This window comes from Symsagittifera roscoffensis, chromosome 6, assembly GCF_963678635.1.
Source record: "Symsagittifera roscoffensis chromosome 6, txSymRosc1.1, whole genome shotgun sequence".
NCBI lineage: Eukaryota > Metazoa > Xenacoelomorpha > Acoela > Convolutidae > Symsagittifera > Symsagittifera roscoffensis.
The window spans coordinates 5,632,022-5,684,130 of record NC_087067.1 but is presented as its reverse complement, the minus strand read 5'-3'; the positions used below and the strand labels follow the sequence as shown (position 1 = coordinate 5,684,130).

General features: G+C 36.6%; 2 protein-coding genes across 3 annotated transcripts in view; both read left to right on the top strand.

The window, feature by feature from the left end:
- The first annotated feature begins 3,501 nt into the window (after nt 1–3,501).
- LOC134847535 (carnitine O-acetyltransferase-like) lies at nt 3,502–25,226 on the top strand. 2 transcript variants are annotated; one of them, XM_063864593.1, is made up of 12 exons: nt 3,502–3,834; nt 4,103–4,186; nt 4,705–4,877; nt 5,438–5,627; nt 6,282–6,492; nt 6,882–7,093; nt 10,021–10,121; nt 12,946–13,083; nt 13,407–13,529; nt 16,665–16,830; nt 18,731–18,946; nt 24,966–25,226. In XM_063864593.1, the coding sequence occupies exons 1-12, from the start codon at nt 3,532–3,534 to the stop codon at nt 25,188–25,190; spliced, it is 2,142 nt and encodes a 713-aa protein (XP_063720663.1). In that variant the 5' UTR covers nt 3,502–3,531; the 3' UTR covers nt 25,191–25,226. The 2 variants fall into 2 exon arrangements, with proteins under 2 accessions (XP_063720663.1, XP_063720662.1); XM_063864592.1 differs by lacking the exon at nt 10,021–10,121 and adding an exon at nt 9,861–9,976.
- A 7,523-nt stretch (nt 25,227–32,749) lies between these two features.
- Nucleotides 32,750–52,109, top strand: part of LOC134847536 (carnitine O-acetyltransferase-like) — a 23,080-nt gene continuing 3,720 nt past the window's right edge. The window contains exons 1-9 of the mRNA XM_063864594.1: nt 32,750–33,323; nt 34,931–35,014; nt 37,043–37,218; nt 37,702–37,897; nt 38,305–38,497; nt 38,824–39,038; nt 40,710–40,810; nt 47,358–47,495; nt 48,191–48,313. Of these exons, the coding sequence (XP_063720664.1) occupies nt 33,123–33,323; nt 34,931–35,014; nt 37,043–37,218; nt 37,702–37,897; nt 38,305–38,497; nt 38,824–39,038; nt 40,710–40,810; nt 47,358–47,495; nt 48,191–48,313 (1,427 nt within the window). The 5' untranslated portion in view covers nt 32,750–33,122. The remainder of the gene's footprint in view (nt 33,324–34,930; nt 35,015–37,042; nt 37,219–37,701; nt 37,898–38,304; nt 38,498–38,823; nt 39,039–40,709; nt 40,811–47,357; nt 47,496–48,190; nt 48,314–52,109) is intronic.

Sequence of the window (52,109 nt, the reverse complement as noted above, 5' to 3'; positions counted from 1 at the left end):
CGAATTTTGTCAGGATAACTATGGGTGAATATATCTTTAATAAAAGACGTGTGGTCTGAATTAAGTAATGGGCATTTCTAATTCAGAAATCTCTCATAGACTAAGTTACTTCTTTGTTAATAATCTTTGTTAAATTACCATCTTTGTTAATAACAGGTACTTCATACATTTGATTTTTCGAATACATTTAATTTTCCTTTTTTTTATTTGGTTCTGCGAAGACTTAACTCTTCAATTACCTCAATCTGTTGACAACCGAGATTAGTGAAAACCAAAGATAAATGAAGAATTTAATCAAAATTGGTTTTTGCCGAAAAACTTAAAGGACATTGTTTTCTGTTGTTTGTTTTCTGGAGATTTTTTCTGAAAGAATATTTTTAGCTGAGACGATGACTGAAGCTTTCAAGAAAATACTTTCATTTTGAAATAATTGTAGATTTAGGGGATTTCTTCTCTAGGTTCGTTCTCTCTTTCCTAACGACACCGCAAAGTAGTCCCTTGGGCAGTGAATTCAGCGGGGCGACCGAGATTCACTACTATCTACAATCCCGAAAGGGTTATTTTGGTGACAACTTTTCTCTATTGTATTATGTTGCGTGCCCTTCTGTGTATTGCTCTTCAGGCTGTCTATCTCAGCTATTCGATACAATTGCAAGAATTTCAAATGATAAATTAATTTAAATGATTATATGTCCAATTACAGAAGGCTCTGAGTGGCCAGGATATAATCTAATAATCAAGTCAAAAGCAAAGGGTCCATGATTTATCGGCCAAATTACTTAATTGCAATTAACTTCCAACTAACTCCTCTAACACTAAACTATTCTCTCTCTCTCTCTCTAGAGAATCTCTGATGAGATCTAACTATCTACTTGTCTCTTACTCCGAGAACCAATTACCTGACTAACTAGCAATAATTGTTCTCTCTAACTAACAGAGAACCAATTATACTCTCTCTCTCTCAGTATCAATTGCTCTCTTCTCTGACTGAGAACCAACTACTCTCAATAGTAGCTAACACTGTTCTCTTCTCTTGCGGGCTCTCCGGCACCCTCCAATTCCTTATCTTTCTTTACTTTTAGTTTTAGTTATGTCACGCCATTCCCTATCAGCCCCGACATCCGCTTAAATCACCTGTAGGCACATGTTTAAGGCTATATCCCTCCCCCTGTCAACTCTGCCACGTGCCAACTTCGGTTTCTGTTATCAATCGTTTCACGCTTATTAGATACCCGGTATGCGGTAGGTGTCACAATTTGACCAAGCAAAGAAATGTCAAACAATTTTAATCAGCAAATTCCTGACCTCAGTGACTTCAGCCCTCGAGTTCAACTCAACCTCCAAACCATGCTATGTTTACTCAGTGGCTCTCCAAAGGTCTTTGTTTCAATTATCCCGTTAACATTCCGACCTCCTAAGGGTAGGGGGAGGCCCTTTTCATGGGTAGCTGATTCGTTCCAAGCATCTAAAATTTAGATCTGTGCTCTAAAGAAAAGTAGTCACAGAAGGAATAGAGCACAGATCGAAATTTTAGATGCTTGGAACGAATCAGCTACCCATGAAAAGGGCCTCCCCCTACCCTTAGGAGGTCGGAATGTTAATGGGATAATTGAAACAAAGACCTTTGGAGAGTCACTGAGTAAACATAGCACCCTGCTAATTCTTAGATTAATGGTTCAATCGAAAAAACAAATTGTGGGGGTATTCGCTGTATCAGCTGGAACGCCTCATTTTTGTAGAAAAAAGCTTTCATACTAGAAAAAATCAAATCTGATTTTTTTGTGACCGTTTTTTGGATTCTTTTTGAATCCTTAAAAACTACCGTACCAAATATGAGATTAAGGATTAAATCGGTTGTGAATTTTTTTGCTGCGGAAGCATTGGATCCTTAATTATTGTAAGAAAAATTGTCATGACTTAGAGTTTTCACATTCTGAAGTTTTCGCCGTTTTGTTTCCGATTTTTGCAAAGTTTTTCAGTCTTCTCGAAAACTCCCTGACAAATCTGAGTTAAATCGAAATAACAGGTTAAGGGAATCTTCCCCTTTTAAATGGCTTCGCACTCACGGATTCGATCAAAAACATGGTGCGAAAAGGTCCACTACCCTGCACAAATTAATTTATATTCATTTTTAAGAACGGGTAACAGGTATCTTCCCTACACTCGCGGCTAATCACTCATTTTAGAAGAAAAGCAACTAAGGTTTTGGGTTTTCGAAATTTTAAAAGATAACGCATTTCAAATATAAGTCAGTGAAATATAATCTTAAAAAATATCAAACAGGTACCTCCAGCTTTCGCTGAGCCCCTTTTTTCAACTATAACTGAAAGTTGTTCTGTATCGGCTTTTTCAATTCATGTTGCCTAGCTTCAAAAGCAAGTTTTTAAATGCTTTTGCTTTTTTTCAGGGGGATGGGTCTTAAATTTATTGATTTTATAAATTGTATAGCCTGAATTTTTTCATGACTACAGTTTTTATTTTCGGATGGCTTCAATAGGCTTGACTCAACTTTTTTTGCCTTAGTTGACGCTCGTTTATTGATTCTGAATATTTTAAAGGTTTTTTACGAAGATGATCCAGGCCAAAAATATCAAATTTTTGTAGGTCTAGTTTTTTCGTCAATTTTTTTTTCAGCTTAATTTTTCAACATTAATTTTCTTTCAACATTTGTAATACAGTGTTTTTATTGTATCGGAAGTGTTGCGATGCTGTGCTTCGCCTGTGTTGAAAACCTTTACTCAGTTCATCGATAAAAAATTTTCCGGTTTTTCAGAATTTCATTTTGGACTATCGTGTATCTGCCTGGTTTTTGGCTCACTTCATTCAACATGCCGTTTAAAAATTTAAGTTTTTTAAACTTGGAAAAATATCATATCGAAAATTTTAAATGTTGCAGGCAACTGTGCTCCAAGATTTTGTATAATTTCTGCTTGTGTTTTTTTCTCGTTGAAGGTTTATTCAGCTTAAGTTGTTTGGCTTGTTAGATCGATTTAGTTATCTCAATTTACGTGGTTTGAAGAGCGAAGCTAATTTTAAATGTGTATTTGTGCTTCCCGCTGGACATAAAACTTGAAACTTTAAAAGTCATTCGAGTTTTTAATTTTTTTGAGACCATTTTCCCGGCTCAGCGGACGTCTACGATAGTTGTCTGCATTTTTACCAATCGATAATTTTTTTCAAGCTGCATATTTAATTATGATATTTTTAGTTTTTTTTTTCGGCAGGGTTTTGTCGAATTGAGTTTTTTTGGATAAAACTATGAGTGATGTTTTTTTGTGCATTGTTTTATTTTTTCCGATTTGGATTTTGGCTAGCTGCTTTTCTGTTTTGTGTTCTTCGAAAAAGATGGGAAGCTCCTCTTCGCCTCTGTAGATATGTTTTTCCATTTTTTAGAGTTCGAAGGCAAGTATCGATGAAAAGTGGAATTGAACCGTTTATATACCGAAAAATAGTTATTTGGAAGTAATTTTTAAGTGTTTTTTTTGTGCTTTTTTCAGGCTGAATGCTCATTTGACAAATTTGGGGTTTGAAATGCCAATCAAATCAACCAAAAATTTTGCTCTGCATCAAAGTAATAATTTCATTTGGACAGCCATGCGAGAAAAGTCAGCTTCCAGAACGTTGTCAGGCTCAATAGGTAATTTGGTGGACCCCGTTTTGGATCTGAACGATGAGCAGAAGTTGCTACAGTATCTACCACATGTTTCAAAATACCAAGATGACATGTTTTCCGGTAGAAGTCTGCCAGTACCTCCGCTGGACCGAACACTGCCAAAATATTTGCGGACACTGCAACCAATTTTGGACCACAAACAGATGGAAAAGGCTAAAAAGGCAAGGAATAATATTTTTGTTTGTTTTTTATCAGAATTCATTACACAGACATGGAAATCACAGATAATTTTGATATGCAAGGTCATCGAAGTTACAGTAAGATCTAGTCAAACGATATCTCAAAAATATGATTTTTCACTACTTGAGGCTGATTTTATTGAATTCTCGAATTTTTATTTGACTGTTTGCCAGTAGCATTCAAGTTTCGAACAGAAACTTTTTTTGCATAATTACATCAATTAGTGATTTATTTCGTTTATCTGTTAAGATTGCTTCTGAGACGAGCACGGACACCGTGGTGCAGAAGTGTCAGAAATATCTGGAAGAAAGGGCCCAAAAATCACCAAATTGGGTAACTTTTTGATGTTTATCTATGTTTCATGAGCTCCAGCTCAACGCAATTACTTCATCTTTTTATGTAATTTTCGATAAACCTTAAACGCCAAGGTTAAGCCCCAATCTCTGTTATATTCCAATTTTAAATTTCCCTCTTGTTTGTATTGCAGGTTTCATGCTGGGTTCTCTGTTAATGAGTTCAGCTTATAAAATCATGCAACATAATACTACTCGCCGTGTTATGAAAATTATATATGCGGCAGACAGATTATTGAGGAAACGTGCCAAAATGGCCTTTTGGGCACTTTTTTGGAAAGTTTTCTCAAAAATTGTCTTTTCCTTTCTTTTTTCTTTCAACAATTTTATTAGTATTTATTGGCGAAAAATGTTTGTCCAAAAAGTGTACCGAAGAAGGGAATTTTTCGTTGGTGAAAGTTGATTTCTCGGAGAGGACAACTACTCCCCCTCCTAATTGTGCCTCTGAAAGAAGTTGACCGTATATTCATTTTAATCGTGGACTGTGTTATGTATAAGCTGGCTGACTGGTGGCTGAATGCGGCCTACTTGTCCTTCAGAGAGTCAGTGGTGATCAATGTCAGTCCCGCTTTTGTATTCCGCCTTCCTCCCTTTCCCAATGTGCACAGTTGGATAGAGTGTGCCACTCAGTTGGCGTGTGGACAGCACATGGCCATACAACACATACAGAGGTCAGTTATAGCTATCATCTGGTCAATTTATCCCACATATAACACGCGTTACAGTAGACTTCAAAAGCTGCGTTTTGTTTTGAAAAAGATTGACTTATGATTTTTTTAAGTTCAGTGCATTTCCATTGTTAAAAAGAAGGCAAACTCCACTATCGAACAGCAAAAGTATAAAGGGCACGAAAAGCCTGATCGACTTCTAGTTTCGAAAGTGGATTTTAATTTTCAGATTTCCCAGCGAAATATAAATTATATTCATTGATGCAGTTTTCTCAAATTGGTTTAACTTTATCTTAAAAGCACCAATCATAAATTGTTTGTGAAATTCAACAAGCTTTGAGGGCATATATTTTTTCTTTGAAATCCGAAAGTTGATTTTAAAAAAAAACCAGTCATTTTTTTTCAGTTTCCTTGCGTTCATTACTCTTTTCTAACTCTTATTTGGCTATGTTTGTAGATAGTTATTTTTACTCTCATGATGAAGAGTACACTAATCAGTTCGCTGAACTCTAAATGAAACCTTAATGTCCTTCTAATGTTTCATATCAAGCGTTACATTTCAGCCCGGAGTTTGTTGACTCGTTTCGAAAGACAGCGGAGAAGTCCGGCGATGGCGTTGGTCCCTGTCTTATCCAGTACTACAGACTGTTCAATGCTTGCAGAGTGCCTAGAGAGGGAGTGGACGGTTATGTAGTGTACCCCAATGGAGCCCCGAATGGACCCACACATATCGTTGTCATGTGTCAGAATAAGGTGATAAAATAAGGGGAAGGGGGGCAATTGTTAAGTAGGTCAAGTTAGTCAAATAATCGAACAATCAGAATGCAGCAAAATTCGATTTTTAGATAGTACGCTTTAGTGCTAATTTACTGCTTCAATTTATAGGGGTGGCAATTCTTTAGTAGATTTCATAGGGAGGGCGATTGTTATGTAGATCGTATGTACTTATTACTTAAATATATGCATACAAGGTGCAGGAAATAGTTGCATTAACTTAACGCAGTCTTGATTCAAATCGAAGACTGTTTTGTCGTCAATGTTTGTACTTTTGAAAATTGTTCGAATTAAAGTTGAGACGATTAATTTGTGAGGGAAGACCTACATACAAGCTGTTGTGTCCCTGGTTAAGATATAAATGCAATTTTTGGTTAGTTTCTAGGCTCGGTAATGTTACCTCACCCTAAAGGAACAATCACGCGCTATAATAGGCAATGCACCATTGACCTTCTTTTTAAGGTCCGTAGGCACCAGTCTGGCTTCACTGCAAGATCAGATCTTTTTGTTCTGAGAGACATTCTGCTATAAAACAAGCTAACAGACAATTAATTAAAACAACGAAAATTAAAAAAAAAAACTCGAATTATCTATTAACTAGACTAGAGAGGATGGACATTTTTTGTTTTTCAGATGTACTCTGTTGACATTCTGGACAGAGACAGGAAGTTGTTAAGTGGGGATGAGATCTTCAAGCGACTCATGGGAGTTTACATGTCATCGTGTCTTCCACCGGAGACGAAGACAGAAGCTATGAATGAGCAGACGCCTGATGTTCCCATTGGCATTCTGACGTCACAACATAGAGATACGTGGACTGACCAGTACACACAATTAGCCTCAGGTCAGCATTGAATGAATTCGCAGAGAAAGATTTTGCCTGTTTGTGTTTTTGTCTAGGAAAAATGACCAATTTTGTTTTTTTTCATCGCAAGTTTTGCTGCCAAAGAATAAATTCAGATATGAATTATTGAAATATCATATCAAAGCCTTTTAAGTCATAAAAAAATCTAATAAGTTATCCCTTTTTGTAAATGAATTATATCTTTTTGTAATTTATCATTTTTTCTTTTTATTCTCTAAATTACGTGTTCGGAATATTCTATAACTATAGGCTTAGCAACCGGATCCTCTTGTTTCTTTGTTATGTGGATTCATCTATTTGTTTCATATAAGCCATAAAAACTTATGGCGAAGGTGCTCACCGTTAAAAGTTTACCTGATTCGATTTAGATCCCCACAACCGAGAAGTTCTCCGTACGATCGAATCCAGTATTTTCATGCTCTGTTTGGACTATGACCCTCCTGAAAATGAGTCATCGAACACTAGAACTATTGATGTGACTGAAAGTAGAGAGAAGTTGTCGGAGTTAAGTGGGTTTTCGCTTCACGGAGGGGGATCGAACAAGCACTCGTGTAATAGATGGTTTGACAAGACAATTCAAGTTAGTACTTCTGTAATTTTTGCTATATTTCGTGCTCTTTGTCCAGATTCCGTGAGCATAGAAGTTTTTTCGATAGTTCTGACGTACCAAAAATGAAGTTGATATGTATTTTTAAATTATTTTGGCTGTGTGGTTTTGCCTTTTTCTTCATTTTTACGCCCAAAATGTGATTTTTCGTGAATTGACTAATGATTTGTTAGTCCATTTCAAATTAATCCTTTGCTTATAGCAAATGAATTTGAATTGAACTAAAAAATCATAAGGCATGCGAAAGGCAACTCACGCGCTGGCTCAATTTCAATGGCGCAAAAATTTGATGACATTTACTTTCTAAAGTGTATTTTAGTTTTTAGATTTCCTAGAAGTTGTTTTTTGAAAGAGTTTTCTCAAATTGACTTAGTTAAATCAAAAAGTGACAATCTAAGAGCTGAAACTTAAAGATCTGTTAGGCTATATGTTTTTTCCTTTTGAAACGCGAAAAATGGAAGCTTTTCTGTCTTTTTGAGCTCACCGACACAACTGTCATTTGGCTATGCGGTTTTTTCATTTTAAGTTGACACGATTTATCCAAAAGGGAAAGTACCAATATTCGAGTTTTTCAGCTCTTAATAATACATTTATAATAATCATCATAATAATTAAATATTTACTGAAATAATAGAAAAAATCTGAACCTTATGAGAGAAGAACACCATTAAGCCTGCACGGCCCGTTTTCAGCTGTGTCATTAATAGGAGAAAAAGAAAATAAATTTACTCCTTAGAACCAATGGATTGTTCTATTGTTAACTTTTTATTATACGTACTCCTCTTTATACCTTTGAACCCTTTTCTTAAAAAAATTAGATGTTTTTTCGTTTTCTCGGGTAGTTTTTTTCTATCCGTAACCTAGAAACAGACAAAAACAAAGTCTATATGTTCATTACACAAGCAAAGCTTGTGTTATAGTATGAACTTTATCTTTTTTTTCCAACCTAAGTCGCAAATATTGTTGCGACGCAATTATTGTTGCAACAAAATGTGTTCTTTTTGAAAGTGTTCGTTTTGATCAATAACCAGCTATTAAGTACAACCAAACCTAAGGATAATAACACAAATTATTATATTACAAATAGCACTTTAGCTTCAAGGTATCATGGATCTGTAGCGTAAGGTAGGGAAGGAGACCCGCATTAAATTAAGAGGGTTCGAACCTGGGCAGGGTAGGATGTTTTTAATGAACTTTTTCCTATTCTAGTGAAAATGCGTCCGCTCAAGAAGGTTGGTAAATATTTTTTTTCACTAACTGGTACTGCTAATGCGTCATAATTGGCTTGCGTCCTCTAAGTAGTTTTGTAGACTCAAAGTTTTACTCATTCAGTTTTCCGAGTAGCGTTATTGAAAGCCACTTTCAAAAAAAAACGACCCAGGTGGGAAAATAATTTAAAACAATATGTAACATTTTTCGATTTTAGGTCTAATCGACCCTCTTGGTTTTATTTCTACTTATTGCTAACTTTGATTTTTTTCTTTTTGTATTTATCGTGCTTAACATTTGCTCAGTTATGACATATCTCAATGAATCAACTTGGCTTTCTTGACAAACAATTTTTCCCGGCTAATTTCAACATATCGTAAGCTAAAGTTTCTCTAGCCATATATATTTTTTCATGGAATAATACAGTCCTGCGTTCTAATTGTTCTAATTAGCCCTCAGATTTTCCTTGCCAGTTTTAACGATTTGTAATGTAAGTGATTGCATAAACGAAAACTCTACGAATGATTGGTTCCACATAACTTTTATAAACAATTATTTAGTGATATCATATGAAAAATGTGCACCAATTTTCAGATAGAAAAAATTGACAGACCAATTTCACTTCTACAGTTCTGGAAAACAATTTTGAGCAAGCTCAATCATATGTAGGCAAATTTAATATATCTCGAAACACTCAGTTTGGTTTCAAATCCAAAAGGAGCACGGTTGAAGCTATCATTACACTGTTAGAAGATGGTTCAACTTGTTAACGAACAAAAAACTAAATTTTCAAAATACTTTTAAATTTCAACAAAATTTTGATATGGTTGATCACTCTGACTGGCTAATAAATTTAGAACTTACAGGATTCAGAGGATCTCTGCTAAAACTTTTGGAATCTTGCCTTGACTTTTGTTATCAGTACGTCGAGACAAACTTTTTAAGATCGAACTTAAAGTAGTATTTTTATTGTATCTCAGTGATCTGTTCTTGGCCCATTTTTATTCATTTTAGTCATAAAATGATTTCAAATAGTCTCAAACAAGAAAGACCATATTACTCTCACACATCAATTGGCTTTGCTAGAAGTAAATAATTAGTTAAAAACGAATAATTCTCTGTGTTTTCATTTTTTAAGCAGCTGTACACGGAGAACCGTTGCTCTTTCCCTATTTTCATAATAACATGCAATTTTTTGGCTATTTTTCTGGGCTTGGTTTGCCTTACACTCAAGCAATGAGCACGGATCTTGGTGTGCCTCGAACCTCCGACGTTTCGCTTGAGAGGCGAAGACGTAACCGCCGCTCCCCTGACAAGTCAAAATAAATGGTTTTGGTTGACAGTGTGTAGGCACAATTGCAACTTGACAATTGAAGGCTTTTTAACCAGGACGAAGCAAAAATCAAACCATATGATGGTTCATTTTTTTGATTTAAAAAAATTGTTGTTCGAAACATTCAGTGTTGATTTGAGTGAATTTGGCGTTCTTTGTAATTTGTATGGCTTTAAATAAAAAATGAGGTGTTTTAAGGTAATCGTAAGCATGTCGGGAACCTTTGGTGCGACTCAAGAGCATAGCACAGCTGAGGCAATTGCGCCCACCGAGATCCATGACTCATCATTGTCTCATCACTTCTCAAATCTAAAGTGAGTTGTAATTTCGGAGAACCAATCAAACCTGTTTTGTGTAGGTGATCGTTGGTATGAGTGATTATTTGAACGTACTAATCGAGCACAGTGGCGCAGAAGGCACCATTTCCAGTCTTTACACTGCCCTAATGAGAGAGTACGCGTAAGTGATGATGATCAATGTTGACTGATATATGATATCATCTGCATAATGTGCTTCATGATCTCATTCACTTCATAATCCGGCTCACGTGCGGATACCTATAAAAACTGACATGCGAATTAGGCAATGCCAAACGTAATCGAACTTCTCATTTGATCTTTTTAAACCGCTCGTTTCACCATACAATTGACGCGTATATGCGAGATGAGAAGGAAAAAAGACCATCCAATATAGGCCGTGTTGATTTTTTTTTCTATTTTTGAAAATGGATTTAAATCTCAGATTTCCCTACGAAATAAAAAAATTCACTTATTGGTTCAGTTGTCTCAAATTGGGTTCATTGTATTAAAAAGAGTGTCAGTCATAAATTGTTTTGGCAATTCAAAGAGCCTTAAGGCCATCAATTTTTTTCTTTGTACTGGCGTTCCTTGACTCTTCCAACTGTCTGTTTCTGTTGGCTGTGCTGAGTTTGGGTAATTAACTAAGTTATCAATAAAGTGGCACTCCTGAATTTTTATGAAGTTCAAATAGCTTTAACGCTATATAGTTTTTTTCTTTAAACAAACAGTTTCCCAAAAAAGCTTTACTTGCTCGAAGTTATGCAAAACCTCATGAAAAATTCCAAATCGGGTTTTCTCGACACGGACAATTTTTTGAAAAATTTTTAATATTCGAATCACGGCTGAAAGGGCTTTATTTTATATATCATTCGACACGTTCTAATATATGTTTCCACTTTCCAAGGAAAAAAAACAGCTGAAGACAAATTTCCTCCCCAAATTCTTTGAGACCTTTTGTGAGATGCTTCAGAAAATTTTTTCACTTCTCTCAAAAACTGCTTTTTATGATTTTTTACCATACCTTGAAGGAAAACCTCTGTATTTGACCCGAATATTTAGATTTGTTTTTTCATTTTCTCAAAAACTAGCCTGCGAATTATGAGATTTTAGATCCAATATAAAACAGGGGCTGTAAAAAGCTCCCTAACATTGGCGGCCACGTCGAATTTTTTTTCCACACGAAAGTTATGGCCCTTGCAAATGACGTACTAATTCTGAAAATTTCGGTTCCATGGAGAGATCAGGATGCGTGGAGATTCCCTGCATAAGCAGGAACATACAAATTTTTTACTCGCTCTCGAAGAAGTCAGTTTTCATTTGAACTTTTTTCAAACTTTTCTCAAACTATTTTACCAAATCTGAAATTTTTAGTGCAGTGGAAAGAACACCTATTGTGAAGAGCCTCTGTATGAGCAGCTACGCCCAAGTTTCTGTGCGGAATAAATGTTGGCACTCGGAAAAATTGAAATTTAGATTTTTTGACGGGTTTTTCAGACTTTTCTCGATAAATAATTTCTCAAATCTTAAGATTTTGATTTCAATCGAAAAACGGTTTGTGAAAAGCTCCCTGCATAAGCGGCTGCAGGCAATTTTTTTATAAGTTAAGTTTTGGTTCTCGGAAGAAAGAGTTTTTTGTCTGTTTTTGAAACTTTTCGATTTCAGTGTGTGAAAAGCCAGCTCTCCTGCATAAATGGCTACGATTAATTTTTTACGCTTTTTTGAAATAGGGTTTTCTCAAAAACTACCCTCCCCAATCTCAGAATTTGGTTTCAATCGATGGAACAGGAACAGTTTATGAAAAGCAAGTTCTCCTGCATAAACTGCTACGCTCAATTTTTTTAAACAAAAATTTATGGCTCTCGTGAAAATCAAATGTTTTGATCGTTTTGTGATGTTCTTTTTTGTATTTTCTCCGTAAAAATTTTCTCAGTATCCCTCCGTAATCTTAGAATTTGGGATCAAACGACATAAAGGGGGTGTGGTAAGCTCCCTTGCATACGCGGCTACGCCAAATTTTTTAAATGACAGTTTTTTTTTCAAACTCTAAAACTGCTCTTCCAAATCTAAGATTTTGGGCTCAATCGAAAGAACGGTTTGTATAAATTTCCCCTGGATAAGCAAATTTATGGCTATTGGAAAAGTTATTTTTTGATTTTTGACCAATTTTAGAAGGTTGTTGACTTTTCTCATATAAAAAACGGGATGTGGGAAGCTCACCTAATGTTTTGGTACCAACAGTTATAGCCATCGCAAAATTCAAGTTTTTGGCTTAATGACCGTTTTTGTAGAAACTTTTTGAATTTTCTTGAAAATTACTCTATCAAATCTGAGATGAAGGGTTGAATTGAAAAAACTGGTAGCGAGATTTTTTCTGCAGAAGCGTCGACTCTTTAATTTTTGTAATAAAAAATGTTATGTCCTCGGGAAAGTTCCAATTTCTCTAAATTTTTCATTCTTCCCACTTATTTCGGTAGAAAAACAACTTAGGTTTTAGGCAAAGTCCATTTTTTGAAATTAGGTATGTCATCCATCATCATTATAAATTCAAAAATTATCAAACAGGTACCTGCAGCTTAAGCTGGGTCCCAAGTTTTTTTTTATCGAAAGTTGTGGTTCACCTTGTTTTTTTTTGACTTTTTTTTGGTTGTTTGTATCGCAAGTGGTGAGAAGCTCCGTACAAATTGCTCAAGGGTTTTCCATTTTTAAAATTATCCTTGTTTTTCAACCTTCTGTATAATTTCTTGTTCAACAGTACTTTATGTAAGTTTGTTGATTTGAACTGACTAAAGAATTTGAAAATGAATTTCGGCTATCGTTTTCAGCTTCATAACTTATTAAACTCAAAAGATTTTGTGTCCATTGTCCGCTTTTTGCTTCCTCTCAATTGTTTTCACATTTTTTTGTTAATTGTTGGTTACATGTTTCCAATTAAATGAGTTATTGTAATGCGAAATCCATGAGTAGAACTAACTTGAATGCTTTAGAAAAGACGTTCGTCTGAGTGCGTCAGTTGCAGTCGATGCTGAAGAATGTTCTGCACTTGTGACTCGCCTCCAATTCAACACTGATGTCATTCCAGACATATCCAGTGCGGTGGAAACAGCTAAGCAACATCTGGATCAGTTAGTATATATTCTGAATTGTACGAATGAGCATGAATATTTAGTCTTTTTTCGTATCAGAAGCAAGAGATACTTAAAACGACACAAAACGACCGAAGACAGACTGAAAACGACTCAAGACAGAAGATACTTCAAGACAAACATAAATGGAACAAACGATTCAGGCAACTGAATTTATTTGAGGCTGAACAGTTTTAGTAGTTTCCACTAAATTTCACATTCAGTGCGACGTGCGGGTAATCCTTAGGATGCTCATCGCCTGAAGTTTGATTAACTTTCAAACGTTCCTGAAATGTTTGTTCTCTAACTGTTGATTTTTATAGGCTCATCGGTGGTCTCGATCTGAAGGTGTGTGTATTTGACTCGTTCGGCAAGAATACCATCAAACAGTTCCAATTCAGTCCTGATGCATTCTTCCAAGTGTCACTGCAACTCGCCATGTTCAGGTTAGAAACACTTAAGTGCTTATTCTAATAGCCATGTCGCATTATGGTATATTTTTAGACCCTGCATTGACTGACAAATTTCGGGACTACGAGACTTGAAACTCCGAATCGTGAAGTTTAGGATTTCCAGCGAAAAATGAATGCTGAGAATGTTAACTCAATTTCATGGGTTTTCTAGACAATTGATTGACTTTTTTTATTTCACAAGCGCTGCGTAGTGTGATACTTCAATGTTACTATTTTTCCAAGCTATATAGCAAACAGAGCATTATCATCGCTTTTTACAATCGCTTTTCGCTATCGACTCTTTTTCAAAAATCGTTTTTTTTTCTTATCCAAATGCACCGCTTATTCGCTTAATACTTTCGTATGTTTTTCTATGAAAGTTTTCTTACAATGGAAAAACTAACTATAGACATTGTTCCGACTTTATTTAAATGCATGGGATATTATTTAACGGAATTTATATGCATGGGATTTTTTGTTCAGACCAAAAAATTTACATGCGATCTTTTTAGATAAAATTTTTTGTGTTTAAAAAATCCAACCGGTTTTCCGCTTTTGTTAATGCTTTAGAAAATTCGTGATCGCTTTTGCTTATACTCCTTGCTCGGACGCTTTTTTACCGCTTTCGCTTCAAGTGGGACAATTTTCCAAATGTTGTTAGTACTTTTGGTGGCACTTTTTAAGCAGAAGGCTGAATTCGCGATTTAATAATAATCAAATGTGTTTTGACATTTGATTACTATTAAATTAACTCAACATTTTTAATTCATCAATTGAACCGAAAAAAAAGACAATAGCTCCAGAAAACAGAGCAATCATAAAAACTACTTTTTAGAAATTTTCCAATTCAGTATTTTTCGCGAAATTTTCGAAAAGCATGATTTATACGCAAATTGGCTCTATAATTCCTAATTTATTACATGCAAAGTTAGTTTGGTTGCCTTTAGTTTATCACATCCAAATTATTACATGCAAATTTTGTCTTTTTGTGCATTTCGAAGCTGCTGTTTGTCGCTTTTTCTTGTGTATTTGGTTTTTATAGCCGTCAGTTGTCACAATTGTGTTGGGCAGTCAACTGAAAAATTTGAGTTCTAGAGGACAGGTTCAATTCCCAGAGAGGTCATTTTTTCTAGTGCAAGATTTCATTTTTTCCCGTAGTTCTCTTTTTTGACATTTCTAAAGCTGCTTTTTTCGTTTTTTCTTGTTTGAGAAGTTAAGCTTCGCATCTGGATCAGCGGATGTAATGCGATGTTTGAAGAGGAAAGTATCTCATACTCAATGTCTGCATGCATTTATATCTATTTTTGTTCGGATAGGTTCATGCACTTGCTCACATAGTAACATAGCCTTACCCTTATTTGTTGGTCACTTAGCTCCACAGAAAACTGGTTTGTAAAAATCTTGTTTGTAGATCAAGTTAAGAGAAATACCATTTTCTTTCTAAGAAGCTAGTGCTCTGGAACAAAAAAGACAAATGCAATTTAGGATTCAGTGGGATTGATTGCGATGAGTTAGTAATAAAAAGAAAAATAAAAATTATGAAATTTTGAAGAGAGAGTTCTTATCAGCTTCCATTTTCGCCAAATGGAATCAAGGCGCATTCAATGCTAATTGATTTTTCATACAGGTTGGACACAAAGTTCAGTGGTTAAAGAAAGTAGTTTTTCTTCAGGAGATTCCCAGTGCGAATCTTTTTCTGATCAAAGTTTTTTTGATTGTGCTTAGATTCAGGTGTTAAACTAGCATGCCATTTTCCATACTACTTGGAAAACGAAGCTGTTTATACGCATATTTGCACAAGCAATGCTTGTGTTATAGTATGAACTATCTTTTTTTCCAACCTAAGTCGCAAAAAGTGTTCATTTTGAAAGTGTTCATTTCCAATAACCAACTTTTAACTACAGCCAATGCTGATGATTTTAACACAGACTATTATTGTTCCGACTTTCGTAACGAAAGTAACGGAATGTTTGTGCTCGGTGTGGTTTTTCTTCTTCAGACAAGTTTCGACTATTTAATTAGCCATTTTTGACAGGATTTTTATATATCATTCAAAAAGTGTTGTTGTCTTGAGCTTAAATTGGAAAAATATTTCACCTATGATCATTTTTCGTGAAATTATGGGGGTTTAAAAATTGCCATTTTGGCCAATTTGGGGCAACTTAAAAAAATTAAATCTTTTTTGAGGCCTGTTGATTTTATTTGAGGAAGTATGGTGAGTTTGTGACCATTTACCATTTACCTGCCCAGTTTCCTGCAATGTAACTTGTTCATTTACACTTTTATGCAACTTGTTTGGCGTTGTCGTGTAAACAGTTTAAGTTATATCTGCTTAACATGACTTTCATTGCTTTACAACTTTAGAACTTTCTATACCATTTACTATGGGAGCATTTGCGGAACGTTTTGCGTTTTTGTTAGTAAGCTCCAGTTGTCTATTGGTGAAATGTCTCGGAAGCTTCAGATCGTGTGCGATTTTTTTTCAAGGCTAAATATTTACGTTTTCTTTCGTTTTTAAAGCTTATTTAATCAGTCATGCGTATTTTAGCGATTTGCAGCTTTGTGTTGAAATTTACTTATTACACTTAAGAGCGAAGTTCATTGTGTTGAATTTTAAATATTTCACTTAAGAGCGAAGTGTATTGGTACGAACCTTCTTTTTTTCTTACCTTCCTCGCAAATCAAAGTGTTCATTTATTTGGTGGCAATTTTGCTATAATCACGATCTGTAGCATTGGCAAGTACATAGCATCTGTTCTCTGCTTTGTTTTTGGTCAGTGGTTTTGATTTTTTAAGTTTCTGTGTCGGAGTGGTTAATGCGTGAGACTCCAGGTCACAGATCGAATCTGAGACGTAGCCGAACTTTTACTAACTCGAGGCCTTTTTTTAAACTTTTTATTGCACTTTATCGAGCCGTTTTTGTCGTGCTCTCGCTATTATTTGCGAAGCGAAGCTTTGTCTCTATATATGTTTTCGGGTGGACAACTGAAAATGGGAAAAATTAATAACGCTTCGTTATTTTTTCTGCTCAAAATCAGGGTCTGAATGAAAGACCAAATATACGAGGTTGATATCCACTGGGGAATATTTCAATAGTAAAATAACAGAAAGCAATCTGATGTTTGTTAGATATCTGCAAGACAAGTACAACGTGGATCCTGATGAGCAGTTGTTGGTTCCAACTTACGAGAGTGGATCTTTGAGGAACTACAGGTGGGGAAGGACAGACACTATCAGATCTGCAACTCCTCAGGCACTTCAATTCGCAAGGGCTGCTGCAACTTTAGACTATACAGTAAGCGTAGTTTTGTATCTTTAACCTTGCGGTTAGCTGGGTATTGCAACCCGGTACTAGACTTTTCCCCCGTTATCAACGTTGGTCACTGTACTCAACGAAACTTTAACAACGTTGGTCACAGGACTCAACTGAACTGATCTCCTCGTGGTACCTTAGCTCATAATTATATCAAATTTCTTAACGTTTCAGGCACTCTTAGCCTGGAGACAATGAATGGCAAAGGTCCATGGTCCGAATCTGACCAGACCATCTGTTTTTTCAAACGAGAATCTGTTCCAAATAAAACTGTCGGCCTATTATTTTCTGCTTATGTTGTTTTGGGCTGCCACATCTTAGCATCACTTTTTCGGTGTACGCAATTTTCATTGGAGTTGCTTTTACTTCCGCAACTTGTAATTTTACTTGCCTTGATTTCGTATTTTTTTCTTTTTTTTTGTTCGGACCAAATAATTTTGGCCTATCTGTTATCGGCTAACTGTGGGTCGTTTCAAAGGAAACACGCGTTTTTTGCTCCCTTCTGGATCGCACAAAATGTTACAAGTCTGATAACATAACTTATCGTTCAAAATTTTTGCGATTGTGTTTCCGGGACTTGTTTTTCGCAAATAGAAAATCTTTCCACACATTTTCATTTTTTTAATTGTGGTTTTTTCTACTTTTCATTTTTTTGGGCTTTCTTTTCCTGCTTACAAGCTTGCAATGCTATTTTGATGTGGTATTGCAAGTGGCGCGTAGCTACCTTACGCCTCTGTCTGATCTTTGTCGAGATCTTTTCGTGTTTATAAAACTCAATTTAATAACTTAGTAAACATCAATGATTTTCTAAGCTTTTATTTTTTGAAGGAAACCAAGGGTTGCGGTAAAAGTTCGAGTGCTTCAGATTTTGAAGAGGTATCATAAATATGGTCGTAACAAAAGAATAACAAGGATATTGCTTCTAGGAAACTTGAAACTGGAAAGTTTTGGTGTCTGAAATCAATAAATGGATTCGTATTGGGATATAACCGGTATAAGGAGATAAAGATCACGTGGTTACTGTAAAAAAATGTTGATGCAATTTGGGAAAAGCGAATTTTTGGATAATGAATTGGAGATTTGATTCAGTATAAATTCGATCAGCCGAAATTATGTTTTTGAGAGTAATGAACGTAGTGAAGACTAGTATATAGGTCTCTTTTTGTCTATTTTTTTTCAGGTAAGAGAAGGAAGTTTGTTCACGCTCAATTTTGATTGTTCGCGTTTGGCTTTTGATTTCTTTTTAAGCACAGTGCTCTTCCATTGTTAAAAGGAAGGCGAACTCCAGTATCGAAAAGCAAAAGTGTAAAGGTCACGAAAAACATGATCGACTTCTAATTAGGTCAATTGAATATAATTATCAGATTTCCTAGCGATATAAACATTTTACCTTTGGTTCCAGTTTTCTCAAATTGGGATAATTTAATCAAAAAGCGTCAATGGTAATTTGTTTTAGAAATGCAAAGAGCTTTAAGGCCATTTAGTATTTTTTGTTTGACGTCCGAAAATTAAATCAGGATTTTTTCTGTTCACTTGCGTTTACTGACTTTCTGTTAGTTGTTTGCTTCAAAAAAAATCAGCTTTTGAAACGAAAATTAGTATTTTAAACGAAATTTAGTATGATTCTAAATTTTAGTTCGAATTAGAGTTTGGAGGCGGAGATAGTTCACTTGGTCCATTTGAGGGGTCAAAATTGTACATATAGTCCCAATAAAAAGCTGATAAATTACTCCATTAAGTATCAGCAAGAAAAAGGTCATCTGTGCAAAATCAAGCTGTTGTGCCTCTGTGTCAGAACGATATGGAATTTTTGTGGACAGAATTGTGCCTCACCCACAGGCAACGAGCACCAGTCTAGTTGAGTCACTTATCCTTTTCTTAGGACCCTTCGCTGCCTCTGCTTCTTCTAGATGCTATCAGAGCCCACTCTGAGTACACGAGGGAAGTGATGAAAATGGAGGGAGTAGACAGACACCTGCTGGGACTGAAGCTGGCACACAGAGAATTAGCCAGTCAGGATTCCACTCTCAAACTACCACAGCTATTCAAGGAACAGTTTCACGATTACTTCTCAGAGATATTGCTGTCTACTAGTCAAGTTAGTTGTGCTCATTTGTTCTTGAAAAGGCAATTGGATAAAAGTGAAATTGTCGTATTGAAGTTTGCGTGTATATAGGTTAAAGTAAATGTGTCTTACTCTTACTTGCATATATCTAAAAAGCAAGACTGGTATTTTCCCTCCCTGCTGAAAGATTCAAATTTCGCTTTTGAATTTGAAAAATCGCAGATAATAATTTTCATTAAAGATATTTTAGCAATCATCCAGATACCGATTTTTACACAAGCGTAGTGTATTATTACGAAGAATTTTTTTCCAACCTAAGTCGCAAATAAAAGTTGTTGTTGTTGTTGTTGTTAGCCCACGCGGGTCGGGTTGGGCTCTTCTGTCTCCAGGTCAAGGAACTTAGCAACCTCTACCGGCCGAAGCCACAGGTCTGCTGGGGTGAGTGGGGAGGGGTTTTGGGAGCAGTTGAAAAGGTGACAAGTTGTGTGGGGGGCAAGGGAACAGGTTGGGCAAAGGTGGGAGATGGAGCTGTCGAGGCGGGATAGGTAGGTGTTAAGGAGCCGGCTGTAGCCAGACCGGAGCTGGGAGAGCTTACAGCGCGTGGGACGTGGGAGAGATTTTTCAGAGGGGTCAATCTTTGGGGGAGGGATACAAATAACTTTAGACGGAGGGGTTTCGGCTAGGAACTTGGTTACAAGGGAGGTATGGTTGTCTTTTAAAATTGGTTTGTAGTAGTTAAAAATAAAAGTGGAGACTTCGTCTCGGTCGTCCAGAACTAGAGGGTGGTTTGCGTAGACTGAAAAGTCGGTTAAAGTTTTCTGGGTGTCTTCTTTGAAGCAGCTTATAATTGAGGGGCGAAGTAGACGGGGAGGAGGGGGATGTGAATGTATAAAATTAATGGGATGGTGGGAACGATAGGTAGAGATAAAAAATTGAGATGACAGAAGGGTATGGTGGTCTTTGACCGTTAGGATTTCAGATTCACTGTGCAGGTGGGCAGTGGAACTCATTAGTTTTGATCCAGTAACAAGGCGAAGGGATTGGTTTTGGGCAACCTGCAGGCAATTTATGGAGGTGTTACTTGATGCGTGGGACCATGCGGGGGCTGCATAGTCAAGTATGGGGCGAATTAAAGCTTTAAAAGTTAGGAGGAGGGCTTCTTTGGAGTGACCCCAGGTTGATCCTGCTAATGCCTTCAGGATTCCGATCCTGCGTCTGGCCTTTTCAGCGGATTGTTTGCAGTGAGTGGCAAAACAAAGTGTTGGATCAAATGTCACACCTAAGATTGTTGGATTTTTGTTTAGGGGTAGCGCCTCGTTATTTAAAAGAACACTAGGTGTTTTATTAAATTCTTTGTTATAAGAGGAGAAAAGTGTGACTGATCCTTTAGAGGACGCGAAACTTAGTTTGCGTGAGGTGAAAAAATCGTAGAGCCTTTTTAGGTAGCTATTGATGGAGTTTGAGGCGATATCAATATTGGAACTGCTTGCGAAGGGGTGGAAATCGTCTGCATACGAAACAAGGTTTACATTATCGGGAGGTGGCGGTGCATCATGGACATAAAAATTGAAGAGTGTGGGTGATAAAACAGAACCTTGTGGTACGCCACAGTGGATTATTCGATGGGGGGATGTGTGTTCACGGAATGAGGTGGCAGCCTGTCGACCATTAAGGTAATTACTTAGCCAGCGGACTAGACTTCTTGGGAGGGGAGTGTCATGAACGAGTTCCACAAGTGAGCGATGACACACCATGTCGAAAGCCTTAGATAAGTCAAGTGTGGCCAGTACCGTACGTTTAGGGGGCGATTTTGGTTAAAACCGTCTGAAATGTAAAATTCGAGAGTGGAGAGAGCTGTGGTGGTGGAGTGAAAAGGGCGGAAGCCGTGTTGGTGTTTGGCGTTGGGGAGATGTTTGGTAAAGATGGGGTGAACGAGCCTCTCCAGAATTTTAACAGCTGGGCAGAGTAAGGATATAGGTCTGTAAGATGTTGATTGTTTAAGATCCTTATTGGGCTTTGGAAGCGGTGCAATTTTTGAATTTTTCCAAATTTGGGGGATAATGCTTTCGGACAAAGAGATATTAAAAAGGTATGTTAAGTATTGAGTAGCAAGTGGGCCGAGATGTTTAAGATGTATATTACAAAGGCCGTCGGGACCTAGCGCTCGCGATGGTTTGCTGTCTGCAATGGCTTGTTTAGTATTTTCAGGGGTAACAATTGGGCTGTCTGACAGCGGTAGTTTGGCAATTTTTCTTCTCGTTATACGAAGGAGTTTGTCAGAGGCGTGGGGTCTGGCATTTGTGAATTGTTTGTTAAAAGAGCTGGTAATATCACGAGGTGAGTGTATGGGTTTAGAACCAAAAGTAATGGGGTGTCTTCCTGCCACGGGCTTAGATCCATTTAAGGAGCGTACCACTTTCCAGAACTTTCTGGCACCAGTGCGGTAGTCGCAAGTCCGGAGGAATTCTCGCCATTTATTTTCTTTGTCCTTTGCTGTCTGTTTCATGAGTCTACAGATCAGTTGGGATATGACTTCTGGGGGGAGATTTTGTTGTCGGCTTAAATCTCTTTCGGCGGCAAGGGCAGTGGACTCGGGGGAAAGAGAGGGAGTGAAGTGGCGAATACGGCCAGCGGGGATGTGGTGGCGTGCTGCCCTGAGCACCAGGTCCCTCAAGAATTTCTCTCCGGCGGCAACTCCGGAAGGTGGAACCGCTGAAAAGAAACCCTCCTCAATTTCCTCTGTGAATTTGATCCAATCTGCTTTTAAAAAATTTATAAAAGTCCTTTTAGGTGAAAAATTTATAAAATCATCCAAGGGTAGTTCTAGAAGAATGGGTAGGTGATCTGATCCTAGAGATTTAATTGGGGTCCATGATGTGGAGAGTAAGAGCGATTGGGATGCGAGGGAAATATCTGGTGACGAGAGTTGGTTTTCTGAGTTAAAAGGGACTCTGGTTTGTGTGTCATCATTTAATGGTGCAAAGGTGGATTCGGTTATTTCATTGCTAAGTACAGAGCCGCGTTGATCTTCCTCGATGTTGGAGTTCCATAGTTGTGAATGTGCGTTGGCATCCCCGAGTACTAAGGCGTCCCCAGGTTCAAGTAGTTCGGCAAGGGACGCAGAGTAACCAGGGGGACAGCTCGAGCGCAGGGGGGATGTAGAAATTATAAATACGAAGCTTGGATGAACTGGCTACCACTGATATGCCCATAGCCTCTAGTGTTCCATCGTTGTTAATATTTATTTCTTCGTATTGTATCGACTCATGTATGGCTATGAGAAGACCGCCCCCTTCTTTTTCTCGATCTTTTCTAATTAAAGTGTAGTGTGAGCCAAGTGAGGGGTTTCGAGATTTCTTTCTTAATTTAGTTTCTTGGAAGACAGCAATATGAATTTGATTTTGAGATAAGAAAGCAGCAATTTCGGGTGCTTTTCCGGAGATACCGTTGCAATTAAATTGAAGGATTTTTAAAAGGCCTTTGGCGGGGTGTGGTGAACTATTTACATTATTAACAGCAGTATGATTAAAATGGTTGTTTGAACTTGAGTTATTTTCACTATTTACACGATTACGATTTGCGCGATTTTGGGAGGAGGAATTATTATTCGAGGAGGTGGGAAGGGTGGGAGGGGGAGGGGGGTTAGGGAGGTGGGGTTGGGGGGCGGTTAGGGAAGTTGAACAAGTTTGGGAGTTGGGGGTGGTCAAGTTAGAGGACCTGGTGCCTGGGGGAGGTAAAATGTAGGTAGAGGTACAGGTAGGGCAATAGTAGTCAGGGTGGTGTTGGTTAAGGTGGGTAAGACCACTACATTTAAGGTGAATGTAACCACAGATGTGGCACCAGACACTGGGCTGGGTGCGTTTGATGCGGAAAGAGCAAGGGGAGCAAAAGTAAGGTCCTGGACCAGGGTTTGGATTAATGCCGGAGCGGAGTAGTAGTATAAGGATGAGCAGACGGAGCAGCCTGGCCGGCTTCAGACGCTCCGTAACCGAAAACCCGGAGACTTCTGAGCTTCTCCCGACCCAATGGGAGGGGGGGCTTGACGCCATTTGCATCTTGGTGGGGCCCAAGATGTCGGATCCACCACTGGAAGGCGGCGTCCACCACTGGAAGGCAAATAAAAGTGCTCATTGGTGGCATTTTTGGTATATATTTAAGCAAAGGCAATTTGATAGCATATACTGCGGCTTTTTTTTGGATAGTGTAAGGTCCTGTTGAAAACAACAGCTATTATGCAAATGTAGGGGATTTGATGTCTTTGGTTATTTTTTTTGCGACGCTCTGGAAAATTATTGCACTTTTCGCAGAAATTTGAGTTTTTTCTCAAAAAGTACTGAGCCGATTTTCAAAAAATTGATACCAATGGAAAAACTCGCGGCTCTTCTATGTGCCTGCATATTTTGCTAGTCTTTATTTATTTTAGCCCACGTTCTATGGTCTTCGAAAGTTTCGGAAGGGATTTTTGACCTATTTGTTTTTGATTTTTTTTCCGTTTCCTCAAGTATTAAATGCGCAAAGTTGACATAAACGTTTCAATCAAAAGATCAAATCATGGGGATCCTCCTTCTTACGCGGCTATTCCCTAAGTTTGGTAGAAAAAAAATTATGGCCTCAAACCAGCCCTTTTTTGATATTTTTGTTATTTTTTAAAACTTTTATTTTCTCAAAAACTACCCTGCCAAATCTGAGATTCAGGTTCAACAGAAAGAAAAAAATTTAATTTTTCGGTGAATTTTCTCCTGTGTAAACGGCTATGCTCTGTGATTTAAAAAATTATGGCCCTAGAAAATGTCAAATTTTTGAAGTTTTGCCCTTTTTTTGGAAACTTATTCTTTTTTTTCAAACGCTAACCCGCTGATTATGAGCTTGTTTCTTCAATAAAACTAATGTGGTGCTTAGGTTTTCCCTGTGTAATCTGCGTCACCCTATTTGTAGATTAGCTTATGAAGTCATAACAAAAATCCATTTTTTTGAAATTTTTACCGTTTTTTGTAGAAATTTCAAACTTTTTTCTCGAAAATTACTAGCTTTTTTTTGAAATTTTTACCGTTTTTTGTAGAAATTTCAAACTTTTTTCTCGAAAATTACTAACTAAATCTGATATTAAGGGTTCAATCTAAAAATCAGGATGTGAAAGTCCTTCTTGCATAAGATGCTATTCGAATGTTTTATTAGAGAGTTGTTAATGGATTTTGGAAAAGTCAAATTTACAATATTTGATCGTTTCTTGGAATCTTTTTTTATATATTTTTTTCGAAAACTACCCTGCCAAATCTGAGATAGAAAAATTCTGTTGAAAGAGTATGTAGTAGTTTTCTCCTCTAAATAAACAGCTAATCCCCTACTGAAGTAGGAGAATCACTAGGGTTTCGCTTAAAGTCTCTTTTTTGAAACTTTGAAAATTACGCATTTCGGTATCTGTACAATCAAAGATTAAAATATTAAAACAGGTGCATCCAATATTAACTGGGCCATTAGTTTGTGTCCAAGCGACCGTGACGTAAATGTGAGTACGTCAGACATCAAATTAAAAGGTGGTAGATTCAAATCCGGAACATTGATTAGTTTTTTTTTGGTCGAATTTTTGCTGCATAGCATTGGCAATTTGATAATAAACGGCATCTGCTTTATTTGTGTCTAGTGTAAGTAAAATTACAGGCGGGCGTGGAGCAGATGTGAGAACCTGTTTTTCCTCATCTCAGCAAAAATTTTTCTCAAGGTGTATTTTTATTATTTTCCTGATTTCATTTTGTTGCTTTGCCTGTTCAGAGTTCTTTCTTGCGTTTTCCTCGCTTGTGTTTGCAAATTGCAGCTTTGCCTCTGTGTAAAGTTTACAGTAGTGATCACAGGAGCTGTCGTTAAGGGGTTACAACTCGGCCTCGCAATCGAAAGGTTGGATTTTTGCTTAAGGCATCATGACCCAGCCAAGAAAAATAAGAAAAAATTGCACAACAGCGGTTCTCCGCGAAGAATTGAACAGCTCGTCTGTTGGTCCTTTCCCTCGTGTATGAATTGTCTGAACATGATGACAGTCCTTCTCATTTCTTTCCAGGTTTATTCCGAAAAAGGGGGATTCACTACCTTCGGCCCTACTTCACTGGACTGTACGGGAGTGTGCTACAACATTCAAAGCAACTCCATTCTCTTCATGGTGTCAACATTTCGCCAGTCTCAGAGAACGCATTCGAATTTATTCATTTCTTATGTTGAGAGAGCACTTAGAACTCTGAGAGATATTATGCAACAAGAAACACCTAATTCCAAATCCAAACTATAGTTAAATTAATAATACATTTTTTGCTATTTGTAAATAGATGAGATAATGAAATTTAGCAATTAAAATGTTATTTGTAAAGTTTTATTTTTGCAAAATTAGTGTAGACAGTTCCAGAAAACGGCAAAGCATGAAAACGGCAAAATACAAAGCAGAAAACGGCAAAAAGAACCGGCAAAGCATGCTTCCAAATTTCGAAATTGGGAAAACGATTTTGATTACACTTCGTTTGCAAGCGTTAGCAAATGGGAACATACAGTTTCATCAGCTTTAGAATTTCAAAAAGAAGCACCGAATATATTCTTTTCGGGCTGACGTGCTTAATTTCTGGAGTACTCAATTTTAAATAATGGTTGCGATTAATGATAACTACTGTTTTAACTTCTGCCTATTTTGACAGCAAAGATGGAAGAAAATACGATTCCGAAGGTTAAATACCGGTTAGCGCCAGACAGAAAGATAAACTAAATAGCAACAACTAGTGATAGAATAATGAACTAATTTAGATACTATGACATTCCCCTTCTTGTAAGAAATGATGACATGATTTAAGTACTCAATGAAATGTTAAAAAAGACAAATACGAGTTTTAGCGATAGTTTTGGTTAACTGGCTGCTGCTACATTCAAACTTAAACAATTGAGTTTTTTTGCCACTTCACGGCATGCCCTCTCCCTGGACAGTCATATTGTCAATCATGACTGCCCCCATCATGGTCACTGCCGTGCGTTTCCTTCCGGAACGTCTTGAGCTGGTCTCGTCTAACGAACTTGCCGAATCTTGGCTCGAATACGAAACAAACCGTTGTTTCCTGCCCCGCTTTTTACTCCGATTTGTGGAATTTCGCGTTCCGTCTCCTTCGGTGTTTCATCCGTGGTGTCGTTTTTCCTCCGGTTGATCTCGATTTCCGCCTCTCGTTCAATGGTATACTCCGTCGCCGTCTCGTAATCGCTCGGTCGAATCGTTATCGTCTCCGTCGGCTCCGTCTGCTGCTGTCCCCCACTTGACGTTTCTTGTCTCACCCCTTCAAAATTTGCTCCCGGGTTACCCTCCTTCGGTTCAATAGCTTGTCTTGTTGTGGCCAGCGGTAAATAATCATCTTCTTCGGATTCCGAATCCTCCACATTGTCCCGGATTTGGAGTTTCTTCCGTTTGCCTACGGTGCTTTGATAGGTGCCTGTGGTGCCTTTTGAACTCTATGGTTGATTCGCTAGTAATTTCCGTTTCAAGTCCCACGGCGTTGGTGGTGCAGCGATTTGACCCGGCGCCCTTTTCTTCGCAATATTCGTCCGCTTCAGTGCTACTCCCGATTTTCTAAGCACAGCACCATTACTCATTTAAATGGTATGTTCACTCTGATTTATTATAGTGGATTTCAATGGTTTATACCAATTTAAAATGCGCTCTCCTGTTCGCTGCATTACAACCACTGGTGGTATAGAGGCTGGTTCATCCGTGGTCCGAACAACCCCGGGTTCATTGTCCTGATTAGCGATCCGGTCATCAGCCAATCTCAAAGGGTGGCGCCTGTTTTTCACATCGTACTCCGTATCAGAGCGGACTCCCCAGTTTGTGTCCATCGGCTCTGGCATCGCTTGGGCGTTTGGGTCTCGTTCATCTAAACAAGTAGATTTTGAGCGTATTACGTTTTCCCAATTTAGATTTCTTAAAGATGGCTTTTTGGTCAAATTCCTGAGAACTGTGTTAGCTTCCCGGCCATGGCGCGCCTCAAACGGTGTTATGTTCAGGATGGCGTTTTTAGCGAATGTTAAAGCACCGAGGGCCCTTTCAACCATCCGATCCAAGGGTTCAGGTTTTTCTTAGGTTAAGGTTAGTACTGAATTTTTGATGCTACCGATTGTCCGCTCGACACATCCTGTTGCCCGATGATCGTTAACTGGCGATGTAAATATTTCAAATCCTTCTCCATGACAGAAAGTTTGGACCTCCTTGGACATAAAATTCGTTCCCTGGTCCACTCGAATTTGTCGCGGAACTCCGTGTGCAATTATATATGCTTTTAGGAATTTTACGATTTTGTCCGACCGATTTGAAATACACACTATAGCCGATGGCCAACGAGAAAACCGATCCACCGCCACCAGCAAATATTTTTTATATTCCTTTAAATAATTAATTGGCCCCCAAAAGTCTAATTGCACAGATTCATTTGGTTCTTTGGGTTCAGGTATTTTTCCTACATACCCTTTCGAACACATGTTTTTCAAATTCTTACCAGCTAATGTGCATTCTTTGCAATTCCCGGCGATTGTCGCTAAACTGCGGAACATGTAAGGGTACCAGATGTCTTTGGCCGCCTCGTAAATATTTGACTTCCCATGATGATAATAATGCAATCTGTTGTTTACCGCCACTTCAAAGTGTTTGGAATAACGAGTCTCTCATCCATCCACAGGCATCCGTCCTTTACTTGAAAATCCTGAGTGTATTGGGCATAATACTTCCTCATAGCTGCAATTTTTGTGTGTAACTGTGGGTCCTTGCACTTAACCATTTCAATGATTGCTTGGAGTTGAGGATCTGAACCGTACTGGGATTCGATAAATCGAAGATTAAACAATTCTGGAAGCGCGGTTTGTTTACTAAGTACTTTGCAATTTCTCGGAATAAAAGCCATAAAGCGATTTTCCGGATTAACCGGCGGATAACTTTCGCCCGGATAAACCGAAGGAATGGAAATCATGGTGTTACTTCTAGTGCTCCGGACTTCTGTAGTGACTGCTAGCATATCTTGATTGATCTCCTCTATCTCATCGCTGCTACTATTGCTGGGGTGTCGTTCCAATAGTTTCCTGATCTTTCGTTCCATAACTATACTAGATTTTGAATTTTGAATGTTTACACGTAAATTTGAATAACCGAAATCTGTTTCAATAATAGTCCCGATTACATTTTCACTAGACTTAAGTGACCTGCCGGAACTGCAATTCGTCGCCGCTCTGTGATTGGTCCGTTTTCCATAACATGTTTTTTCGCCCTCTACCGGCTGTTTTATGTTCGATATCTTACAAACGCGTTTATTATTATTCTTAGCCTTTGGAGACTCGAGTTTACCTTTGGAGAAAGCTTCCTTTTTAAATCCGAGGACAGATCTAATGTGACTAATCTTTGCCACCGTGAACATACTATCATAGGTGCTGACCGGTTTAGCGTCCGAACTCGGGTGCCTGGACAGGTAATCCGCGAAACCAATTTTAGCTCCGGGTTAGAGAAAATCAAACGGTATAAGGCGATCTAACCACCTGGTTAATCTACTAAACATCGTCTTGTTCTTTTTGTTGTTCCCATTTAGCAGCGATACCAGGGCCTTATGGTCCGTAACAATTAAAAATTATCTCCCCAACACATAATTTCGGAAGTATTCCACCCCCACACAACTGCAAGCATTTCCAATTCGTTCGTGGAATACTTTTTCTCCGCGTCGTTTAAATACCGGGATGCGAAGGATATCGGCCTCCATCCGTCGGAATTTAATTGTTCAAGAACCGCACCAAGCCCGTTATGGCTTGCGTCACAGACACTTCTTGTATCACGGTGTAAATCGAAATGCCGAAGTTCCACTATGTTCGCCACCTGCTTTTTTAGATTCTCAAATGATATTTGACACTCACTAGTCCAAATATATTCATTTTTTCTGCTTAATAAAAGGCGTAACCAAGGCGACGATTCCGCGAGTGCCGGGAGGTATTTGTGTAGGCTATGAATGGAGCCCATAAACGATTTAAGTTGTGAAACCGTTTTGGGGGCTTTTAGAGACTCAATTGGTTCCGTTTTTCGGATTAGTGGCGTAATTCATGTGCACGTTATTTTACGCCCCAACCATTCGCATTCTTTCCGCCCGAACTGGCATTTAGTAAGTTTGAGCGACATGTTTTCCAGATCTTGTTTCCGTAAAATTTTCTCGACCGTTGAGATACGCTCAATTTCGGTGCCTTTCGTGACAACCAAGATGTCATCTATGAATGCGTGTGCCTCTGGAAATTCCGATAGGATTGTATCCATTACTCTTTGGAATTCCGCTGGCATGGTTGTAAGGCCGTAGAATCCCGTTCGAAAACGATACGTACCCGTTTGTTTTCCTCCCACCAATGAAAAATTGCATTGGACGCTCGTTTTTGGACTAAGTGGTAGCTGACCGTACGCATACGTAAGGTCCATCGTTCCCCGGTTTTCGTTCGCTTATCGTTTGTCCTACGGTATCCATGAGCTCTTCACTATTGGGCATTTGATATTTTTATTCTTGTGAACTTGTTTGCTTAGCTCCCTGGACCCTAGCGCTAATTTTACTGATCCATCTTTTTTCACTGTTATTACAATCGACGAGACAAAATACTTGTCCGAACATTCTTCCAATTTTTCGATATGCCCTTGCTGCAAAAGCTTACTTATTTCCTTATCAACCTTCTCTTGTAGTGTAATCGGCACTCTCCATCCTTTTTGTTGTATTGGCGTTAACGTTTCGAAAAATTCCGCGTGCACCTTATAATTCTTAAATTTTCCGACTCTATGAAAAAGATTATTTAATTGCTTACTGAAATAAGTCTGCCATGGGTCTAATGAATCCTTCTCGCTTGTTGTTTCGGCCCCCAGTTGTTCTTCCTGAACTGACATCACCTTTTCCTCCGGTGTTCTTTGCACTATCTGTAATCCCAAATTTGGCATTAGATCTCTTCCAATAATCGACGGTCTGTTTCCTCCAATCACCTTGATTTTCGCTTCGGTCACCCATCCGTTCGTCCGATAGGGTTGTATCCATTACTCTTTGGAATTCCGCTGGCATGGTTGTAAGGCCGTAGAATCCCGTTCGAAAACGATACGTACCCGTTGGTTTTCCTCCCACTAACGAAAAATTGCATTGGACGCTCGTTTTTGGACTAAGTGAAAGCTGACCGTACGCATACGTAAGGTCCATCGTAGACAAGTATACATCCCCCGGTTTTCGTTCGCTTATCGTTTGTCCTACGGTATCCATGAGCTCTTCACTATTGGGCATTTGATATTTTTATTCTTGTGAACTTGTTTGTTTAGCTCCCTGGACCCTAGCGCTAATTTTACTGATCCATCTTTTTTCACTGTTATTACAATCGACGAGACAAAATACTTGTCCGAACATTCTTCCAATTTTTCGATATGCCCTTGCTGCAAAAGCTTACTAATTTCCTTGTCAACCTTCTCTTGTAGTGTAATCGGCACTCTCCGTCCTTTTTGTTGTATTGGCGTTAACGTTTCGAAAAATTCCGCGAGCACCTTATAATTCTTAATTTTTCCGACTCTATGAAAAAGATTATTTAATTGCTTACTGAAATAAGTCTGCCATGGCCTAATGAATCCTCCTCGCTTGTTGTTTCGGCCCCCAGTTGTTCTTCCTGAAATGACATCACCTTTTCCTCCGGTGTTCTTTGCACTATCTGTAATCCCAAATTTGGCATTAGATCTCTTCCAATAATCGACGGTCTGTTTCCTCCAATCACCTTGATTTTCGCTTCGGTCACCCATCCGTTCGTCTCCAATGATACGTTAATCGTTCCTAACAGCCTTAAAGGATTGTTTTCGTAATACCTGAACTCATCGTCCTCCGGTGCTGGCGCCTTCAAGTTAACGCCTGCGGTGCCCAGCGTTCGTTTCAGTTCTCTAACCGTGAATATTGAGATCAGTGATCCGCTGTCTATCCAGACGTTTGTGTGCTTACCATTTATTTTAATTGGTAGTCGAGCGCCGGCCACTTTCAATTCGGTTTCCTTCCGAGATTTGATAAACATCACAACATAGTCTCCTAAACTGTCCGAATCCCACGATCGTTGCCTCTTATCTGTGTGTTGACCAATCCGACTGAAATTTCATGTTGCGAATAGGCATCTTCAACGTTACCTATCTCGCTAACATCCACATCCTCCTGGTTTTGAATCAGTCCCACCGCAGGTCTTCCCCGGTTAGTCCTTTTTCCCCGACAAGTCTTCTCGTAATGTCCAGTCTTTCGGCAGAAATTACATGTCGCACTTTTAGCTGGGCATGTAGTTAGATGCTCCGGAGTAAAATTGGGTTGATCACTATTATAGCACCTTTTAGATGCTCCCCCTCTCGTGTCTGCTCGTCCCCTGAACGATCCACGGCCGTGTTGTCTACTATAACGATATCCCCCACCGGTTCCGTTTTAATTTGGAACGCTCCAGCTCCGCCGGTGTTTCCGTTTTTTGTTGCTCCCCCGGTTGCCGAACCATATGATTTAGCATACTTATATCCACGTTCATATGACAACGCGATGCGATACACCTCCTCTGGTGTTTTTGTTGATCGACATAGCTCGTTCTGTGCCTCTCTATTATTCATGTTCAAAATGAATACTTCCCGCAAAATTCTGGTCTCCAACGCTCCAAAATTGCATCGTGCTGCTAGTCCGCTTAAAACGGAATCGAACTGCTCCAAGGATTCTGCAATGTGTTGTTTCCGTGCCAATAACTGGAATGTTTCGTATGTTTCAATCCGTTCTTTCTTAAATTCAGTTTCTATCGCATCTAGTACCCTCGAGTAACGGGTAGTAGATAGATCCAGGTGTGGCCTCCTCTTATGCAATTCATCTTGCCCTTTTTCCCCCCAGACACAAGTACAAGTTCGGTATTAGAGTTTGTTCCGATGCCATCCGATCTTTCTCGTCCACCTCCTCTGGTAATGCGGTAACCTGTGCTGCTGTTTAAGTACTGGCATAGTAAAAATTTCTCGGATTGATACTGTGTTTGGTCACCATCCCCCATTGAAATCGATTAAACCAAAACTACCATAGCATTGGTGGCTCTGCGAACGTAGAGGGCCAAAACGACGTAATCCCCTGTGGGTTTTCCCCCCACTCTGACCTGTTGGCTGCGCCATGAGAAAATACGGTCCCGATAAGTAAATTAAGTAGTTGAGTTAAGTAACCGTAATTTGGAAGTTTAGTCGGAGGCAATGAAATGACGGTCAATCAAAGGTGACAGACAACTCCGAAGGTTAAATACCGGTTAGCGCCAGACAGAAAGATAAACTAAATAGCAACAACTAGTGATTGAATAATGAACTAATTTAGATACTAAGACAAATGGTTGCGATTACTGATAACTACTGTTTTAACTTCTGCCTATTTTGACAGCAAAGATGGAAACCTAATTAGTTAACATAAGTTTTTAAATTCATCATTGCATTTTTGTTATAAAAAACGTGGCAAATGCATCAAAGCGACAAGTCTAACGGTCTTATGGTGTCTACCAAGCTGGTGTTCTTGCATTAATATATAATATGAACATATCAGTTTCAAATGGTATGTACAACCAGTTAGAAATAATTTTTTTTTCATTATTATTAGACTGAACTTTTTTGCTAGCGCAGCGAGTTTCGGTCTAATTTTTCTTTGGCGTGGAAAATTATGTTCAAGTTCAACCAACTCAGTTTTTCTCAAATTTCGATGGTAGTATCTGAGATTTCACCTGAACAGTTGTATGCTGTTACTTCTATTTTATGAAGCTCAGGTGTTTTACTTATTCTTAATCATAACTTCTCAAGAGACATGATGGTGCTGTTGTAATAAACAAGAGAAAAACAATCAGTTTCTAACGTAGAAAAGAGCGATGGTTATCTGCCTGCGGCTTTGCTTATAAGCTTGATATTCGCTTCTTAAGAACTAAATCAGCTATTTTATGGTCCCTATTCAAATAACTTAGAAGAAATATGAGTTGCAAGATAACAGTTGAACTATAGGACGACCAGTTATAGTTCTGTCATATCATGACTGTTGTCAATTTGATGAGTAATTAGTGCTGATTATCTCTTTTTACACATATTTTGTGTTTGCGGTTGCATTTCGTTTTACTTAAACTGACTTTCGGTCACAGAACGCTTCGTAAATTAAAACTAGGACCACATAATTTACTAACACAACAAGAAGTTATGACCGATTTATTAGAACCTGTTTCTGATCTTCATGACGAGCAAAAGCTTCTTAAATATCTTCCCCACGTTTTGAAGTACCAAGACGATACGTTTCAAGACCGGAACCTGCCAGTGCCTGATTTACAAAAAACATTGGACAAGTATTTGAAAACATTGGAGCCTATTTTGAACCTTGCCCAGATGAAACGAGCCATTAAGGTACAAGGTAACAATATTGTTTTTTTTCGAGTCAGGAGGAAGCCTTGATTTCCTTTAATGGCCCTATGACTACCATTTTAGAATGTTTGCATGAACAGGCAACAAAAGTTTCTCTCATTTGAAACGCTAATTGTTGATAGCTTAGCTTCTAGTTATGGATCTGCAGATAAATTTTGGGCAATTTAAGGTACGTTCAACGTGGTGTCCGGTTAAAAAGTCGACTGCTGTTAAGTTGACAACTTTTTTTGTTGGGTCTGTTACACGACTCTACACGCAATTCTCGAAATTGAAAAATAAGGACTGCTTTCTCATTTGTTTCGCTCATATTTGGCACGAGAGCAAACTGTGTGCGTGAATTAGCATTGACTTGTTTAGTTTATGAAGCGAATTGAATTTTAATGACTGACCGCGGAATACTTGTCTTAAGTGGGAGCTAAGCATGTTTTCATGACTATCTATTTTGCTTTAGTGTTACTGGTCTGCTAAAAAACTCTTTTTTCTTTTCTTTTGTATTCATGCAAGACGAAAAAATTATTGCAGGATATTTTTTGTCTGGTTGAATTTATGACACGGCAATTTTTTTCTACCAGACCACAAAAGCATAAGTCAAATAAAGCAGTCAGTTCTAATGCAAATTGATTTTTTATCAGATCAGCATTTTGCCAGATCAATTTTTAACAAACTAAAATGTTTTCACGATAATTTTACCAATAGGAAAACCTGAATTGATTTATTATTATATTGTTTTGTTTTCTAATAGATTTTTTATCTACAGAATTTTTCCAATAAAAGTTTTCCGATAGATTTTTTTCCAATGGAAAATTTGTAAGAACTTTTATCTGAGAGTTTGGAAAGAATATACAACCAAGCAGTTTTAAGTCTTACATAATCCTGAGCTTCGAACAGTTTGAAGTTGAATCAGTGCTATTCTGAACCAAAACTTGTCTTAAGATAGAAACCTTAAAGATTTAAAAGTTATCGGTCTAGCTCTCGAAAACTTTATCTTTGGACAATCGCCTACGATAATCCTACGTCTTACTTGCACACGCGGCCGCATCTCTTCGTTGCTCATTTTCTCAAAATTTTCCAAAATGTGGAAATATGGAAAAGACCGGTCTGCAAAAGCAGGTATTCATAATTGCCAAAGAAATTGTAATCGCGTAATTACATTGGTGAAGGACTAACAAGCCGAAAATCAAAATCCAACGTGAATACGGGCAAACGTATTGAGCAGTTTGCCGGTATTAAGCTGCCAAACTAGCGTTTTTAATACAAAATCCAAAGTTGAATTTAATACTCTTCTCTTATGGGTTCTAAAAGACCACTTATTATTTTGAGAAAAAAATTTCATTTATTGGTCAGCTTAGCACCAAAAATGTTTGATTTCTAAAATGTTTGATTTCTCTTTGGAAAGTCGAATATAATTATTGCGAAGATGTATGTTTTCTACACATAATTCTGGTAGTCTTATATGCTCCTTGATCATTAGCCACCTATAAAAGCAATCAGATACGTGGGGTTCCGGACGCCATAAAATCCTCGGCAACATACGGCAAATTGCTTTGTCCAGTTAAATTTTTTAAGAAAACTTCTGAAAAATGTTTTAGGTTGTTTCTGAAATGAGGCATGACCCCGTTCTAGCAGAATGTCAGAAACTTCTAGAGGAACGTGCCGACAGCTCTCCAAACTGGGTACACTTTTTTGTTTCATGCTTACTGATAACAAACAACTCGATCATGTTTGGGCATACCAATTTTTTTCCTATTTTCTTGGACATTTTTGTGGGTTTTCTAAAATGGCTTTCAGAATTAATTTTGAGTCGGTCGGCCAAGAACGGAGGTTGTAATTTAGCACCAAAAAGACCCTTTTTGGATGTTGAAAGGGTCTACTCCCTAAAAATACCCTTAAGACGCAGTTGTTTCTAAACCCTAAATATTTCAAAAGCTCCTTTTTTAAAGTCTAAAATTTTTAAATACAATTTATCTATTCTCTGAAAGTTTTTTCCACATTTAACCGTTTTTAAAGACTCCTTTGATGAGCTCTAAAAAAAATTTATTAAGGTCAACTTATAAAACATGAAAATTTTTTACGCACTCTCTACCCACATTTTTTTCTACGTTTAAACAATTTTTAAAGACACTTTTGATGAGTTCTAAGAAAATTCATGGGAATCAACTTCTAAAACATGGAAATTTTCTACGCACTCTTTGCACACATCTTGTAAGCACTAAAAATTTTCATAAAAATGTTTTTAAATCCTTAAGGCTTTCCCTTAAGATTTTCAGAATTAGGGAATTTAGGGAAAAAAGGTTTTTTGAAACTCGAGGTATAGAAAATCAAAATTTGAAGAAGCCTTAACAAACCTAAAAAGTTTCCAACTGCTCCTTTTCTTAATTTCCCTAATCCTGAAAGTTCTAAGCAAGGGCGAATTTGAGATTTTTTTGACCCGATGATGTCGGATTTCCAGAAAAAAAACGCTGAACGATCATTTTTACAAAAAAAAAAAAATTAAACCACTCATTTTTTCAAAAACTCAATAATGACCACGTTTTGACTAAATTTTCGGACCTTATTGGAAAGCTTTGACTTCCGTAACCTCAATATACACCCGCACCTGTTTCTAAACGCTATAATTTTTCCTGGGGCTATTTTTCCAAACCTCCAAATCTTTCAAAAGAATTTCTTTTAAAATTTTTCTAACGGTTTGTTTTCTAAAGTTTCAAAATTTTCTAAATGCTCCCGAAACCCTAAAACTATTCTGAAAATTTTTTTGTGAGCCCTTAAAACTTTGAAAGACAGTTTTTCTGAAACTAAATTTTTTCTAAATTAAAAACTTTCTGAAGAGACTTCTTTTCTAAACGGCTTAGAAGAAAATACTTCCGAGAAATTGGAGTGCTAAGAAAAGCAGCCCGTAGAAAATTTTTGGTGTCAGAAAAGATCATTTTAAAAAATTAAAAGGGTATCCAATGAAACGTTTTTTGAGTTTTCAAACGGACGGAGCCTCTGAAAACTTTTAGGTCTGAAAATAAATTCCAAAAAAATTCCAAGACCAATTTTCAATTTAGGTGCGAGGTGGTCTTCTCATAGAGTAGTTTCGGATAAGGGTACACCGTCTGTTCGTTACGCTATCTATTTCCTTTCACGGCCGTATATCTTCGTACAACTCCTTAGTCTAATGCAAATCCTAATCGTAGTCGTATAACTTATATTTCCTAGTCTCAATAGATCTAGAGGTATACTGATTTATCGCGAAGTTAGAGGAGAGAAGAAAGGAATTAGTTTCAATCTTAACTATTAATTTTCTGACTGAAACTAAGAATAGCTTAGCTTTACAATTTATTGTAAGTTTCAATCATGGATCATGATTGGTTAGTTATTAATATTTTACAGTGAGAAATATCAAAGTATAAAATGAAAACTTGTTTTAAACTGATTCGATTTTTCTAAACCCTTAAAATATTTGAAACAATTTTTATTTAATTTTAAAAAATCTCAAGAGCGGCGTTTTTCCAAGAAGGTTTTTTGTGGAATATCGTCAGATCAGTTTTGCGGGGGATCAAAAGTTTTTTAAATGGCTGATTTATAAAAGATTGATCAAATATTTTCTAAGAAAGGCCCATATCATTAAAAAAGTTCTTGCTCGCGCCAGTAAAAACCTTCTAGTTTTTGAGCCTCCGCAAAACTCCGCCAATGCTTCATTATTTCTATCCTTTTCTCAGCTCGCAGATTGGTGGCTGAATGAGGCGTACCTTAACTGTCGAGAGTCGCTTGTAGTCAGTGTGACCTCTGCCTACCCATTCAGTCTGCCCAGTCCCTTTCCAGATGTGCAGAGCTGGATTGCATTTGCAACTCAGCTGGTTTGCGGACAACACATGGCTATGGAAAAAATACAAAGGTAAAATTTTATGAAACTGATGTAAATTTAAAACCAAAAATAGATCAAAAATAATATGCAGCAAGTGAAATAAAAAAAAATAGGCTTCTAGGTTAGTGGTAAAAGTGTTATAAGAAAAATAACAAGGATAGCTGATTTCTGAGCAGTTATCAAAAATTATGAATTATCAGTAATTTAGAAAAAAAATCAAAAATACAGAAAACTTATGAAAAATTGAAAAAATGTTCAGTTTTTTAGTAAAAAACTTCAGTTTTTTCAAATGTGATTTGGGCTGTGGGAGAGGATATCAATAAAGCTGGGTCGAATTTTGCTCTGCGCTGTATAAAAGTCGGAAAATGAAAACTTTAAAATTAAATTTTGTTTTCTTGACCGACACGAGGAAAAATTTTGAAGATTTTTTTTGTAAACTCTCTTAGGGAAGGATGGAGTACAAAACACACACCTGTGTAATAAAAAAGCACCCTTCTTGATTTTTCATTTTAGCGAGGAGTTCGTAGATTTGTTTCGGCTTAAAAATGAAGCCAACAATAAGAGAAGAGATTGCGGATCCTGCATCCTTCAGTACTACAGAAGTTTCAGCGCGTGTAGAATTCCGAGCGAAGGAGCCGATGGTTTCGTAGTTTATCCGAATGGAGCTCCCAACGGTCCTAGACATATTGTAGTCATGTGTCGAAATATGGTATGCTTTTTTTGCATCCTAGAAAGACAATTTTGCCAAGATTTTTTTCTGCTTTTGTGCATGCAGTGCTTTTGAAAGGTATTCAGAAGTAAAGAGAGAAATTAGTGAAGTTGTAGGAATTCGTAGTAGTTTTTTTGACTGTTTGTAAGACGTAGACTGTGGAAATCGAAATTTTGTTCTGTGCTTTTGCGCAACGCATTTAATCAACTCAGTTCACATAAGTTAATAATTTATAAACGGTTAGAAAAAAAATTAGCAAGTCAATAAACTATAAACGGTTAGCAAAGTGTAAATTTTACAATTTATGAAACTATAAAATGTTTCACGCTAAAATAACTTGCGATTAAATGAATTTTACTGTGCTTTGCCCATATTGATAAATCATATATGTAATTTTTTCATTTCAGCTATTCTCGGTTGACATTCTGGATCAAAAAAGGAGACTACTAGCCCCGGGAGAAATTTTCGAGCGACTTTTAAAAATCTACACGTCTTGTACTTCAATATGGCTGGATGATGAAACCGATGTAATTCCTGCTGGACTTTTGACCTGTCAAGATCGAGACTCCTGGGCAGCGCAATATTCGAAACTAAATGCAGGTGAATCAATATTTTCAATAACTTTGTATGGTTGCAGGGGCGGATTTAGGGGGGAAGCTTCTTTTCCTCAGGGATTCGACCCCCTGCCAACCCACAGGGGCCTCCCTTTTGTACTATTTTGAGATATCCATGTTTGTTGACGGACCGTAAAATATTTCTAAAGGCGCCTTTGGCGCCAATATATATTAATTTCGAGGGGGGAGCCTTTTTTGGCCTAATTTGGCCTATTTTTATTTCAAAATTTTGAAAATCAGCCGCCCCTCTTGAGAAAACTCTAGATCCTTCCTTGTTTGATTGGTAAGTAACTCAGTAGCCTAGTATTTTAGATCCACACAACCGAATCATTTTCCGCACAATAGAGTCCAGCATTTTTGTTCTATGCCTGGACTTTGAGCCCGTTGTGAATTGTGAAGTTCAAAATGGTACAACTGCCTCAGTTGATGAAAAGAGGAAACGAATTTCGGAGTGGGGATTGATTTCCCTCCACGGTGGAGGATCAAAAAAGCACTCGTGCAACAGATGGTTTGACAAGGCCATTCAGGTGGGCCTAGTTTATCAGGCGACAAAAGAAAGTAGCTTGAGTCTGGAATTTTGGGGAGGAAGATGTCAACTTGGTTCTAAGTTCGAAAGTTGGAATTTTCAGCCAATCAGAATTAAGCATTGTACGCGCAGCGCTTAGCAAAGTTGATTCAAATTAAATGATGCTGGGATGGAGGGTTTTAACGTGGTAACTTTGGGGGGATGTTAATTAGATCCAAAGTCTAAGAGCCCAACACCGCGTATATTAGTCTTTTGTCTCGTGAAGAAATAGTTTTAATGTTATTCTTTAAACAGTTTCTCAGATGGTTTCACATTATTTGCATTATTTGATACTCATAACTCTCCTCGCTATGAAACTCACTAGAGTATAAATAGCATCAAGAATCAGTCGCAAAACCTTAAATCAGCAAAAAATACTTTGTATTATTTTGGTTCTTGAGTTCACAATAAACGTTATCTAGATAAAAAAAAACTTACACAAAGTGTTTATTTTTTGTTCTGAAAGTCTAAAACGGCAACTGCTCAAATGGCATAATTCCCAAATGGTGCAAAATCAAATTGTTTCCCAAATGGTTGAAACAAATCCAATAAAGGCCTGAAAAATTTGAGAAGGCGCGAAATAGATCTTTCCAGACAGTTTTCACGCCTTATTTTTGTTCACTTGCCAACAATTTACTGATATCTCATCCATCAATTCAACCAAGCATCTTTTTTAAAATGATCCTCAAAGTTGGATTTTAAAAATTTTGTGAGTTTAAAGCCTGACAAAATGAAGAAAACTTGGCGAGGTGATTTTATAGGCGACTCTACATAGGTCACCTAGCTGATTTGACCCAACAAAAAAATAAGGAAGCCTAAACGCAAAAATTTGTAACGTGACACAGAGAATCAAAGCTCGAATGGTTGATATCGACGAATATTAGGGTAGTATTTCAGAAATATGCCAAAACTTGTAAAATTTGAAACCAATTTGTTTATTTCTTTTTCGTTGAATATTCCTGTCATGTTAAATTCATTTTAATTAAAGCCACATCGCAAACTATATTGTTTATGCCATTTGGGAAATTTCAAATTTTATGCCACTTAGGATTTTTTTTTGAAAATTGTGCCGTTTGAGAAATTTTAATTATTTATCCCTAGTGGGACATTAGCCATTTGAGACGTAATTATCTCAAACTACCAGAAATCAAAGGTTTTAAAACTACAGTGCTGATTTAAATTATTCGGACAAAATGAACAAAATTTGAAAATTTGAACCCATTTTTATCAAATTAGGTTATGATTAGACAAAAAGGAAAGAGAGCAAAATTTGCTCAGAATTTCACAAGAAATTTTATGGTGCATTTTACCCCAAAGTTCTGAATCAAAATTTTACCTAAAACCTTGATTATCGGTCATCTTCTCGATTATCGGTCATCTTCTTTTCCTGCCGGACAATGATGTGAATAGGTGTGAATAGGTGTGAATAGATGTGAATAGGTGTGAATAGATATGAATAGATGAGAATAGGTGTGAATAGGTGTGAATAGGTGTGAATAGGTGTGAATAGATGAGAATAGGTGTGAATAGGTGTGAATAGATGTGAATAGATGTGAATAGATGAGAATAGGTGTGAATAGATGAGAATAGATGTGAATAGGTGTGTTTAGCAGTGTTTTGTCTGTTACCGTAGATTGTGGTTGGCATGAGTGGCTACTGGTTCGTGGTAAAGGAACACAGCAGTGTAGACGGAGTCCCCGGCAGACACTTCACCTCAATGATGCGGCATTACGCGTAAGAATACAAGCACATAATTGAATCCAAAAAATGTTTTTTTTATTAAACTCAATCGTATTTTAGCAAAAAAATAATTGAAAACTGCAAAATGTTGTTGTCGTTATTAAGAAAATTTTTCTAGAAAGTGAAAAACATTATTGTAAAAAACCGTAAAAAAACGCTTTTTTTCTAATTATCATAGTTGAATTCGCTGCAACACCCTGATGTATAAATTTTTTCAGTTTCAAATATTCAGTTAGTTGGAACAACAAGTTGGAACTCATTTTGAAAATTTGGACCAGTAAGTATGTTGTTTGTGAAAATACATACTCAAAACCAGGGGCGGATTTAGGGGGGGGGGGGGGGGGGGGGCGTGGGGCTCACGCCTACCCCCTATCTCAGGGATTCCACCCCTGCCGACCGGCTCTAAAAATTTTCTAAAGGCGCCTTTGCCGCCAAAACTTTGAGGGGGAGCGCAAGCCAAAAAAACGCGATTTTTTTGTCAACGTTTTCCAAAAAGTGCCCGAAAACGACTCAAAAATGGGCCAAAACAGCGTCTTTTTAGTGCTGTAGGAGAGCTTGGAAAATTAATTTGGTCGACTTAAAAAAAGGTCGTCAAAATTTTTTGAAAATCGACCACCCCTGCTCAAATCTCTTTTTCTGTGATCAAGGTTTAGACGATAACTGGCAAGAAATTAAACTCTTCATTTTCTTCTACAGAAATTGGGAACAAAATTTACCCAGAACAAAAATAAGAAACCAAAAGTCGCTGGTATTGCTATAACCTTTTGCGGCTGGTCATTTGCCGTTTTGTTCAGGTTTTCTGACTTTGATTTTTATCTCTAGGACATATATGAGGCTTGAGTATATCATGAATTTTAATTTGAAGTTTTAAATTTCTTTAATTGACGTAAGAATATTAATGAGAAAAGTCGAGCGAAGAAGTTGCTGTTGTTATTTTCAAACCTGATTGTGAAGCAACCGAAAGATTACAGAGTCAGTGTAATCCGCAAAAATGGTGCTGGAATAGGCAAACTATCAAAAACACTTCAAAGTCACAATTGTGATGAAATCCATTTAATAATTTATCAATTTTGGTCTTGAAGCCATAATTACGCGGAATCTTATGTCACGGGAGAGAAAAAACCTCATCGGGAATAAAATTTATAGCAGGAAAATATTTAGTTTGCAATTTTTTGTTCGATATACTGCCCGAACCATAGCGTGCAATTTTATCGAAAAAAGTTTAAATTCAAAGTTGAGTGAAGATAGCAATTTACAGTAGCAAATGTGAATAACCTTAAACAAAAAAGCAAATTGAACAAAAATAGTTAGTTTTTTTTTTACCGACAGAAGTTAATCAGACTCAGAGTTTAAACTCATATATTAACCATTAGGACAAGGTCAAAGAAAATTTCGGAGAAAAGCTGGGAGTTTATGCATGAGTCCAAACGGTAAAGTAGACGATTTCTATGAAAAAATGGCAACGTATTGGCCCGCCTTGAAAATTGAGAAAAATTAGAAAAAAAATGATTTATCAGACTTCCGCTTAGCATTTTATTATGTTGTGCACTGGAGAGCCCGGAATTACTGAAACTACTGAAATTAAAAATTTTGCTGCATTTTTCAACTTAGTTTGGCAAACTATCGAGTTACAGCTAACCACAAATCTGAAATGTGAGATCATAATACAATTATTGTTTTTTTTTTAAATTAAACAAGTAAAAAAACAGATTCATCAAGAAAAGAGACAAAATTTTCCAATTGAAGAAATACTAAATCAAAGAACCAAAAATAAAACCGAGTGCTTCGGTGGCAAAATTAGTTACAGACAAATGAAAGCAACTTCAAAGATTTGAAAGTAAATCTAGTGTTTTTCTGTTTGACCGCTCAATAAAAAAATCTGGTACATTGATACTTTGAATACAAATTTAAAACAAAGAATTTTGGAATTTTAGAAAATCTTAGAGAGTAGGAAATTTAGAAAAAAGTAAAATTTGAATAAATCGAAAAATCATCTTAAAATCAAGAAAACATTAGGAAACTTCAAGCTTTCAATCTTAACAAATGAAGGGTTAATTCAAAGCAAAATGAAAAAAAAATGGTTGGAGAACAAAAAATTCGCAGAGATGATACAAAAAAACTCAGAAGTGTTGAAATTTTATTTCTCTTGCTGACAAATTAGGCGATAAGTTCGATACTTTGTTAAACATCGAAAACAAACTATCGATATTTTATTTTGTTTTAGAAACAAACTGATGAAAATTATGAAAATGCACTGCACAAAGCTAAGACGGAAAATGTTGAGTCCAGTCGGAAAACTGCAAAAAATTTTCATTTTACAAAACTACGGTTTCAAAGTTTGATTTTCACACTACTGTCCTCGATCACTACTGCTTTTTTCGGCAATTTTTAGAGAAACATTCTTCAAGAACAATTGAAAAAGAACAAGGTTTCGTCAGACTGGCAAAATGTCTATCAGAAAAAAGAAAAAGATTTTAATTAAAACGAGAAAACGAAATCCACGCAACTAGAGGTAACAAAGTGTTTCAATCATAGACTGTGCAGGCCAAAGCATGTTCTACTTATATCAAATTTAGGCAAAAACAAGCAATTAAATCTGAAAACTCTATGATTTAGACTATCACAAGGTTCTGTCATCGGTCCCATATTTTCCTGCTCTCTAAAATTGATCTTTCCGATAAAATAAAATACTTGTAAGTAAATTGGTTTGCAGATCACAAGGTTATAACAGAAAATTTTGGATGAGAAACCCTTTCAAAAAACTTAAGATACATATTTGAGAAAAATTTTTTGAAAAAATTGTTTCTCTACTACTAAACTGGTAAAAATTAGCAAATCACAGAAAGTGTTAAGATTGTTAAAAAACAAAAAAACTACATCCAGATCGCCAGTTTTGGAGATTTTCAATTTGATCAAATTTATTGCGTTTTCCATCTTAATTTAGTTTTTGATTGCAATTTGAAATTTAAAGAGCAAGTTTTAAATCTTCAGAGAAAATTAGCAAGAAGCGCTAACTTTCTGTATACATTGAGTTAACAATTTGTGGGGACTTTTAATACCTATAATAGGCTTCCTATTGAGTCTTGAAAACTTAAGCTTTTTATGCTGAAACCTTCAAACATTTGACGGTGCGTACGAAATACGATGAGCGCGGAAATTGTTTACGTTTCATGATCTACATGTAAAACAGTTGATTGGCCATGGCAGAAAATTGTTGAGGTGATTCAATCAATAAAGCTATGAAGTCAGCAATGAACCAAGCTAACTTACAGCGATCATTTAATGGAGAGAAAAGAAATAGTATCCTGAAACCAAAAATCACAAAATAAAAATATCATTGAAACGTCTGAACAAGAGAGCAAATCATTGAAGCGTTTTATCATTACAATCGATAAAAAGATGATCAAATAATTAGCTGATAAAAAAGAAACAAATCAAAGTGTAACCTTAATTTCTCTCGGATACCATCTTGTTCAATACTTTTAGATAATTTAATATAGTGAACACGTGATTTTTAGATTTTAAATTTTAGCTAAATAGTTGAAATAGAGCTAAAATGTTGATAGTTTTCTCCTTCTTTTTTATTATTTTTTCGTCCTTAGCAATTTACTCGACATCATCATGGTTAACACTTTGTATCGCAAAATTGATTGATTATTTGATTTTTTTGTCTTTCTACAAAATTTGAGCGAGTATTGTAAATTTTTTTTCATTGGCAGTTTTTGCTCTTTTTAAGAAGAGTAAAAACAGATCGCAAGACCTGATAATCTTCTAAGATTTGTTTCAAATGATGTGAACGAATAAATGATGTTGTATGTTTTTCCATAATTAATTATTTATCAAAATTTAATTGCTTATCAGATAAGTGTTTCCAAATTTTCTGGAAAAAATACAAAAAACTTGTAGAAAAAAGTATAAAAAACAGATAGGCGCGGATCTAGGAATTTCTCGAGGGGAGGGGCAGATTTTCGAAAAAAAATTTGAAAAAAAGTCGACCTTTTTTTTCTTTTTAGGTCTACCAAATTAAATGGATTTTCTGAACTCTCCCAAGTCACTACAAAGACCCTAAATTGATCAAAATTTCTGAAAAAAGGCCAAAAATGGCGGTTTTAGGCACTTTTTGGAAAATTTCGACCAAAAAATCTCTCCCTCAAAATTAATCCAAATTGGCGACGAAGGCCTAGGAAAGTGTTTGATTTTTTGGTATAAATAAAAAGTCTCGGGAATTTTGTTCTAACTTTCTTCGCACTCACGCAAGATAGTTCTAAAATTTTGATAAGACGTTTCAAAACCATATTGGTTTACAAGGTTTTTTTTAATAGTTGGTTTGCCAACACTAGTGTAAAATCAGACGCTTGTATAGAAACAAAAATCCTTTACTTGATTATTTTACGGGCTGTTGGGTACATTGCAACTTTTAATGTTCTTGTCATGAATTATCACGCTGTGTGAAGGAACTATTAGACAGGTTGCTTTTCATCGCTCAATTTTAATAATTACAAAAAATATTCCGATCAAGTTTTCAGCCAGTGAAAAACTTCATTTTCCGTTGATATCAGTTTTCAATTTAATAAATTTTAAACTCCAAACAATTTTTTTAAAATCCGTGACGAGAAACTGGCCTAAATTGTTTGCTATTTTGACTAGAATTTAGTAAAAACCAGATAATTTAGACGCCAGTGAATACTTTCCACTGCAAGCTTGTGTACAGCAATTCAGAGGGAGAAAGTCGGCTAATGTTAAATTAGGTCAATTTAGCCAAAAAAGTGACAAAACTCAGTTCAGGACAATTCAGACAAATATAAAGGAGATAGTTTCTAATTGAAACACTAGACAATCTAGATTACCGACAAACCTTAAGTCATCCACAGAGTACCTATGATTCCGAATGTGAGAGCAGCGAAGAGAAGTGGAGCAACTCGGTGGAATCCCACATGCGCGAAAGACTGAATGCGCGAAAATAAAAATCAGCTAATCAGATTTCAGTAATCTATAATTTGGAAAAAAAACTAAACATTTCCAGGGACTGAATATTGATATCGGCCGAATATAAAAACGGCAGAAATATGCAAAATTTTCAAATTGTCACTGACCGCTGCCGAATTGGAACACATTTTATATTTCAAGCGCTTCGTTATGAAAGAAGCAAATTATTGCTTCATTTAATTCATTTTAGTTGAATAGCAATTGCGATACTAGTTTACTTGTTTGGTCCCTCGAAAATGTTGTGGTCCCTAATAAAAACAGAGTTGTTTTGCATTTTTTATTGATTATACGAGAGGAAACCACCGACGTAATAATACAGGCCTACAGGAGTAGTAGTAGCAGCCTAGCTACTGTAGTGGGTTCGAATGCGGCTATCAAAGACAAGGCGTGGGTGCGAATCCCGTTCTATGATGGCTTTTGTTTTTATTCAATTGACGGGACCAATCATGTAAACCAGTTTTGTCACGGGACCAAAGAAGTTAACTAGTTCCGCAATTGCTTCTTTTTAAAAATCGACTTTTGGCTCATTTTGTTTTCGGTCCTTCTCCCACGACGAGTTTTTTCGCCCATTCGGTCCTTTGCGCATGAAAATAGCCCCCGAACGACACCTGTCGTTAGTTGGCAATACTGACCAAATGTCTTTGACTGAATTGTCTCAAAAATTTGACCAAGTTATCTCACTTTAATTTTATCTGAGATGACGCAGCGTTTTTCAAGTGGAAAGCAGAAATAGCCATGTGATCCGTTTTGGAAGTTATAGTCTGCAAAATCGTCGGCTACAGGTTTTATCAGTTGGAAAAAAGAAAGCAAAACGGGTCTTTTTACTTATTCCGCACAATCTTCCATGTATAAATCCTGAGTGCAACACTGATAGTTTTGGTTGATTTGTTTAATACAAATGCGATCACTTTACTCTTAAGCCGACTTCTAACAAGGCCGAATTTTGCGCAGATACGAAAGTGATCATTTTTCCTTTGAGCTGTTTTCTGTGTTTTTTTTCTACTCTGGGTAAAACTCTGGAGCAAATTTGAAATAACTTTGAATAGTTTGCCAAACATTCTTCTTCATTTTAGACCAATTCGGCTTATTTATAATTCGACTTAAAATTGTGAACAAACCATTTTGAAATGGCACTGAAGTTTGATTGGCTGATTCTAGCCAATAAGATTGAAGCAAAACAGTTTCAGTTCAAAATGCTGAAATGATGATTTTGGGCGGAATAAGTAAGAAGACCCGCAAAAACAAAAAAATTGTTGTATTAATCTCGAAGAGTTTTCGGATCTCTAATAATTCCCCCTCTCTTTTACAACAGGGGGAGGGATCGTTGCTATGTACAAGTTCGCATCTGCTCAACCGTTTATGCTAAGTCAATTCATTTTAGGGGCGGCAATTCGCTATTAGATACCAAAGGGGGGAATAGTTAAAGAGTTCCGACTTTTCAGAAAAGAAGGTTGTTTCCGATTTTATTAAATTTCGTAACTAATGTGATAGCTATTTCACTTCTAGAACACTTTGTGCTTATTGCAGAGCAACAGGCTATCAATTTTCTGTTTAGGGAAACAGTTGAGTTTGATCACACGGCGAAGCGGGATATTTCAAAGAGTTCCGATTCAGTCAAACCACTGATCTTCAACTTCGATGCGATTCTAGATTTACAAACTATAATTGAGAACGCAGTAAAAGAAGTCGACAAGTGAGTACCAAGGATCAACCTTAAATTCCCGCCCGCGTAAGGATTTCATTTGCATGCTTTGAATCACCTAAATTAATATATCTTTTCTACTATAAAATTTTTACCAATTGAAGAGGTTGAACAGTTGATCCCGTACAATGAATTCAAAATTTCGGAGCTTATTCGTGAATCTGAATCTTTTTGATTTGAAGCAAAACCCTGGTTGACTTCTATACGAAAAAAAGCTTATCATTCAATTCCATTTATGAAAATTGTATGATGAGCTTTTTTCCATACAAAAAATCCAAACTGAAGAATTTTTTTTTTCAATTTTGATTTTGGTCGCTAAGCCAGTTTTTAGAACAGAAAGGCTTTCTAGATTTTTTTGGCGAGCAAAAATTTCAAATTTTTGCTCATAACGTATTCCACATACTTAAAAAATTTCGGCACTGTCGACCATACTTTCACTTTTGGAACTGTTGTACTCCGGCACCTTTGAATAATGCCCCCGGGTTCTCTTCTGTAACAAAGATCCACCCTTTATATGTTCTTTGTGAACAAGTCCAGTTTTTTCATCAAGTAAAACGTTATGCGGGTGATTTATTGCTTTTAGTTTTCTAAAAAATCTGCAATCTGATTGGATCAATAAACTAGTAGGGGAGTCCGCGCCTTTTGCAGAAGAAGAAATTTTTCCTAACCAGTAATCAACTTTCCAGGGTTGTAGCTGATCTGGATCTGGAGGTGTGTTTCTTTACATCATTTGGCAAGGAAGTGATTAAGCGACTGAATCTCAGTCCAGATGCATTCTTCCAAGTTTCGCTTCAGCTGGCCATGTTCAGGTTACGATTCAACCGAAAATCTTTCTCAGATAGCCCGACCATAAGTGACCTAGGCTTGCGTTTAGAGATGACAGCGCATACTTTTTTGTGTTCGTTTCGGTCGAGCTCTGATTTATTAGAATAACAGACGGAATGAATTTGAGAAAATATTGTCATAAACCAAAAAAAGCTTCAGACCGTAACGATTTGCTTTTTGCTTTTTTCCATGAGAAATAAATTCATTCACTTAAGATTTGTGCAGTGTACTTAACAATTACCCCCTATGATATCTACTAAAAAATTGCCACTTCTATAAATAAAAGCTGTCAATTAGCACTAGAGTTTGAGTTTTCTATTTAAAATTCAGTTTTCGCTGAGTTCTAATGGGACACAAATTTGACTTGAAATACCTGCTTGAAAGAGGATAATTTATAATTCTTAAGTAGATTCAAGATTTGTCACAAAAGCCGCAAGCAAAAAAAGAGAAGGCCAAATTTTACTATCATCCAGTGGACTGGTAGACGCTACTCTCATGCAGAAGTGACAGAATGTTTAAGACTTTCAAACAACAATCGTTCCTTTTCCAGCTTATATTTGTTCAGAATTTTGAATACTCTATTCTGATTGGCTGACTAAATAAAGTTTTTGGGAATTCGATGCTGTGGGAATGACAGGTTACACCCCTTCCCTCTGCGCCTTATTTATAAGCAACTAGTGTTTTGGTACTGGCAACCAAGCAGCACGCATCAACCCGAATGCGTTATTGTTCCGACTTTCGATACGAAATTAACGGAATATTTGTGCTCGGGGTGGGTTTTTTCTTCAGACAAATTTTGACTTTTTAACTAGTCATTTTTGACGGAAATTTTCTTAGATCATTCAAAAGGTATTATTGTCCTTAGCTTAAATTTGAAAAGATATTTCGCCTGTGATTTTTTTTTAAGTTATGGGGTTTAAAGATTTAAAGATTGCCATTTTGGCCAATTTGGGACAACTAACGTCATTTTTCGTAAAGTTATGGGGGTTTAAAGATTGCCAATTTGCGACAATTAACGCGCGATATATTTCGCGCTATTAACGCGTAAGCGGAGATTTAATCCGTCTTAGAAATTGTTCCAAATTGGTTGAAAGACGCTTATTTGCCATAGTTGATTTGTTACAATGAACGAAATTTATTCTTTTGTATTTTATATGGCGCGTGGGGGTATGATCTCATAAAAAAAGTTCAAATTTTAGAAAAAAATTTTTTCATTTTATTTTATTACATTTATTTTTTTAATGTTACTACTGCTCCATAAACCTTAAAAGGCAGTCGGAACATTCAGCGCTTCGCCCTGATAGTAGCAGTCTTGTCTTGTTATGGTATCCTTTTAGTTATTTCTCTCTTTTACAAAAGAGAGATTCGTTACTATGTTCAAATTTCACATATGCTTAAACGTTGAGCTACTTCTCTAACGGGGTGACAATTAGTTAAAAGGTATAAAAGGTATACCAAATTGGGGAGGGGAGAAAACAGCTAACGAGATCCTGACTATGTTGCACTCAGTCTACATTGATTTAACTCTTAGGTTTATTCAGATTCTTTGTTTTTAATCACTCAGTTTTTATTTCACAATTTAATGTTTGCGTTTTTAAGTTAATCCGCTTAAAAATCATTTTACAATATCTTGTACTGGAACTGTTTTGCTTCAAACGCTGATTGCCACATAAATAGATAGTGAATTATTGAAACCTGCAATGGCTGGTGAAACCAAACACTAACCACCGCATAGGCAGCAGGGAATCTTCTTTCTATTTAATTTATGGCTGCATTATTGTTCCAAATTGGTTGAAAGACGCTTATTTGCCATAGTTGATTTGTTACAATGAACGAAATTTATTCTTTTGTATTTTATATGGCGCGTGGGGGTATGATCTCATAAAAAAAGTTCAAATTTTAGAAAAAAATTTTTTCATTTTATTTTATTACATTTATTTTTTTAATGTTACTACTGCTCCATAAACCTTAAAAGGCAGTCGGAACATTCAGCGCTTCGCCCTGATAGTAGCAGTCTTGTCTTGTTATGGTATCCTTTTAGTTATTTCTCTCTTTTACAAAAGAGAGATTCGTTACTATGTTCAAATTTCACATATGCTTAAACGTTGAGCTACTTCTCTAACGGGGTGACAATTAGTTAAAAGGTATAAAAGGTATACCAAATTGGGGAGGGGAGAAAACAGCTAACGAGATCCTGACTATGTTGCACTCAGTCTACATTGATTTAACTCTTAGGTTTATTCAGATTCTTTGTTTTTAATCACTCAGTTTTTATTTCACAATTTAATGTTTGCGTTTTTAAGTTAATCCGCTTAAAAATCATTTTACAATATCTTGTACTGGAACTGTTTTGCTTCAAACGCTGATTGCCACATAAATAGATAGTGAATTATTGAAACCTGCAATGGCTGGTGAAACCAAACACTAACCACCGCATAGGCAGCAGGGAATCTTCTTTCTATTTAATTTATGGCTGCATTATTGTTCCGACTTTCGATACGAAAGTAACGGAATATTTTTTCTCAGGGTGGGTTTTTTTTGTTCAGAAAAAATTCGACTTTTTAACAAGCCATTTTTGACAGCATTTTTTATTATCATTCAAAAGATATTGTTGTCCTGAGCTTAAATTTGAAAAGATATTTTACCTGTGATCATTTTTTGTAAATTTATGGCGGTTTAAAGAGTGGCATTTTGGCCAATTTGGGACAATTAACGCGCGATATATTTCGCCCTATAAACGTGTAAGCGGAGATTTAATCAGTCTTGGAAATTGTTCCAAATTGGTTGAAGGAAGCTTATTCACCATAATTGATTTGCTACTAGTAGCGAAGTTTATCACTTTGTTCTTTATATGGCCTGTGGGGGAATGATTCTCACAAAATAATCTCAAAATTTTTTACACTTTTTTTTCATATTAAATTCTTTTTTTTTTACTTTTAATTTTTTCATGTTATTACTGCTTCATATACCTTGAAAGGCAGCCGGAACATTCAGGGCTTCGCCCTGATACGAGTAGTCTTGTTTTACGTTTTAATTTTTATCTGAATGCTTTTATAGTTCTTCCGCATGTGTATTTTCTTATATCGATACTATTAAGACAATTCGATGTTTGCCTTATTTTATCTACTGTCTACCTGATGAGCTGTCGGTATTTGTCATTTGAGTAATTTGAGACGTACCCGCCTATAATTTATTCCTAAGTAAGATTATAACCGATTAACATGTTGATTTTTTTGAACAATTATAATTGACTATAGTTACCAAAGTTTGGTGTTCAAAGGATTTATAATTGATCATAATCGTGATTTTTTCCAGGAGATTTCTTTCTTTTGTAATCCATTATGATAGAATATAATTCATACAGAAAACGGTTCAAATCAATTAAAATCAATTATAATCGATTATTATCTCTCTTTTGTCCCTTAAAATATAAGTAAAATAAAAAAGTAAATTCTTTCATTTTCTGTAGGTTATTATTTTTTGAACTTCGTGAAGAAAATTTCGAGGGCAACAAAATAAATTTGCCTCATTAACAAACTTACTTCAAAAAACAAAAAAACATATAGGTTTAAAAAGAATTAAAAAGTGCTAAAAACGAGTTTTCAATTTGTCACATAAACCGACGCTTTTGAAAAAAAATACAAAAAAAGCTGCTCAGATGCAAAATCAGAAGACAACATGGGCAAACTAAAGACATTAAATCAAATATAATCGATGAAAATGGATTTTTTTTGTGCATAACAAATAAATAACAAATTGGGAAAAAATAACCGATTCTAA

Coding starts and splice junctions, on each gene's coding strand:
- LOC134847535 (XM_063864592.1), top strand. CDS start 3,532: ATGCCAATCAAATCAACCAAAAATTTTGCTCTGCATCAAAGTAATAAT. Junction 4,187..4,704: donor CCCAAAAATCACCAAATTGG/GTAACTTTTTGA, acceptor GTTATGTATAAG/CTGGCTGACTGGTGGCTGAA. Junction 13,084..13,406: donor GCTAAGCAACATCTGGATCA/GTTAGTATATAT, acceptor TGATTTTTATAG/GCTCATCGGTGGTCTCGATC.